Source organism: Grampus griseus (assembly GCF_964374135.1).
Source record: "Grampus griseus genome assembly, chromosome: 17".
NCBI classification, from domain to species: Eukaryota; Metazoa; Chordata; class Mammalia; order Artiodactyla; family Delphinidae; genus Grampus; species Grampus griseus.
The window spans coordinates 16341675-16413763 of NC_139011.1; the positions used below are offsets into that span (position 1 = coordinate 16341675).

The 72089-nt window shown below is 43.0% G+C and overlaps 1 pseudogene across 1 annotated transcript; it reads right to left on the reverse strand.

Moving 5' to 3' along the window:
• Nucleotides 1-21845: 21845 nt before the first annotated feature.
• Nucleotides 21846-23068, reverse strand: LOC309835707 (calreticulin-like; annotated as a pseudogene). The gene has a single exon. The product of its transcript is annotated as a calreticulin-like (transcript).
• Between the last annotated feature and the right edge of the window lie 49021 nt (nt 23069-72089).

Genomic DNA, 72089 nt, shown 5'->3' on the forward strand with positions numbered 1-72089 from the left:
GACCATTCATTTGATCCTCAAGAGCAGTGATTTTTCATTTCTTTTTTTTTTTCATTGTTGTATATCAGCACCTGGAATAGTGTCTGGCACATAATGGGTCCTGATGAATGTTTGTAGAAAGAACTATACAGTGACTTGCCATTTCTGACATTCCTACTGGTTTGTAGAGATGGTGGGACATTTATTCAGAATGCTGTTACCACCCACTGCTCTCACTCAGAAGTTTTTAAGGCTGAGCTTCTCAAACTTTAATGTGCATTTGAATTTCCTAGGGATCTTCTTAAAATATGGCTTCTGATTCAGCAGGTCTGGGGTGGGGCCTGAGATTCTGCATTTCTGCCAAGTTCCCAGGTCATATAGATGCTGCAGATCCAGACCACAGTTTGGGTAGAAGCCTGCTTGAATCATCTTAAGCCTTGTTCTTCTTTCTTTTTTAATAAAATAGAGTGAGCATAAATATTTACATGACATATTTACAGTATAAACATGACCCTGAGTTCAAGCAGTTCTGTGGTTAGCGCCTCTGTAGCTGCAGGTTACAATGTTTGGATGGAGAGCTTCGTCCATCACTATATATGCCAGGGGAGGAAATATTGGCTGGTTAAGCTGTTATATGATGACCGTCCATTGTTCTGGGAAGAATTTATGTGTGTGTGTGTGTGTGTGTGTGTGTGTGTGTGTGTGTTAAGAATATTATTATTGATGCTAATAAGTTTCCTAGCAATTGTCTCATGCAATTTGCCATGTTTTGGCATGAAATCAATACAAAGACAAGTCCTGCCTTTCTGCTCAGGTTATCATTACATCACTCTGCTTCTGTCTAGAGAACAATGTGGAGTGTTTTCTACGATAATTGCCATCATCAGTTAGTTTTGAAATAATAGTCGGGGACTTCTGTATAGTTTGCACATGACACGAAGAGGCCCATCTTGGGGAGGGGGGCAAGAAGAGACTGGAAACTAGCTAGCACCTCTTTGCCAGGCTGGGTGCTCTGGCTGGGGTTGTGCTGCCGGGGGTGCCTCCTCCCTTGGGGGAGGCTGTTTTGCAAATTGAATAAAGGTATCTGACATTTGATGGCTCCGGTCATAAAGCTAGGGAGAGCTGCAAAGGGAATTAGAGAGCACTGAGCACAGCACTTTGGTTTTAGGGCTGTAGAGATACTGAAGGTAGAGCTCCTGTCCCGGTTCCCATAAGCATCCTTCTCCTCATCTAACATTTACTGAGGACTTAAAATGCACAACGCATTGGGCCGATTTCTTTACGTATATCGTCTCATTTGTTCCCTACAAGAACAGCCCCCAAAAGTTAAGTATTATTTTCATCCTCATTGGTAGACATGTAAACTGAGACTTGGAGAGGTTGAGGAACTTGCTTGGGGTCACAGAGCTATGCTGAGTGTACTTTTCAAAACTGTAAATCATGACTCTCCGGCAAATATTAAATGATCCTATGTCAAAGATTTTATTTAACTCACTAATTAGTGAGGGAACAAGTAAGATGTTAAAACTTATTCAAAGAGCATTAGAGAATTTAGGTATATGCTTGTGATTTAACAAATAAATATAAGGAAAGTGTGGTAGGCTGAATAAGTCTCCCCAGAGATATACATGTCTGGATCCCTGGAACTTGTGAATATGTGACCTTACTTGTGAGTAAGACTTTGCAGGTGTGATGAAGAAATTTTAGAGGGAGAGATTATTCTGGGTTATCTGGGTAGGTCCCATGTAATCACAAGCATTTTTATGAGAGGGAGGCAGAAATGCTAGAGTGAGAATGATGCAGAGGGACGCAGAGGTTGGAGTGATGTGCTCTGAATATGGAAGAAGGGGCCACAAGCTACAGAATGTAGGCGACCCTGGAAGCTGGAAAAATGAAGGAAACAGATTCTCTTCTAGAGCCTCCAGAAGGACCCAGACCTGCTGACACCCAAGTTTAGCCCAGTGAGACTGATTTTGGACTTCTGACTTCTAGAACTGTAAGATAAACTTACGTTGTCTTAAGCCCTAATATGTGATCATTGTTACAGCAGCAGTAGGAAATTAATACAGAAAGTTACTGGATTAGATAGAAAGCTGGTTAATGTCCAACAGAGCCATAAACTATAACCCTTGGAACTAACTCTTCTACCAGAGTTAAATTATTTGCATCTTTACTGGATCAAAATTTACAAGTTAACCTCTGGCCCTACAGAGATAAAAATTGCCCAGTCAGTAGAAAGTCAAGTCCAGCACTGCACTGAAAGAATATCCAGTAATGTCTCCTGCATATTCTCAAGTTTAGGATACTCTTTTGGATAGTAAGGAAGTAGAGAAGCTGGGATTTGAACCAGGCTTTTCCAAGTGCAGAACTTCTCCTAACTCTTAAGGGACATACCTTCTCACTAGCATTAGTTGGTAAACTACCAAGGCAATCCAGGATAAAGAAGACAAAGTTCTCATAGGAACTGAGAACACAGCTCAAAAATTGCCAGGATGATCCCCTAGATAGGGGACTAAAGAAAAAGCCGTGTCCCTTCTTAATGCCAACAGTGGAAATTCCTGCTCTAGCTCTTTGAAAAAGTGAGTCAAGTTTTTAATAGGTTGTTTAGATAGGTTCTTAGTTGGTGTAACTCGAGAGCTTGGATGGGAAGTTGAAACACCCTCTCTACTCCTCCCCGCCTTACTTAGGAGCAAAGGTCCCCGAAAGTCACTTCTTTAATAATATAGTACTTGGTTTGACATCATAATACCTTATCTAGTAAATGCTTGATAAAGTTTTGAATGGCGTGTGGCTTGGTGGAAGGGAAGTTGAAGACTTTGGGGCTGGAAAATAGCCAGCAGGAGTAAATGGGTGGTGGCAAGAACTAGCATGGCATTCTTTTTTTTTCAACATCTATATTGGAGTATAATTGCTTTACAATGGTGTGTTACTTTCTGCTTTATAACAAAGTGAATCAGCTATACATATACATATGTCCCCATATCTCTTCCCTCTTGCATCTCCCTCCCACCCTCCCTATCCCACCCCTCTAGGTGGTCACAAAGCACGGAGCTGATCTCCCTGTGCTATGCAGCTGCTTCCCACTAGCTATCTATTCTACATTTGGTAGTGTGTATATGTCCATGCCACTCTCTCACTTCATCCCAGCTTACCCTTCCCACTCCCCGTGTCCTCAAGTCCATTCTCTACATCTGCGTCTTTATTCCTATCCTGTCCCTAGGTTCTTCAGAACCTGTTTTTTTTGATTCCATATATATGTGTTAGCATACGGTATTTTTTTTCTCTTTCTGACTTACTTCACTCTGTATGACAGACTCTAGGTCCATCCACCTCACTACAAATAACTCAATTTCATTTCTTTTTATGGCTGAGTAATATTCCATTGTATATATGTGCCACATCTTCTTTATCCATTCATCTGTCGATGGACACTTAGGTTGCTTCCATGTCTGGCTATTGTAAATAGAGCTGCAATGAACATTTTGGTACATGACTCTTTTTGAATTATGGTTTTCTTAGGGTATATGCCCAGTAGTGGGATTGCTGGGTCATATGGTAGTTCTATTTGTAGTTTTTCAAGGAACCTCCATACTGTTCTCCATAGTGGCTGTATCATTTTACATTCCCACCAACAGTGCAAGAGGGTTCCCTTTTCTCCACACCCTCTCCAGCATTTATTGTTTGTAGATGTTTTGATGATGGCCATTCTGACCGGTGTGAGGTGATACCTCATTGTAGTTTTGATTTGCATTTCTCTAATAATTATTGATGTGGAGCATCCTTTCATGTGTTTGTTGGCAATCTGTATATCTTCTTTGGAGAAACATCTATTTAGACCTTCTGCCCATTTTTGGATTAAGTTGTTTGTTTTCTTGACATTGAGCTGCATGAGCTGCTTGTAAATTTTGGAGATAAATCCTTTGTCAGTTGCTTCATTTGCAAATATTTTCTCCCATTCTGAGGGTTGTCTTTTCATCTTGTTTATGGTTTCCCTTGCTGTGCAAAAGCTTTTGTTTCATTAGGTCCCATTTGTTTATCTTTGTTTTTATTTCCATTTCTCTGGGAGGTGGGTCAAAAAGGATCTTGCTGTGTTTTATGTCAAAGAGTGTTCTGCCTATGTTTTCCTCTAAGAGTTTGATAGTGCCTGGCCTTACATTTAGGTCTTTAATCCATTGTGAGTTTATTTTTGTGTATGGTGTTAGGGAGTGTTCTAATTTCATTCTTTTTACAGTTTTCCTGGTTTTTTCCCAGTTTTCCCAGCACCACTTAATAAGAGGCTGTCTTTCTCCATTGTATATTCTTGCTTTCTTTATCAAAGACAAGTTGACCATATGTGTGTGGGTTTGTCTCTGGGCTTTCTATCCTGTTCCATTGATCTATATTTCTGTTTTTGTGCCAGTACCATACTGTCTTGATTACTGTAGCTTTTTAGTATAGTCTGAATTCTGGGAGCCTGATTCCTCCAGCTCTGTTTTTCTTTCTCAAGATTGTTTTGGCTATTCGGGGTCTTTTGTGTTTCCATACAAATTGTGAAATTTTTTGTTCTAGTTCTGTGAAAAATGCCATTGGTAGTTTGATAGGGATTGCATGGAATCTGTAGATTGCTTTGGGTAGTAGAGTCATTTTCACAATGTTGATTCCTCCAATCCAAGAACATGGTATACCTGTCCATCTGTTTTTATCATCTTCAATTTCTTTCATCAGTGTCTTATAGTTTTCTGTATACAGGTCTTTTGTCTCCTTAGGTAGGTTTTCGCATGGCATTCTTAAGAGATGGTGACATGATGCTCCTGACTCAGGCTGGGGACTTTTATAGGGAAGTGGGATCTGTGGTTGGACAGGCAGAGTGTGGCCAGAGTGTTGGATGAGAGCTGGGGAATGTTAGTTCACCTTACAGGGAAATCATTCTTGAAACTGATTGAGCATTAAAATAGCTGGCGAGAGTTAAGAACTACTAATGCACAGACTTTGTATTGGTTTGCTAGGGCGGCCATAACAAAGTACCACAGACTAGGTGACTTAAACAATAGAAACTTACTTCCCACAATTCCGAAGCCTAGAAGTTCAAGATCAAGTTGTCATCAGGGCTGATTCCTACTGTAGCCTTTCTCCTTGGTTTGTAGATGACCATCTTCTCTCTGTGCCTTCAAGCTGTCTTCCCTCTGTAACTATGTCCAAATTTCCTCTTCTTAAAAGATAACAGTCAAACTGGATTAAGGTCCATCCTAAACAACTTATTTTAATTTAATTACCTCTTTAAAGACCCTATTTCCAAATACAGTCACATTCTGAGGTCCTGGGGGTTAGGACTTCAACATATGAACATTGCAGGGGGAACACAATTCAGCCCATAACAGAGCCCCTTCCCAGAGATTGATTCGAGTGGTCAGGAATGGGGCTGAGGCTTTGGTAAGGGAAGCTCTGTTTTAAAGCATGCCCAGGAATGAGAATCATGGCTGTAGGGTCTACAGTGTAGGCAACTGGGGCAAAAGCTGGGGATGACGTGAGCAGAGTTGTCCACTGGTGACAGCCTCGCACTCCCCTACTCTCACCGGTGGATGTGTTACCAACCAGGGTTCTTGGCCTTCTCCAGTCAATAGAAATTGACAAGAGGCCAGACAAGAAATTCAGGCAATGCTTTACTGGGGCCACTGCTGCCACAGTGGGGAGCGAGAACAAACCACAGGTTCCCTCCCTTGCTTGTTCGCTCCCTGAGGGGGGCAAGCTTGTTCCTTATATGGGGCGAGGGTACGGGTGTGTCCAGGGGTCAGGCCAGAGGGGTGGCTTAGGTCATTTGCCCACCCCTCTGGTGGTCTTTTATGCAGGGGGCATGCGCAGTACCCTGCTTTTGCTCCCGACTCCCTGTTTTTGCTCCAGGCTCTTCAAAAGTGGCGGTTGGGTATTTTTGGTCTCTTTGAATCTTTTGGGTCTAGAATTTGCCCCAGCATGCACACAGTTATTTTTAGTCCCATATAGTTTCTTTGTATTTTGGTGCTCAAGGAGAGGTGTGTCCACATGCAAGCACTGCAGCACTGCAGCAAAGGGTCCCAGGTCCCAGCAAAGGCTCCCAGGTCCCAGCCTATCTCAGATGGATTTGGGAAAATTACTCAGAGACGTTGAGCTTCAGTGGTTTCATCTGTGAATAAAGACAACACTGCCTGCCTTCAAGCTTGAGGCTTCTTCAAGTTCCAAGACTTCTTATTTCTGGAAGCAGTTGTAAGGTCAGTTGATGGTGGTGATGATGGTTGGAGGAGATAGGAAAAGGGACAATTTTAATGTGCTATGACCACCACTGCAGTGACTCCAAACCCCTGCCACCATTATTACCACTAGCAACTTCACCGACATCCCTGGGCCACCTCCATTATCATAAGCATTACCACCATCTCCACTGCTCTCTCTGTGCCTGCTCTCATCATCTCTCCCCCACTGTCATCAGGAGGGGCAACTACAACAGCCATGGCAGCAGCCATGGCTTCCATGTCAATAGAAACACAGGCAGTCACATTTTAGAACTGGATCACTTAGACCAAGTTATTAATTTCGAACTGGATGAAACTAAGGTCCAGAGAGGTTAATTGACTTATTCCAGGCCACAGAACTGTTAAACAGAAAAACTAAGTCCAGGATCCTACCTTTTGACCTCACATTAACAGTCCTTTCTACTGGCCCACAGGACCTCGTCACAGCTCAACAGTGGGGAGGCGGGGCTCGTGGAGACCCCACTGTCAGAGATTTCTGTTCCTTCCAGTCAGGAGCACATCATCACGGAAAGCAGCCCCCTTAACCGCAGGTCCCCTGTGCCTGTGCTCCATATTTCCCTTTCCAAGGGGCTGAAATGCTCTGATATAAGGGTGGGGCATGATCCTTCTTTAATTTTTTCGGTGAGGACTTGGTCAGTAAACAGTGGCATAAACCCAACCCAACAAGGACTAAGCAAAACAAAAACTTAATGGCTCATGTAACTAGGAAGCCCAAGGGCAGCTCTGGCTTCAGGCCAGGCTACATTCAGGGCTCGCAAGATGTAATCAGTGTCTCTCCTTCCCGTGCTGCTAGCGTCTTCCTGACTCAGTCTCAGGCTCTCCACGTGTCACGGCAAGTTGGCAGCTCCAGCCATTGAATCCTCTAGGTTTTTGGTACAGGAGGAAAGACGTAGTCCGTTTCTCAATAGCTCCAACCAAAGCCATCGAATGAAATAATTCAAAACATGTTTATTGAGGGCTCACTATGCACCAGACGCTATTCTATATGCTGGGGGTACAGAGAGAAAGGGACGGAAGAGCTGCTGGTGTTCGGGGAGCTTTCACACCAGGGCCTTTGTGGGCTCTGATTGGACAGTCTTTGAACGTGTGCCCTCTTTGAACCAATCACTGTAGCCTGGAGATGGGATGTCCTGATTGGCTTGGGCTGGGTCATGTGCCCTGCTTAAAGAATGCAAGCTGTTTCTTTTTTTTTTTTTTTTTTTTGCGGTATGCGGGCCTCTCACTGCAGTGGCCTCTCCTGTTGCCGAGCACAGGCTCCGGACGTGCAGGCTCAGCGGCCATGGCTCATGGGCCCAGCCGCTCCGCGGCATGTGGGATCTTCCCGGATCGGGGCACGAAGCCGCGTCCCCTGCATTGGCAGGCGGACTCTCAACCACTGCGCCACCAGGGAAGCCCCCAAGCTGTTTCTTTTTGATTACAGGCACTGTCATAGTTAATGCTTGCGGTGTGTCCCCAGGACATAACCCTGGGACTTGCCCATATTAAGCAAATGAGAAATGACGTCAAATGAGTGAGTGAACTCAATAAATAAGCAAAAGAGAGAAAGTGCTTGATAGGCAATTGTATAAAGACACATTCAAAGGGGACAAAACCAAACAAATCCAGCCATAAAATGATGCCAGTCAGAAAAGGGATATAATAGTCACTGTAGATGGTTTGCTAAAAAAAATTTGCATGGTGTGTTTCTTAGCAGGACAAGAAAACTCCTGCTCATTATTCAGAGGAGCATTAGGAAGGAAACTGAAGTTGTAATTACTTTCAGAGTTGTCCCTGGGGTCGACATACCCAGGAGTCACCCTGGGCCTCACACTTTGAGGAGATTGTGAAAGAAGAAATGGAGACAGCCAACAGCGGCAGATAAAATATGTTGATGTCATTATGTAAGTGTCTGCCACCTTCACCTTTCCGCGTTCACTGTCTCAGCCTGCTATGGCAGCTGGGAAACATTTATCCCCATTGTCTGATGTTCTTGGGCACAGCTTCTTAGTTCCTTTGATAGAGGCTGCCCTTGATGTTCATTTTATGCAGATTTCAACTGGTAAAAAAGTACAAGGCAAGAAAGAAGTCTAGAAGAAAAATGTACACCTCAAAAACTTGTTAGCAGATGAAAGAGCCTTTTATTGGTCCTAAATTCTAAAAGTTTGTTTCTGTCTATCTTGTACAGAACCTAGGTGGGTCAGCACTTGCAGGAATGTGTGTAATTTTTGTCATTCCACTACTCAAGAAACGACATGTAGAGACCACATCGGAAGAGGCAAACTAAATTATTAAGAGAGACCTACATTTGAGAAAAGAGCTCAGAGGAGATGAACTCCAGCTTTAAAGAAATGAACAAATGCTATGAATTCATGCAGGGCATAGAAAAAGATGCCTATACGTAAACTTGTTCATCAAATTCCAATAGTCCCAAATAAGAGGAGCGCCCATGAATTCTCAAAAGGCTAAAAGAGTTACAAATCTTAAGTGTGAGTGCTTTCACAAACAATGATGGCGAACACGTGGAATCCATTACCTTTAGATGTAGGGATATATCATTGTTTTTAATGTGCATTTTCCTCCTGGCTACTGATACTCGATAACTTTTCTTTTGCTTTTGCTTATTTGCCACTTTGGTGAAATATCTGTTCGTGTCTTTTGACCATTTTCTAACTGGATTGTTTGTTTGCTTTTTCCCTGTTGGGTTTTGAGAGCCCTTTATGTAGTTTTGATACAAGGCATTTGTCAGATATGTGACTTGCAAATATTTTCTCCTGGTCTGCAGCTTGTCTTTTCACTCTCTAAACAGGGTCTTTCACAGGACAAAACAAGTGGAGGGTTTAAATTCCCATTTAGAAAAGCCTGACTTCTGCTTGAGAGTGCTGAACAGGGCCGCCCCATTGGTTATGGCTCGTGAGGGCAGATCACGGGTCTAATTCCTGTTGCCTGTGCTCGCTCAGCTTTACAATAGCTCACCCACCATGGGCTTAACTCTATTCAGTGGCCACAGGTCAGTGTTTTTCAGGACATCACAAAAGGATGCGCTGAGAAAGAGTGGTCCACTGCTGAGAGAACAACTTGAAGGCAAGTCCCCAGTGATCCGAAAGTGATCTGTAGCATGTCCCCCTTCTTAGAAAACTGGAAAATGCACCATCGTCAGTAGAGAGTGAAAGCCAGCATTCAAAATGCCAGGAGACCTCTCGGGCCGTCTCATCACAACATAAGGCAACAAGCAGATGCGAATTCATTGGGTGAATTTAACCAATACAGAGAGCCAAAACACACATGGAATTCCAAACCAGAAATCATCTCAAGTTGGAGGCATCTAGTGCCCTTGTCTACAATGATTGCTTTCACCACATAAAAGTCAAATCCACTGCATGAGGCAAATCCTGCCTGGGCTCAGACTGAGGGCTGCTGCCATGGAGACCACAAGAGGGGAGATTTTCTGACAGGCTGCCGGCATGAAAGGAATGGATTACAGCTCCATCTTATGTAAATTTCCACTGGGGAGAAAAAGATTAAAAGGAAAATAGTCATGCTTTAGTCATTCTCATTTAGGGTAATAAGATCCTTTAATTCCTTCTTGGAAAAAGAGGCAACAGCTGTCCTGTCATAAACGCTAAGACACTTTGCTCGACATTTTTCAGGAACCCAATCTTTAGCTGAAACTTTGACCTAATGATTGCACTGAGTTTATGTTTTTAAGAGGAAGATAGATTTTCTTTAAACATATGACATAAGCCCACTGGCCCCAGACATGAAGAATTAAGAACGAATTGTACCAACCTCAGTTTCTGAAGTGGACAGAGAAATTTTATCCTTCTTGCCTCACCATGTCCAGGCCAAGTGGGTCTGAAGGAGGGTGAACTATTAGGTAAACACTATTTCACAGGGTCATCAAGTGAACGTTGTATGTTTTCACCTACAGACTTTATTCTCTTTTCACTTTGGCTGCAACGCCCAACTTTCTTGTGGGATGCACCTGACCCCAGCTCTCAGCCCACATGGTCACTTTAAGTTACTTTAGTGAATGACCGTATCTCACGTACACAGCTTATTGTTGTGGCTGCTTTATTATTACCATTATTATTATGGAACTTCTTCTCAGGCAGGGTAACCTGCTCAAGGTATCAAAGCTGATAAGTGGGAACCTGGTGGTCTTATTCCAGAGTCCATATACTCAAGTGTTTCTGCTCTGTGCTTCTGCCATGTTGAATGTCCCTCTCTGGTCTCCATCTATTATTATCCCAGAATAATAGCTCCTCTTAATTGTTTTTTTCAAGGGCACAGAAGAAGTATGGAGTGTTTCTTAAATGAATCATCTAGAGAAGTTTATCTTATTTTGGGAATTCTACCGGCAGCTTAGGGTAGGGGAAATTTTGTTTTTCTCTGACCCCCTCTAGGGGGAAAAGATGGTGAGGGGATGAGATAGAAATGATTGTATTCTCTCTTTGCTCAGGTAATGGGGAAGCAGCTTGCAAGCTGTGAAGTTTAGAGTAATTCAGGAAACCGAACTTGCAGCTGTCAGAGATGGTGCCCAGTGTCTAGGTACAGCAGCCTGTGGGCCCAGAAAGAGCTGGAAGTCGAATGCATAGCTCAGATCCCCAGGAAGGCGGTAGAGCCAGGACTCACGTATCAGAGGCATTTAATACCCACGAGAGCAGGGGTTGTGTCAGTTTTGTTCACTGGCTGGATCAGCTGGATTGGTTCCTGGCCAACATCCGTAAACACCTGTTGAATGAAAAAATGAATGAATGAATGAATGCCAGCAGATGCTGGCAGGACGTCTATTTCTTCAGTCATCATGAAGGTGAAGAGTATCAAAAATAGGAGGATTTAGACAATCCTCAGGAGTTTTCAGCTGCCATGTATCCTGACTTCATATTCCTAATAATTATGTTATTTAATTCAATCTTTCTTTTTAAAAAATAACTCCCTTTTCTTTCTTTACCTTCAGATTTCCATCCCACCTGCTAGCTCAAGTCTTTTATGGCCTAAAATATCTTACCTTGATCCTGTGTCTTTGTCTATAACCTCTCTATTTCTACTTCTCCTTTTAGCCAAATTCCTTCGGTCATTTATAGTTTTGTTTCCTCCTCTTTTTCTATGCACTTCCTCAAACCTGTTGCTGACCACTCCCATCCCCCCGCCCCCAGTCCCCACAACCCCACCAAAGTATTATCATCAACGTCCAACATTTTACCAACCTAGTGAAGACATTGCAGTTCTTTATATTAATGAAATACATAATACTTTAGTTGCATTTGAAAGAGCTGCCCATTCAGGGTGAAAATGATAGTTGTGACATCATTTGATCCTGATTCTACTCCTAATTCTCAGACTACTCTTTGTTTGCAAGGTTTCTCTTCCTTTGTTTACGTGGTAGGTGGGGTCCTATGCGGCTCTGTCTTCTGGCCACTGTTTGTCTTGCTTGCTTCCTTACCTAGGCCCTGTGTTTTAGCTCACAAATGGTCACATGATCCAGCCAGGCCAATCAAAGTCTTCCCTGGGAGTTTTGTTAGAATTATCAGGAAGCCAGATTCTCCTTTCTTGGAGACAATTGGCTTTAAAAATCACGTCAGTCTGGAACTACCAATGACTGTTTTCTCTAGGAGCAGAGAGCTAGCCTGAGAATTAAGTCAAAACATGGGAAAGCAGCATGGAGAAACATGTTGTCATCATGTTGCTCCTGGATCTAGCCATATCTGAAGCTTAAATTAATCCTGGATTCTAAAGTTATATGAATGAATATATCTGTTTTTAAAACAGGTTTGAGTTGTGTTTCTGACACTTGCAACCAAGAGTTTTGAAAAATATACCTTCCACCATCTTCCTATTTCCAGTGTGGTCCTCACATCTACAACTTCTCCACTCTGCTGCCAGAGGGATTAATATAAGATGTACAACTGGCAGTGCTATTCCCCTGTTTAATATCTTTTAATGGCTCCCCAGAGCCTTCTCAGGGGAGGCAAACTCAAAAGTCTTGAGAGAACAGGCAGATGATGTAAATAAGGGAAGCAGGCCAGGTGGAATACAGTAGAAAGAGGTTCATCTGGAGATAAGTGCCCTGCCTCCAGCCAGGACATTTATCAGTGTATTCAGAATGCAAACACTGTGTGCCTGTCGAACACGACACATCTGAAGGTTGGGTTTGGCCTCTGGGCTCTAAGTTTGCAATGTCTGGCCTAGGTTGCAAGTTCAAGCTCCTGCACACAGTCCGGGAGGCGTTTGCAGTCAAGCCGCTGACAATTCCGCAGTCAAGCCGCTGACAGTTCCCAAGACACATTTCCCGCCATTAGATGCTCTGGTAATACTAAACTGGTGCTAACATTCTTTTCACTGACCCATGCTTTTGCTTGTGCTGTTCCTTTACCTGGATCCTCATTCCACCCCCTCATTCTATCATCATCTTCATCTTGCTAAATCCAACTTGTTCTTCAATATTCATCTCATGTGTTATCAGCTCCAGGGATCCTCCTCTTGACAAGACGTTTGTCCTTCCTCCATGCTTTTACAGCTGGCCATATTCTTCTCTGTCACTGCATCCGATATGTATGCCAGACCTTGTTGATTGCTTACTCACAACCATTGCTTCTCCCGTTTACTTGCTGGCAGAATTTGCCTCTCTCAGCAAAGGCTGAAAAAACCTGATACTCTTTCCCAGCCTGCCTTGCAGCTAAGGTCTGGGATGTGATCCAATCCTGCTCAGAGGGGTTGGATGGGCAATCACCTAATGGACTCTTGGGAAAAATTTACCTCCATGGCAACAAAGAAGCGATGCAGAGAATGCCCTTCCTGTTCATTTCTTCCATTTCATATAGTTCTATGAGGAGTGGTGTTTGGAGCTGCAGCAGCCATCTTGTGACTATGAGGTTAAAGCCAAGAGAGTCACGGAGAGGGTGAAGCAGATCCCTGCAATCCCTGAGCCGCTGAACCAACTTGGGAACTTATCTTTCAGACTTTTTGGTATGTGAGATATAGTAATAACAACCTGTTGCCTAAGTCACATTTTAGGGGCTGTTCTTGTCACTTGTAGGTGAAAACATTCTAAATGAGTCAACATATTATGTTCACATTGCCTTTGTGCTTTTCTTTTCTATTATTCTGTAAGTTATTTGTGGAGAAGGATGATTTCACACTCATATTTTTATCACTGATGTCTAACACAGAGTAGGAACTCAGTAAATTAAAAAAAATTTTAATCGAAGTATAGTTGATTTACAATGTTGGGTGACTCAGTTATACATATATATATTCTTTTTCATATTCTTTTCCATTATGATTTATCACAGGATATTGAATATAGTTCCCTGTGCTATACTGTAGGACCTTGTTGTTTATATATCCTATGTATAATAGTTTGCATCTGCTAATCCCAAACTCCCAATCCTTCCCTCCCCCAGTATCCCCCCCGCCGCACCGACCTTGGCAACTACAAGTCTGTTCTCTGTGTCTGTGAGTCTGTTACTGTTTCGTAGATATGTTCATTTGTGTCATATGTTAGATTCCAAATATAGGTGATATTATACAGTATTTGTCTTTCTCTTTCTGACTTACTTCGCTTAGTGTGATAATCTCTATGTCCATCGATGTGTGATGTTCATCAAAGTATTTATTTTTCCATAATTTTCCCACTAGGAACTGCAGTAAACAATGTGTGCCAGACAATGTCTGTCCCATTTAGGAGATAGCCCCTGAATGTTGGGGAGTGGAAATGTCAGTGAATCATATATGGGTAATCCCCTGGGGATTTAAGGGAATGAAGGATCTGGTACAAGTATAAGGTCATCTCAGTGGAATTGACTAGTACTATTCAAATTGTTTATTCAGACCTTATGAAAGCTTACTGCAAAGCCTAACACGTATATCAGATGAAAATTGCATTGGTTGGAGAAGGGAAGAGGTGCTGGGTGCTTACATCCCCCTCCTCCATGCTGGGCCTCTCTCATGTCCTGCTGCTGTCCCTAAGGCCCCTTTTCTGACCCTGTCCCCAGGGCTCAGTGAGACAGAAGTGAAAGCTGCCTTCATAATCAAATCCATCAAACACCTTGGACTTCTCTTGATCCTTAGCTACTGCCTAAACTCTGTCACTAAAAGTTGGAGGTTGCCCTTAGCTACTTGGAGGCTTGTGAGATTCCATTTTTATTAAAATATTTAGAGAATTACACTAGCTTTGGCTAAAAATGGCGCCGCAAATCAAAAAGGCACAGTTACTTTGGAGAATCCATTTGGCAGCCCCAGTTCTCTAAGTACATACGTTTAATTTTATGGTTTGTTATACAAATCATTTGAACTCATCGCATCAGAGGGAGCCCATGTATTTTGGAAACTCCTGTAAACTAAGAGCAGACATTCTTTGGGCTGTTCTGTTCTTACTTGTAAGGGAGAAATGTCACTTTAGATTTCAACGTTGACTCACAGAGAAGCCATTTCCCTTTTCTCATTTCCACATCCATGCTAACTTAAGTCCTGATTGCTTCATATCTTCTTGGCTCTGAATTTTAGATAGTGGAGTCAGATCTTCATGTAATCCAGAGTCTCAGAGTCTGCAACTTCTGCAGCCAGGAAAGTGCCTTATATAACAGTGTTGTTAAGGTGGAGAGTTTGAGTGGGGGTGAGCGTGGAGGCTGCTATGGTGATGACATTATTCCTAGATCATTAATGACCCTGACACACGAGAAGCCGTGTCTGAGTATGTGTGGGTGTGTGTATTTTCTAAGGAGAGGAGGTTAGATTATATTTCCATTTTTTTTCATGGTCACCAGTTTTTTTACCATTTGGTTTCAGAAAATTTAAATCTTCAGCTTTGATGAATTACAACCCGTGGCCAACAAACTCCCCTATATCCTCAAACTCTTGGCTGGGTTCCCCTCACTTTTCCCTGAATCGTGTCTCTTCTCCAAGGAAACAATATTCTTGAAGCCCCCTCGATTTCAGTCTGCTTTTTCTCCCATACCCCATGTAACTCAGGGTGGAAAGATACTTTTTTTTCCTCTTTCATTAACAACAGGACTTTGAGATCTTTATACTATTCCCTTCGTGTTATAGCTCCTTTGCAGCCCATGTCATCTGTCCATCCATCCATCTATCGACCCACCCACACATCCATCCATTCAACACATATTTGTTGAGCGCTTTCTATCAGGAATTTTTCTAGGAGCTGAGGATACAGTAGTGAACAAGCTGAGCATGTCCCTGGTGTCACAGAGATTACAACAATAGCCAAATAAACATTAAATACAGTGTCAGGAAGTGAAAGTGCTATGAAGAAAAATTGCAGTGGCCATGAGACTGGGCCTCTCAGATCTCCTTCTGCAGGATGTGTGAGTGACTGAGAGCTCCAGCAGCCACGTTCTCAAATCCATTGCTGTGCTGCCTGGGACCCTGCTTCACAGGGTCTGCTCTCTGCCAGTAACTGAGCATGGCAGGGACGTTAAGATGGATGCAGGGAGCTTTAGCTGGAGTACTCTCTGAAGGTCTTGTGGAAATTTTCTTAGAAGTGTATTGTAGTCTAAGACCCTCCCCCTCACCTCTCTCCCTCCCTCCCTCCCTCCCTCCCTCCCTCCCTCCCTTCCTCCCTCCCTTCCTCCCTTCCTTCCTTCCTTCCTTCCTTCCTCCCTTCCTTCCCTCTCTCCTTCACTCAGGAGCAGACCTTCATTGCAGCTCTTCCAGCCCATTCCAGTTACAGTAAGTCCCCTACATATGAGCCTTCAAGCTGCGAACTTTCAAAGATGCGATCACGTGTTCCATCAATGTCAGGCGTGAGTGAGATTGCAGCTTGCCCTCCGTCTACTACTGCTGAGGATCCTTCAGCTCTACCATCTCCCACCTCCTCTCCCTCCTCCAGTCAGTAACTCTTCTTGCCTGTTCACTCGATGCCAGCCCCTATACGCCAGCAGTTGTACTGTACTACTGTACTTTGCAGGGTACTGTACTGTAAGATTAAAAATGTTTTCTTTATTTTTTGTGTGTTTGTTTTTTATGTATTATTTGTGTGACAAGTATTATAAACCTATTACAGTACAGTACCATATAGCCGATTGTGTTAGTTGGGTACCTAGGCTAACTTTGTTGGACTTACGAACAAATTGGACTTACAAATGCGCTCTCGGAATGGAACTCTTTCGTGTGTAGGGGACTTACTGTGCCTCCTTTTACTTTCTCATGTTTTCCCTGATAAAATTGTGCATTTCTTATCCCATCTTGGCATCTTTTTCCTAGAGGACCTGGACTAACACAAGACTAAGGCAGCCTGAAAGAAGCCTTGGAGGGGGTACTTTAGATAAGTGACCAGTAAAGGCCCCTCACGACAGGTGGCATTTGTTTAGGAACTTGATTGCAGTGAGGGGATGATCCATGCAAACACCTGGGGGAGGTAGCCTTCTGGAAGAAGGAAGAAGGAAGGGCACATGTGGAGACTTTGTGCCTTGGTTTTCTGAGGGGTCCTTTAAAACTGCTGAGGTGTGGGGAGCAAGATTAGGCAGATCTCTGGGTTCCCTCCAAACTCACTCCCATTTCGAGTGGCTCTACCTTTATCTGCTTTGCATATTTGGCTTCCCCGAAAATTTTAGATGAACAAAAAGTTCAGGTTTAAAAAAAGATACTCTGAAAACCAGTGTTCTGGATGGACTCTGTGATCTCTGCCCTATTTTATGACTCTATCAGTCCATTGGCTATGGGAAGAATGGGCAGTGGAAGAAACTGCCTCTATTTGGAAGCCTAATTGTTCCACAGAGATACTGGATTAGTGTGGGGCAGGTGTAGATAAGGGGAATTAGAGTAAGTGATTAAAGGACTTGATGCACGGAGTCTGGTGGAGGGAGTGGGGCTTGATAACGTGGGGGAATTTCATGTTAAGCTCTGAAGCCCTACAGTTGGATGGCAGCCAGAGGAGACTGGTATATATCAAGTAGGCAGAAGTGGACAAAGGATGGCCGGGACGGGGTGAGGGTTAAAGGGTTGTCCTCCATGTGCACTGGAGAGGTGTTTAGAGAAACAGTGGAGGATGACAGCTGTGCTCAAGGATTTTGGTTTCAACATGTAAAATATTAAAATTGCCCGGAAGAAAGTTGACAGAATTTACCTCTTTCCGGGGGGGGGGGGTTGATACCTGAACTTATAAAAATTTCCTGGCACTTTTTTAGTGTTAAAACTATATTTTTTTCCCCTGAGTTTTCAGTAGAAAGAGAGGTTGGCAGTAGTAATGCAAAGACTGAGCTGGCTGTGAGAGGCTTTTTTTCCCCTCCAGCCCTGTTTTTTTTTTTGTTTTTTAGTTGAAGTATAGTTAATTTACAATGTTGTGTTAGTTTCGAGTGTATGGCAGAGTGATTCATATATATATATATATATATATATATATATATACACACACACACATATATATATTTTTTTCAGATTCTTTTCCTTTATAGGTTATTACAAGATATTGAGTATAGTTTCGTGTACTATGCAGAAGGTCCTTGTTTACCTATTTACTATATAGTAGAGTGTATATATTAATCCCAAACTTCTAATTTATCTCCCTTCCCCCCCACCCTCTGCTATCCCCCTTGGTAGCCATAAGTTTGTTTCCTATGTCTTTGAGTCTATTTCTGTTTTGTAAGTAAGTTCATTTATATCATTTTTTTAAGATTCCACCTATAAGTGATAGCATATGATATTTGTCTTTCTCTGTCTGACTTACTTCACTTAATATGATAATCTCTAGGTCCACCCACGTCACTGCAAATGGCATTATTTCATTCTTTATTATGGCTGAGTAATATTTCATTGTATATATACTACATCTTCTTTATCCATTCTTCTGTTGATGGACATTCAGTTTACTTCCATGTCTTGGCTATTATGAGTAGTGCTGCAGTGAACATTGGGGTGCATGTATCTTTTTGAATTAGAATTTTCTCCAGGTATTTGCCCAGGAGTGGAATTGCAGGATCATATGGTAACTCTATTTTTTTGTTTTTTAAGGAACCTCCATACTGTTCTGCATAGTGGCTGCACCAATTTATATTCCCACCAACAGTGTAGGAGGGTTCCTTATTCTCCACATCCTCTCCAGCATTTATTATTTGTAGACTTATTAATGATGGCCATTCTGACTGGTGTGAGGTAATACCTCATCATAGTTTTCGTTTGTATTTCTCTAATAATTAGCGATATTGAGCATTTTTTCATGTGCCTATTGGCCATCTGTATGTCTTCTTTGGGGAAATATCTATTTAGGTCTTCTACCCATTTTTTGATTGGGTTGTTTGGTTTTTGATATTAATCTGTATGAGCTGTTTGTATATCTTGGAAATTAATCCCTTGTTGGTAACATTGCTTGCAAATATTTTCTCCCAGTCCATAGGTTGTCTTTTCGTCTTGTTTATCATTTCCTTTGCTGTGCAAAACGTTTTAAGTTTAATTAGGTCCATTTGCTTATTTTTGTTTTTATTTCCTTTACCTTAGGAAATGGATCAAAAAATATTGCTGTGATTTATATCAGAGTGTTCTGCCTATATTTTTCTCAAGGAGTTTTATAGAATCTGGTCTTACATTTAGGTCTTGAATCCATTTTGAGTTTATTTTTGTATATGGTGTTAGAGAATGTTCTAATTTCATTCTTTTACATGTAGCTGTCCAGTTTTCGCAGCACCACTTACTGGGGAGACTGTCTTTTCTCCATTGTATATTCTTGCCTCCTTTGGCATAGATTAATTGACCCTAATTGTATGGGTTTAGTTTTGTGCTTTCATTTTTTAATTTATTTTTTTAAACATCTTTATTGGGTATAATTGTTTTGCAGTGGTGTGTTAGTTTCTGCTATATAACAAAATGAATCAGCTATACGTATACATATATCCCCATATCCCCTCCCTCTTACGTCTCCCACCCACCCTGCCTATCCCACCCCTCTAGCTGGACACAAAGCACTGAGCTAATCTCCCTGTGTTATGTGGCTGCTTCCCACTAGCTATCTATTTTACATTTGGTAGTGTAAATGTCACTCTCTCACTTCGTCCTAGCTTACCCTTCCCCCTCCCTGTGTCCTCAAGTCCATTCTCTACATCTGCATCTTTATTCCTGTCCTGCCCCTAGGGTCTTCAGAACCATTTATTTTTCTTAGATTCCATATATATGTGTTAGCATACAGTATTTGTTTTTCTCTTTCTGACTTACTTCACTTTGTATGACAGACTCTAGGTCCATCCCCCTCACTATAAATAACTCAGTTTCATTTCTTTTTATGGCTGAGTAATATTCCATTGTATATATGTGCCACATCTTCTTTATTCATTCATCTGTCAGTGGACACTTAGGTTGCTTCCATGTCTGGCTATTGTAAATAGAGCTGCAATGATCACTGTGGTATGTGACTCTTTTTGAATTATGGTTTTCTCAGGGTATATGCCCAGTAGTGGGATTGCTGGGTCATATGGTAGTTCTATTTGTAGTTTTTTAAGGAACTTCCATACTGTTCTCCATAGTGGTTGTATCAATTTACATTCCCACCAATAGTGCAAGAGGGTTCCCTTTTCTCCACACCCTCTCCAGCACTTATTGTTTGTAGATTTTTTGATGATGGCCATTCTGACCGGTGTGAGGTGATACCTCATTGTAGTTTTGATTTGCATTTCTCTAATGATTAGTGATGTTGAGCATCCTTTCATGTGTTTGTTGGCAATCTGTATATCTTCTTTGGAGAAATGTCTGTTTAGGTCTTCTGCCCATTTTTGGATTGGGTTGATTTTTTTTTTTTGATACTGAGCTGCATGAGCTGCTTGTAAATTTTGGAGATTAATCCTATGTCAGTTGCTTCATTTGCAAATATTTTCTCCCATTCTGAGGGTTGTCTTTTTGTTCTGCTTATGGTTTCCTTTGGTGTGCAAAAGCTTTTAAGTTTCATTAGGTCCATTTGTTTATTTTTGTTTTTATTTCCATTTTTCTGGGAGGTGGGTCAAAAAGCATCTTGCTGTGATTTATGTCATAGAGTGTTCTGCCTATGTTTTCCTCTAAGAGTTTTATAGTGTCTGGCCTTACCTTTAGGTCTTTAACCCATTTTGAGTTTATTTTTGTGTATGGTGTTAGGGAGTGTTCTAATTTCATTCTTTTTACATGTAGCTGTCCAGTTTTCCCAGCCCACTTATTGAAGAGGCTATCTTCTCTCCACTGTATATTCTTACCTCCTTTATCAAAGGTAAGGTGACCATATGTGTGTGGGTTTATCTGTGGGCTTTGTATCGTGTTCCATTGATCTATATTTCTGTTTTTGTGCCAGTACCATACTGTCTTGATTCCTGTAGCTTTGTAGCGTAGTCTGAAGTCTGGGAGCCTGATTCTTGTAGCTCTGTTTTTCTTTCTCAAGATTGCTTTGGTTATTCGGGGTCTTTTGTGTTTCCATACAAATTGTGAAATTTTTTTGTTCTAGTTCTGTGAAAAATGCCCTTGGTAGTTTGAGAGGGATTGCATTGAATCTGTAGATTGCTTTGGGTAGTATAGCCATTTTCACAATGTTGATTCTTCCAATCCAAGAACATGGTATATCTCTCCATCTGTTTGTATCATCTTTAATTTCTTTCATCAGTGTCTTACAGTTTTCTGCATACAGGTCTTTTGTCTCCTTAGGTAGGTTTATTCCTAGGTATTTTATTCTTTTTGTTGCAATGGTAAATGGGAGTGTTTCCTTAATTTCTCTTTCAGATTTTTCATCATTAGTGTATAGGAATGCAAGAGATTTCTGTGCAATAATTTTGTATCCTGGTACTTTACCAAATTCATTGATTAGCTCTAGTAGTTTTCTGGTAACATCTTTAGGATTCTCTATGTTTAGTATCATGTCATCTGCAAACAGTGATGGTTTTACTTCTTTTCCGATTTGGATTCCTTTTATTTCTTCTTCTTTGATTGCTGTGGCTAAAACTTCCAATACTATGTTGAATAATAGTGGTGAGAGTGGGCAACCTTGTCTTTTTCCTAATCTTAGTGGAAATGGTTTCAGTTTTTCACCATTGAGAATGATGTTGGCTCTGGTTTTGTTATATATGGCCTTTATTATGTTTTTATTTTTATTTTATTTTTTGAAGACACAAAACTTAATTTAATAGAAATTTCATTTGTCGTTCTTACATTCTCAGTATGAGCCAAGCTAGAACCTGCTGCGCCACTCGGAAGTGGCCCAGTCTTGGGGGCAGGGGCGAAAGGAGAGAGGGAGGTCAGAGCTCAGGCCTTAGGAGCCCCATTCTTTCTCAGTGCTGGGGAGCTGGTGATGTCACCCTCTTCTCCTACCCCCCTGTGGGATCCAGGAAGGAGAGCAGATGGAACCTTGGGCCTCGGGCATCTCCTCCACACCACACCCCACCCCGAGTCCCCAAGTTGGAGGGGAACTAAGGGATCTGGGGAGATAAGGGGACAACAGAAAGCAAAGATGTCAAATCAAGAACGATGAAGGCCAGGGTTGAGGGCTGAAGGAGATTCAGAAACAAAACATCAGTTAAAACAAACAAACAAACAAAAAAAAGGGAGGGTGGGAAACAAAACAAAATCCACCCCAAATTGGAACCTGCCTGAAAAAAAAGGAAAGTTCTCCAGTCTCATAGAGACATTATTTTGCACGGTGCATGGCCGGCTCTGTGGCTGGAGCACTCAGGCCTCAGTCCAGCCCTGGAGGCGGCAGTGTGGTCCCTGCAGCTCACCCTTGGCCTGGCCAGCGACAGCGTCTTCCTTCTCGTCCTCCACTTTCTCATCCTCCTCCTCCCTCCTCCTCCTTTAGCCTCTGCCCTTCATCTTGCGTGTCCTTCATTTGTTTTTCTGCTACCTTCATGACACGCCATGTCTCATTGCCAAACTCCTCAGCATATGCCTCATTGTTGGTGATGAGGAAGTTGTCAAAGATGGTGCCAGACTTGACCTGCCTGGAGATCAGAGATCCAAGCCCAGTACAGCAAAGTTTTCATAGGCATAGATGTTGCTATCAGGGGAATACTCAGGGTTGTCGATCTCTGGGTGGATCCAAATGCCCTTGTAATCTGGGTTGTGAATCTGCCAGGGCTTCCACTCCCCCTTGGACTCTGGGTTCTGAATCACTGTTGGTTCCCATTCTCCATCCATCTCTCCATCCCAGTCCTCGGGCTTCTTAGCATCAGGGTCAGGAATGTGCTCAGGCTTGTCCCAGTCCTCAGGCTTGGAGTCTGTAGGGTCATCAGTCTTGGCTCACTCGTCCCAGTCTCCAGACTTTGCAGCATCAGGATCCTTTATCTTCTTGGGGGGCAAGAAATCCCAATCATCCTCCGAGGAGCCTGACTCCACCTGGCTGTTGTCAGTCTTTAGCTCACAGGTATTATCAGGCCACACAACCAGCGTGTAAAGATATCCGTCTTTGCAACGGATATCCTTGTTGATCAGCACGTTCTTGCCCTTGTAGTTGAAGATGACATGAACCTTCTTGGTGCCAGGGCCACAGATGTCCGGGCCAAACATGATGTTGTATTCGGAGTCTCCACGCATGTCTCTCTGGTCCAGACCATCTGGAAATAGCTTCAAGTAGCCACCCCCACAGTCGATGTTCCGTTCGCGTTTCACAGTGAACTGCACCACCAGTGTATGACCCTTATTGCTGAAGGGCTCGAATCTGGCCAACACAGTGTAAGACCGGGCACCCTGGCTTGTCTGCAGCCCTTTATCTTTCTCCTGGTCACCACAGAACTTGCCGGAACTGAGAACGAATTTGCCAAAATCCGATTGTGTTTGGATTCGATCCAGCACTCAGTCCACCCGTTTCCATCCAGAAACTGCTCCTTGAAGTAAATGGCGGGTTCAGCGGTGGCCAGGCCAAGAAGGCGGAGCAACAGCAGCATGGGCAGCAGCATGGCAGGCCGAGGGGGTTGTGGTGCGCGGGCCCTTTAAGTCGCTTTTCAAGCAGTAGCTCTGCAGTAGGGACTGGCCTTTATTATGTTGAGGTAAGTTCCCTCTATGCCTACTGTCCGGAGGGTTTTTATCATAAATGGGTGTTGAATTTTGTTGAAAGCTTTTTCTGCATCTATTGAGATGATCATATGGTTTCTATACTTCAATTTCTTAGTATGGTTTATCACATTGATTGATTTTCATATATTGAAGAATCCTTGCATTCCTGGGATAAACCCCACTTGATCATGGTGTATGATCCTTTTAATGTGCTGTTGGATTCTGTTTGCTAGTATTTTGTTGAGGATATTTCCATCTATGTTCATCAGTGATATTGGCCTGTAGTTTTCTTTCTTTGTAACATCTTTGTCTGGTTTTGGTATCAGGGTGATGGTGGCCTCGTAGAATGAGTTTGGGAGTATTCCTCCCTCTGCTATATTTTGGAAGAGTTTGAGAAGGATAGGTGATAGCTGTTCTCTAAGTGTTTGATAGAATTTGCCTGTGAAGCCATCTGGTCCTGGGCTTTTGTTTGCTGGAAGGTTTTTAATCACAGTTTCAATCTCAGTGCTTGTGATTGGTCTGTTTATATTCTCTATTTCTTCCTGGTTCAGTCTCGGAAGGTTGTACATTTCTAAGAATTTGTCCATTTCTTCCAGGTTTTCCATTTTATTGGCATAGAGTTGCTTGTAGTAATCTCTCATGATCCTTTGTATTTCTGCAGTGTCAGTTATTACTTCTCCTTTTTCATTTCTAATTCTATTGATCTGAGTCTTCTTCCTTTTTTTCTTGATGAGTCTGGCTAATGGTTTATCAATTTTGTTTATCTTCTCAAAGAACAAGCTTTTAGTTTTATTGATCTTTGTTATCATTTCCTTCATTTCTCTTTCATTTTTTCTGATCTGATCTTTATGATTTCTTTCCTTCTGCTAAATTTGGGGTTTTTCTGTTCTTCTTTCTCTAATTGCTTTAGGTGTAAGGTTAGGTTGTTTATTGAGGTGTTTCTTGTTTCTTGAGGTAGGATTGTATTGCTATAAACTTCCCTCTTAGAACTGCTTTTGCTGCATCCCATAAGCTTTGGGTCATTGTGTTTTCATTATCATTTGTTTCTAGGTATTTTTTGATTTCCTCCTTGATTTCTTCAGTGATCTCTTGGTTATTTAGTAGTGTATTGTTTAGCCTCCATGCATTTGTATTTTTTACAGAATTTTTTCCTGTAATTGATATCTAGTCTCATAGCATTGTGGTCAGAAAAGATGCTTGATATGATTTCAATTTTCTTAAATTTATCAAGGCTTGATTTGTGACCCAGGATATGATTTATCCTGGAGAATGTTCCATGATCACGTAAGAAGAAAGTGTATTCTGTTGTTTTGGATGGAATGTCCTATAAATATCAATTAAGTCCATCTTGTTTAATGTATCATTTAAAGCTTGTGTTTCCTTATTTATTTTTGTTTTGGATGATCTGTCCATTGGTGAAAATGGGGTGTTAAAGTCCACTACTATGATTGTGTTACTGTTGATTTCCCTTTTTATGGCTGTTAACATTTGCCTTATGTATTGAGGTGCTCCTATGTTGGGTGCATAAATATTTACAATTGTTATATCTTCTTCTTGGATTGATCCCATGATCATTATGTCGTGTCCTTCTTTGTCTCTTGTCATAGTCTTTATTTTAAAGCCTATTTTGTCTGATACAAGAATTGCTACTCCAGCTTTCTTATGATTTCCATTTGCATGGAATATCTTTTGCCATCCCCTCACTTTCAATCTGTATGTGCCCCTAGGTCTGAAGTGGGTCTCTTGCAGACAGCATATATATGGGTCTTGTTTCTGTATCTATTCAGTCAGTCTATGTCTTTTGGTTGGAGCATTTAATCCATTTACATTAAAGGTAATTATCGATATGTATGTTCCTATTACCATTTTCTTAATTGTTTTGGGTTTGTTATTGTAGGTCTTTTCCTTCTCTTGTGTTTCCTGTCTAGAGAAGTTTCTTAGCATTTGTTTTAAAGCTGGTTTGGTGGTGCTGAATTCTCTTAGCTTTTGCTTCTCTGTAAAGGTTTTAATTTCTCTGTAGAATCTGAATGGGATCCTTGCTGGGTAGAGTAATCTTGGTTGTAAGTTTTTCCCTTTCATCACTTTAAATATGTCCTGCCACACCCTTCTGGCTTGTAGAGTTTCTGCTGAGAAATCATCTGTTAACCTTATGGGGATTCCCTTGTATGTTATTTGTTGCTTTTCCCTTGCTGCTTTTAATACTTTTTCTTTGTATTTAATTGTTGATAGTTTGATTAATATGTGTCTTGGCATGCTTCTCCTTGGATTTATCCTGTGTGGGAGTGTCTGAGCTTCCTGGACTTGATTGACTTATTTCCTTTCCCATGTTAGGGAAGTTTTCAACTATAACCTCTTCAAATATTTTCTCAGTCCCTTTCTTTTTCTCTTCTTCTTCTGGGACCCCTATAATTTGAATGTTGGTGCATTTAATGTTGTTGCAGTTGTCTCTGAGACTGTCCTCAATTCTTTTTTCTTTATCCTGCTCTGTGTTAGTTATTTCCAGTATTTTATAGTCCAAGTCACTTATTGTTCTTCTGCCTCAGTTATTCTGCTATTGATTCCTTCTAGAGAATTTTTAATTTCATTTATTGTGTTGTTCATCATTGCTTGTTTGCTCTTTAGTTCTTCTAGGTCCTCATTAAACATTTCTTGTATTTTCTCCATTGTATTTCCAAGATTTTGTGTCATCTTTACTATCATTACTCTGAATTCTTTTTCAGGTAGACTGCCTATTTCCTCTTCATTTGTTTGGTATGGTGGGTTTTTACTTTGCTCCTTCACCTTCTGTGTTTTTCTCTGTCTCCTCATTTTGCTTAACTTACTGCCTTTGAGGTCTCCTTTTCACAGGCTGTAGGTTCGTAGTTCCCATTGTTTTTGGTGTCTGCCCCCAGTGGGTAAGATTGGTTCAGTGGGTTGTGTAGGCTTCCTGGTGGAGGGGACTAGTGGATGTGTTCTGGTGGATGAGGCTGGATCTTGTGTTTCTGGTGGGGCGGACCACATCCAGTGGTGTGTTTTGGGGTGTCTGTAAACTTAATATGACTTTAAGCAGCCTCTCTTCTAATGGGTGGAGTTGTGTTCCTGTCTTGCTAGTTGTTTGGCATGGGTTTTCCAGCACTGTTGCTTGCTGGTTTTTGAGTGGAGCTGGGTCTTAGCGTTGAGATGGAGATCTCTGCCAGAGTTTTCACCGTTTGATATTACGTGTGGCCAGGAGGCCTCTGGTGGACCAATGTTCTGAACTTGGCTCTCTCACCTAAGAGGCTCAGGCCTGATACCTGGCTGCAGCATGAAGACCCTGTCAGCCACATGGCTCAGAAGAAAAGAGAGGAAAAAAAAGAAATAATAAAATAAAATAAAGTTATTAAAATAAAAAATTAAAAAATATTTTATTAAAAATAAAAAAGTAATAAAGAAAAGAAAGAAGAGAGCAACGAAACCAATGAACAAATCCACCAATGATAACAAGAGCTAAAAACTAGACTAAAAAAAACAAACAAATCCCAAAAATCCCCCAAAACAAACGGACAGACAGAACCCTAGGACAAATGGTAAAAGCAAAGCTATACAGACAAAATCACACAAAGACGCATACACATACACACTCACAAAAAGAGAAAAAGGAAAAAAAACATATATATTAAAAAAAAGGAAGAAAGCAACCAAGTCAATAAACAAATCTACCAATGATAATAAGCTGTAAATACTAAACTAAGATAAACATAAAACCAGAAACAAATTAGATGGAGAAAGCAAACCCCAAGTCTACAGTTGCTCCCAAAGTCCACCATCTCAATTTTGGGATGATTCATTGTCTGTTCAGGTATTCCACAGGTACAAGCTACATCAAGTTCCTCTGATCCTGAGGCTGCTGGGAGAAATTTCCCTTTCTCTTCTTTGTTCGCACAGATCCTGGGGTTCAGCTTTAGATTTGGCTCTGCCCTGTATATAGGTCACCTGAGGGTGTCTGTTCCCTTTTGGGAAGTCTGAGGTCTTCTGCCAGCATTCAGTAGGTGTTCTGTAAGAGTTGTTCCACATGTAGATGTATTTGTGGGGAGGAAGTTGATCTCCATGGCTTAATCCTCCACTATCTTGAAGGTCCCCCCTATTTTTGTCCTTTTTATCCTGTTCCATTGCTCTATGTGTCTGTTTTTTGTGCCAGTACAATACTGTTTTGACTACTGTAGCTTTGTAATATAATCTGAAGTCAGGGAGCATGATTCCTCCAGCTCCATTCTTCTTTCTCAAGATTATTTCCCTAGTTGGGGTCCCCTCCAGTCCTTAAAAAACTGTGTAGGGAACGCCAAAACCACTGATAGGAAAGTGAATGTATAACACATTGAGAGGAAGATGTGTTCACCTAGTGAGGACTCAGGGAGACCTTGAAGTACACTTTAGAATTGTTTGTTTGTAAAAAAGAGGCTCAAATACAGTTGCTAAAACATACAAGGGTTTATTGTCTCATGTAATGTAATTTTGGAGGTAAGTAGTGTGGGGCTGCTAAGGAAGCTCCATGAATTAGAGACTTACAAGCTTTCTATCTTTCTGCTCTGTCATGTGCACCTACCATCCTCATGGTCCAAGATGGCTGCTAAAGCTTTTGCCATTATATCTGGATTCTAGGCAGCGGGAAGGAGGAATGGAAGAAGTCTGTCCTGTCTCTGTTAAGATGCCACTCAGAATGTTTCATACAACATTTCTGCTTATATATTATTATCTAGAACTTAATTTCATGGGCACACCTTGCTGCAAAGAAGGTTGAGAAATGAATGATAATGTTCTCAGCTTAAAATTTAGGCTTTAGTTCATAAGGAAGAAGGGGAAAATGGCTTTGGGGAGGCAACTAGTTGTCTGAGTAAACTAAGGAGAAGTATATACATACCTGAAATGGAACACAAAATTCAGTCATTTATTTACTGAATCATTCATTCATTTACTGACTCAATAATTCAACAAATGTTAGTACTTAGGTACTGGGGACCTGAGCATGAATAGGACACTGTTTTTGTCCTCAGAGTGCTCCTTAATTGTTCAGAGATAAGGGCAATGGCATATGAGAAGTGATCTTACAGATCATTTTCTCTTTACAGTGATAGCTAAAGCAAAAATGTAGTTCTGGTTGGGTTGGGGAGCTTTGCAGAAAAGGAGACACATGAACTAGTACTTAGAGAATGAGAGGAATTCTTCAAGAGCAGATGGGGAAAAGACATTTCAGGGTGGCAGCATCTTCAGAGTCCTGTTGGTGTGAAATAGTAAGAAGGACCCATTTGGGAACTGCAAGTCCAGCCACAGTAGAGCTGAAGAGATGGCAGAGATGGACAGTGAGGCCCTTTTGTGTTCTGCTAAAGACTTAAACAGATGTTTTTCTATTATAGTCTCTTTGGCTCCAAAACAGGATTGAAGGCAGTCTAAGGCATTTAGACTTTATCCTGTAGCTAACAGAGAGCCACAGATGGGTTTTGGGCCATGAAATGTGGGCTGAGGTGACCATGTGTCAGTTCTGAGCCTTAGGAAACATCATTGTTTCTGCTTGTCCCACTGGGATCTTCCATCATGGGAAGAACATGCCCATTTCTTGGTGTTCCTTCAGCCCAGGCTCCAGAATAAAACGCATGGGGCAGACCTGAGCTTGACCCACGGCTCGAAGCTAACTCTTCCAGCCATCCCTCAAAGCTGTGAGAAGCAAGTAAATGCTTATTTTGTTTGCCTCACAGATTTGTAATTGTTCATTAGGCAGCATTATTGTAGTAAAAGCCTACTAATACACCTGGTAGTTAGATTCCTCTCTATCATTTCACACTGTGAGTGCTGGACAGGGGGCATGGCCTAGCCTATCTGTTGGTATACCAGCTGGCCTTGGAGTTAGTGGGAGGGAAATGCCTCACAAAAGTGGCATTTCACAAAACAGGGATGTGGGGCTCATTGGGATGTGAGCGCTGGCTCTCAGATGAATGCCAGTGTTGGTTTAGCTCAGGGCTTCTCAACCTCTGCAATACTGGTATCTTGTTCTGTGTGTGGGGGCTGTTCTGTGCATAGTTGAGAAGCATCCCTAATCACTAGACTCTGGTGGCACCCTTCCCCCTAATTTGTGACAACCAAAGATATCTCCAGACACTGCCAAATATCTCTTGGGTGGCAAAAATCACGCCCAGCTAAGAACCACTGATTTAGCTGACCTGGCTTCAGTTTTTCTGTTAAAGAGAAGCACAGAAAATGACAACAAATGACACCATTTATCAAGCAATTACTGAATTCCAGACATTTTGTTAAGAACCTTCAGGAATTAATCCAATTTGGAAAGGGTATTAGTTAGCTAGGGCTGCCATCACAAAGTACCACAGGCTAGAGTGGCTTACACAACATAAATTTATTTTCTCACACTTCTGGAGGCTGGAAGTCTATCATGGTGTCAGCAGGGTTGGTTTCTTCTAAGACCTCTCCCCTTGGCCTGGAGATGGTGTCTGCTGAGATGGTCCTTCCTCTTCCTGTGTCTGTATCCTGAGCTCCTCTTCTTATAAGGACTGTGGTCATATGGGATGAGGGCCCACTCTAATGACCTGATTTTAACTTCATTACCTCTTCAAAAACTAATGCTCCACATACAGTCACATTCTGAGGCACTGAGGGTTTAGACTTCAACATATGGATTTTGGGGGACACAGTACAGCCATAACAGAGAGTTAACAAATGAGGAAACAGGATACAGAGGTGAAGTACCACTTGCTTCAAGAACACGTTCAGGATGTGGAAGAGGCAAGGCTGACCTGTCTAACTCCATGCTTCATACTGCCTCCCCAAGAAATCAATCCTGTGAGGGACTCAGGAATGTAGGCGCTATACAAGAGTTATGTAAAGAGTTTCTCTCACTCACTCTCTCTATGTTTTATAGTGGGCTTGGTCAGGTGTGATGCTCCCTCCCCTTAAAACCTGTGCATGGGAAGAACCTCCTCAATAGTAGCTTCTCTCACATGAGAGAAGCTATTTCAATTGTACGAAATTCTCAGCCACTGCAGGGCTGGTCTGGACAGCTCAATTCACTTCCTAAAAATATGTTTCTAGACCCCATGCCTCTTTGATGAGCAAGAGAAAAAATCTTGAAAATTTCTACCCATTAATCTAGCAATTCCACTCTTGGAATTTATCCTTAGCAAGGAATCAAATATGTATACAAAGATTTATGCATAGTATATTTGATTTTAGAGTGATTTGCAAGAGCAAACATTGGATAGATATTGGATAAATAAATGACGGCGTGTCCATATGGTGGAATGTTCAACTTGTAGATGAGTATTTTCTTCCAGGGGAAAAACTTCATAATATATTATTCTTTGAGAAAAAAAGATTGGAATGCCATATAGAGTATGATCCCGATGTCTGAAAATGTGTATGCATGTCACTATCATAGTGGACTAGTAGGGACTCATTGGATGCAGTGGAAATGAATTGTAGCCTTAGTCTCCCACTGTCCTGTCAAGATTTTCTGTAGTTATTACCTTGCTCTTTGATAAAACTGGACTTCTTTTCACTTTGTCACTCTTATCTGTGACACAGTCATCCAGTTACTTTTTTCACAAAAACCCAAGCTGTATTTAGTAATTAATAGGTCCACTCCAGTGTAAAGATTCAACCCCTCAACCTTCGATGACAGTTTCCCTCCCCCAGCTCAGCTGGCCCCCGGAGTGAGGAGGAGTGTGGGCTGTCGTGTGTCTTTTTCTTCACTTGGCGCTTCTATTTTCCTCCCATCTCCCCTGAGCTTCCTCTGCTTCCTCCAGAATTGGGAAGGGGGAGAGAGGAGGAAAGGGGCTGGAAAAGACTTACTGGATTGGTGTTGTTCTAGCCCTTGGGGTCTGACAGTTGACTGATCTCGAATGTTCCTTCCTGGGTTCTTTGCAACCAGTCCCTCTCTGTTCCTGTTGGGCACCTGCAGTTTGCTTGACTGGGAGTTGTGTGTCTTCTGTTGGTTCCTACATGACTACTTCATCTCCCAGCATCTGGCGGCACACCTCCTGAGGGGCCAGCTCTGGTTCACAGGAACCTTTCTCACATCCGTGGCCATGACAGCTTGGGGAGAGCAGGCCACCAACACAACCTCTCCTCACTCTGCCCTCAGAGCAGCTAGCCGGCCACGGCCCTTTAGATTTCTCAGAGTGAGTCAGACACCAGTCTACCAAGTCCCTCATGTTCTAGGAACATGCATCCAGCCTTCCAAGAGGTCACCGCAGGCCCTTTGCCTCGACTTTCAGTGAGATGATGGAGCCCCTCCCCAGTGGGGAGCATGGATGTCTAGACTTGACAACTCTCTCCCCAAATCCTCATCTGACAACAGCCCCTCTCTCTGCCTCTCCAACTTCTTCAAGCTTCCGGAGGTGGATGGGTTGGCTCTTAAAACCTGACTATGTTCTCCCCAAGTCTTGATGGTCTCACCCTCACTTTGAAACAGGAAGCAGCCGGCTCTTATTGTCTTGGGGTATCAGCCGATATCGAAACAGAAAGAACCTGTTTTTAACATCCTGTTTTGCACGCAATAAAGAGGCAGACGGCATGCACACCAGTCTTGCAGAGGTGTCTGGGGGAGAGAAGAGGACGGGGGTCTGGCTAGAATAATCTTCAGGGTTCCTTCCAATCCAGAGATCGTATGGCGGGCTGGCAGGGAACAAAAGAAAGTGTCAGACAAATTCCCTGTCGTGTTGAAGGGACCAGGCACTCAAAAAGCATCGTAGTTGTAAACCATCGCACACGTTCTTGAGGGCGAGAAATGTCGTAACAGGAAGTGTAAATAGCCAAGCATTAAAGTTTGGAACTAACTTTTTGTCTCAGAATAGAGAAGAGTTAGCTCACTGCTGCAGAAAGTTCCCGGCAGGAAGAACGTATAAACTAAACAGAACAGAAAGAGGAGATGCGCCTCAGTTTCAGCCTCTGCAGCCTCTCCTCCCAGGATCTGGGCTTCCTTGTCCCCCCAGATGCTACCCTGCTAGGAAGTCATTCCTGATCTCTGTAGCTGGAGGTACACTTGTCGTCTCTCACCCCCACTTGATCTACACGCCTGTTTTGCTCTGACACCCGGAGGGAAACACACACAAATTATTATTATTGTTGTTGTTGTTATTGTTATTTCCAAGGCACTGAGTTCGTTGTTGGCTGAATCAGGATTAGAGCTGGGTTTCTGGGTTTCGACTACCAGGCTCTCCCCACCCCTCCTTCTGGCTTCTCAGGTCTTTCTCAGGCACCAGAAGCCTGGAAAGCACTTTGCAGGATATTCCAATCCTGCTGGCATTTGTGTTGGGGATCTGTGCCCAAATCCATCTTGTATGTTTCCAACTCGGAGCCTCCTGGAAGGCAGTGCTCCCCAGAGGCAAGGAGAGCGGCCACAGAAAGCTGAACTCCCAGCGTTGGTCCTGCTGATGGGGGGCTGGCACTCTCGTCCCAGTCAGCCTCCCTTCCGTGTATCTTTGTATGAGCGTTTGGCCTGCGTTTCAAGCAGACCTGGGCTTGGGCGCTGGGCATGGAAATGAACTCCTGAGTTAGCTCTTGGAGAAAAGTAAAGGCCTGGCCTTGGGCCTGATTGGAGCCCCGCTTCTCTGCCAATGCTATGTAGAGAAAAGAACAGTTGTATTGAATAACTGCATTTTTAAGCAGAGTCTGTTTGAACCGCCTTATTTTACAAGATGGAAACGAAGCCTTGGAGAGGGGCAATCGTGCCCAAGTTTATACATCTGGTTTAGTAGAGCCACTATATAGGCCAGCTGGAGAGAGGTCTGAGTCTCCTCCAACTTCGCCCCTGTGCCACCTCATCTGGGGAGAGTTCCCTGCTCGCCCCGGGCTGCGTTAGATGCTCCTACATGTACCACTGCTCTTATCCTTGACTGTGGAAACCCTCCACACAAAGCCATGTGTTCCTAAAGGGCCGGGACCAAGTGTTTATCATCCCTGGGTCTCCAGGAGAGGCTCCACTGTGTGCCTGTAGGGATCCTGTCCCTGGGGTAGGTATGGGGAGGGTACTGGCGTGGGGCTGGCTTTCCCATGGGAGGTCAGACCCAGTTCTACCTGGTGATGCTCCTTCTGTCCTCTTTCACCAGGCTGAGCGGTTTCTTCTGACGATACAACCCTGTTAACAGCAGGAGGGCAACGCTGCCTGGGGGCGGCTGGAGTTCCTGGCCAGTTTCCAATGCAAAGGGAAATCGGAAGAGGGTCTAGAAAAGTGCTGTCTGCTAGAAAAATACAGTTGACCCTTGAACATCATGGGGGACTAGGGGCCTCAACCCTCTGAGCAGTGGAAAATTCGAGTCTGATTTATGGTTGGCCCTCTGTATCCATGGTATCTCTGTCTCTGTGGTCCCACCTCTTTGGATTTAACCAACCGCAGATTGTGTAGCTCTGTAGTGTTTAAAAATACGCATGTCAATGGACCCACGCAGTTCATCCTGGGTTGTTCAAGGGTCAACTGTAAAGCGAAAACAGGACAAAGAAGCAGGTAAAATTAACTTTAATAATATAGTTTATTTAACCCAAGATATCCAAAATATTTTCACATGTAATCAATATAAACCATTATGAATGTGATATTTTTGCTTTTTATTTGTAGTAAGTGTTCAAAATCTATTATGTATTTTATACCTACAGCGCATCTCATCTGGACTCTAAGTTTTCATCGAAAGTACTTGATATGTATTTCGATTTTATAAAATTTACAGTTGAAAAATTAGGTTCATCTGCCCTCGTTGTTCCAAACATGAAGTTTTCCGATAACTGAATTACGTATTTGTCTTTAAATTTGGATGAATTAAAATAAAATAAAACGTCACTTCTCAAGGACTCTGTAGTCAGGCCCAGGCTCTAGAAAGCGGGGTGGGAGCTTAGGGAACTGGTGACTGAGTGTGAGAAGAAAGCCCAAGGGCTCTCAGGGGTCATGGCAGCTTCACTCATCATTTCTATGTGTCCAAATATGCTTTTCATATATTTTCCTCAGCACTTCAGGGGCTGAAGGCAGGTGGCAGTCACGATGGGAAACATGCTCTTGGGTGCCAGCTCCCAATACAGTCTTCGTTTTGCTGCAGTTTCAGCAGCGTTGGGAAGTTTGGACGGTGCTGCCACTGCTGAGGGGACAAAGAGGATTGAAACTCTGGGGAGAGTCTCCTAGGTCCACAGACCCTGGAGAGTAGCTGGAGGCTGGGGAGGTCCCTGGAGCTGACGGAGGGAACAGCCTCGCCGCCTACCGGGAGCCAGAGGAACAGCAGTCCTGCTGCTGGGTGGAGTGTTGAGGGAGTTACAGGACTCAATCAACAAGGTGTTTTCTAGACTCGCCCTTTGTGTGCAGGAGGCAGTGATAGGAGTCTGGTGGAGCATGGTGGGCAGGGGCCAAGGAAAGGCTGCATCCTCTGGGTTTCCAAATCTCAGAACCCAGAGGCCCTTGACTTTGGAAGCATAGAAACGTTAGTGCAGAAAGAAATCTTAGAAAGTGAGGGTAAGATTATTTAATAAAGCTCTGTAGTTTCCAAACTCAACACAAAAACTATTTGTTTTTCTCTAGACTTAGTCAGACAACAATTATTAATCTACAATTGTCATATGCAGAAAGACCTCACATGTGAAATATACATTTTCAAAAATGACATATCAAATCCCTTCAGTGGTCTCTTCTAACATATTTATAAACTGAAGGCAAAATGTAAAAATAATTCCAACTGTACCAAAGGTTATACAATGCAAAGCACAAGTCTCATCTTACCCTTGACTATCTTTTTAAAATGCTCAAAGCATGTGGCTTATAGTAGGTGCTCAATAAATGTTACTTAGCTACTGATGAAGGTGGACCAGAAATCTAACAGCAACCAAAGCAGGATTATTAAATCACGAACCACCTGGGCAGCGTGTGAGGGGCAGGGTCAGAGGGCCATAGATAGAGGTGTGGTAGCCAGGTTCAGCAAGATTGCCTTTGAATTTGATAGTTTTAAAAATTTAATCCAGACAATCTACCAAGCCTTTAGAGAAAGTACAGTAATTGACTTACTCTGGGAGGTCTGCAAGCAGAGAACCTGGGCAGACAGGGACACTGTTTTTCAGGTGAAGGGCACATGGGGTGTAGGGGCTGGAGTTGGCTGTGACAGACTTGCCCCCAGAAAAGGAAGCTTTGAGCTGGGTTCTCTCCTTAGCAGAAGGGTTGAGTGACATTGGATCAATTCAGTGGATATTCAGGCTAGTGGGTGAGGATTAAAAGGGACTAAAAGACAGTCTTTTAAAAGTTATTTTTATTTTCTGTTGATTTATAATGTTAAATATGTTTCATGTGTACAACATTATATTTCTACTTCTGTGTACACTACAGTGTGTTCACCACCAAAAATTTTGCTTTCATCTCTCACCATACAGTTGATCTCTGTTACCCATTCCCCCCCCCAACCAATCTGGTAACTACTCCTCTGTTCTCTGTATTTACATGTTTGTTTTCATTTAATTTGGTTTGTTCATTTATTTTGCTGTTGTTGTTTTTAGTTTTTTATAGTCTACATATGAGTGAAATCATACAGTATATGTTTTTCTCTGTCTGACTTATTTCACTAAGCCTAATACCCTCAAGGTTCATCCATGTTGCTGCAAATGGGAAGATTTCACCTTTTTTATGGCTGAGTAATATTCCATTGTGTGTGTGTATGTGTGTGTGTGTGTGTATAAAATATACCACATCTTCTTTATTCATTTATCTGTTGATGGGCACTTAGTTGCTTCCATATCTTGGTTATTGTAAATAATACCATGATGAACACAGGTATGCATATACCTCTTTGAATTAATGTTTTTGTGTTCTTTGGGTATATACCCAGAAGTGGAATAGCTGGATCATATGGTAGTTCTCTTCTTAACTTTTTAAGGAATTTCCGTACTGTTTTCCATAGCAGCTGCACCAATTTATATTCCCACCATTAGCATATGAGGGTCCCCTTTTCTCTAGAACCTTGCCAACACTCTTTATTTCTTGCCTTTTTGATAACTGCCATTCTGACAGGTGAGAGCCATCTCACTGTAGTTTTAATTTGCAGTTCCCTGAAGATTAGTGATATTGAACATCTTATCATGTGCCTGTTGGCATCTGTATGTCTTCTTTGGAAAAATGTAAAAGGCAGTCCTTATCCTCAAGGAGTTTGCATCTAGGGGAAGATAGAAGGTAAACCCCTAATGGATAATGTAATGCAGAGCATGATGCTAGCAGATGGCAAATTTGACGGCAAATTTCCTTGGGGTCCAAAGGAGGGGGTCCGCAAAGTACCAACCTGCCCCGAAGGCTAAATCCAGCCTACCACCTTTTTTGGTAAATAAAATTGGATGGGAGCAAGGCTTGCTCATTTGTTTGTGTTGTCTATGGCTGCTTTCGCCCCCTAATGGCAGAGTTGAGTATTTGCAGGAGACAGACCAGATGACCCTCAAAGCCTAAAATATTTACTGCAGTATTCAGCTCTTAAAAGGAAAGTTTTGTGAACCCCTGGTTTAAAAGAAGGAACAGCTATTTTCAATAGAAAGGGCATGTTAGAGTGGCTTCTGGGCATAAGGAGGGAAAGAAAGGGAATTCTGGGCACAGGCAACAGCCTGGGTAAAGGCACAGTGGCCTGATACCAGGATGGAGGAGCCCGCCAGCCTGGGAGACGTAGATTTCAAGCCGTGCATCTGTGCATCACCTCTGAGGTGAAAGGAACTGGATCCATTTTTCCACACGTTGTAAAAGAGAGAGAGAGAGAGAGAGAGATTCCACACCTTGTAAAAGAGAGAGAGAGAGAGAGAGAGAGAGAGAGAGAATGAACTGATGTCTGTGAATGCTTTGAAAATAATATGATAAAAACAGCCATTAATCAAGACATTATTTCTATGGTAATGTTAAGTGGATGCTAATTTTCTCTGTTTCTTTCTTTTTTTTCTTCCCAGCCCTGGCGGCCAATTTCTTCCTTCCTGTTGTTATGCCTTGAAAAACAAAACAAAAACAAAAAACCCAGGCAAAAACCCTCCACAAACCACAAATGTATTTACCTCAAGAAATGTATTTTTATTCTTTTTCAGATAGGTTCATAAGATCTAAATAGGTCCAAATAGGTTTCACAAGGTCCAGATATAAAAGGTTTAAAGGGTGTGCAAAACGCCTCCCTTCCATCCACTAGGTTCTCTGTTCTCACGCTGGAGGCAGCTAATAGCACCAGTTTCTTGCAAAATGTATATTCTTCCTGAGATATTTTAGGCAGGTACAAATATTTACACATATATTATTTTTCTTCCTTTTAACACAAATGATTATCTCCTATATATACCGTTTTACACTTTGCTTTTTCCCCCTTACTAATGCCTTTTGGAAGGTGTTTCATATCAGAACATACAGAATTTCCCCATTCTCTTTTATTGCTGTACAGTGTCCCATCATGTAGATGTACCATACCATACTTACGTGTTTCAGTGGCAAATAGGGATGGCTGTTGCTCTCTCTTCTTTCCTGCCAGCAACAAGCCCCGGGTAGCATTGTCGGATTCAGTGGATGGGATCAATAGCAGTGACTAGGTAATAGTTCATGGTGCTGATGGCTTTAAAGACAGCTGTTATTTATCTATTGTTTTTAACCTCTTTACTGGAGTATAATTGCTTTACAATGGTGCGTTAGTTTCTGCTTTATGACAAAGTGAATCAGCTATACATATACATATATCCCCATATCCCCTCCCTCTTGTGTCTCCCTCCCACCCTCCCTATCCCACCCCTCTAGGTGGTCACAAAGCACAGAGCTGATCTCCCTGTGCTATGCGGCTGCTTCCCACTAGCTATCTATTTTACATTTGGTAGTGTATATATGTCCATGCCACTCTCTCACTTCATCCCAGCTTACCCTTCCCCCTCCCCTTGTCTTCAAGTCCATTCTCTAGTAGGTCTGTGACTTTATTCCTGTCCTGCCCCTAGGTTCTTCAGAACCATTTCTTTTTGTTTTCAGATTCCATATATATGTGTTAACATACGGTATTTGTTTTTCTCTTTCTGACTTACTTCAGTCTGTATGACAGACTCTAGGTCCATCCACCTCACTACAAATAACTCAATTTCGTTTCTTTCTATTTTTTATTTTATTTTATTTTTAACATCTTTATTGGAGTATAATTGCTTTACAATATTGTGTTAGTTTCTGCTGTATAACAAAGTGAATCAGCGATATGTATACATATATCCCCATATCCCCTCCTTCTTGCGTCTCCCTCCCACTCTCCCTATCCCACCCCTCTAGGTGGTCACAAAACACCGAGCTGATCTCCCTGTGCTACGCGGCTGCTTCCCACTAGCTATCTATTTTACGTTTGGTAGTGTATATATGTCCATGCCACTCTCTCACTTTGTCCCAGCTTACCCTTCCCCCTCCCCGTGTCCTTAAGTCCATTCTCTAGTAGGTCTGCGTCTTTATTCCCGTCTTGCCCCTAGGCTCTTCGTGACCTTTTTTTTTTCTTTTAGATTCCATATATATGTGTTAACATACGGTATTTGTTTTTCTCTTTCTGACTTACTTCACTCCGTATGACAGTCTCTAGTTCCATCCACCTCACTACAAATAACTCAATTTTGTTTCTTTTTATGGCTGAGTAATATTCCATTGTATATATGTGCCACATCTTCTTTATCTGTTCATCTGACAGATGTTCTTTAGTAGCTCGATTCCAGCAATCATGCTGGCAGGGGCCACCTGTCTGCCTGGGCTGCCTGCGGGATTAACTCAGTCCCTGTGATTGCCCTACCTCAGGCTGCAGTGGGAAAAGCACCCATTATAACTGGAAGTTGAAGGCAGGATTATTCTGATGGAGTTGGATTGGGTGTTGGTGGTGGCATTTGGCAGGTGTATTGGTCATGGCTTTTTTTCTTGAAAGTTGCAAACATCTACCTCAAACTGGCTTAAGCAAAAAAGGAGGATGTGTGGACTTATATAGGTCAACAAGGCAAATTAAGAGTTGTGGCAGACACTGCCCATTGCCTTCCCAATATGCACCCCTTTTATCTTCTCATTGTGCCCAACTAAAAACAGCTCTCCAGACTCCCTTGCAGCTAGGTGTTGGGGGAGGGGGCACAAGACCCTTTTTTAACATTGAAGTGTAAGCAGAAGTATGCAGGATGGGACTTGTGGGAGTCCTGACAAAAGAGGACACACTTAGCTGGCATATGCTTTTTGTCCTTCTTGTCTGGTATGCGGATATGATACCCAGAGAGGCAGCATAAGAGGTGAGAAGGAGAGGTGATGAGAATGGTGGGGCAAGAGAGCGGGAGGATGTTGGTCTTTGCTATCGTCACGGAGCCAGGATTTCAGATCTTGCCTTCTGGCCTTTTGACCACTTGTTACCTGAGAAAAATAAACTCCTCTTTGGTTAAGTCCCAGAGCTGGGCTCTTGTTACATGCAGTTAAATATAGGCCTGGCCGTGAGTCAGCGTAACTGCGTTCTGGGATTTGCATCGTGTCACATTTCTCTGCCTCTTTCTCTCCAGTTTATCCTCTCAGAATACTCAAAGGGGGTAAGGGACTTGGCACCAGCAGCTTTGGAATCATGCTGATAGCTTCCAATCTAGGGACAGAGGGAGCTAGGCCTCTGACTCCAACGGGAGGGCAAAAAACTCCAGAGAAGAGATTTGATTGGTTTGGAGGATGCTTTTTGAACCAGTTACCATGGACAAAGGGAAGAGGTAATATGATTGGCCAGGCCTGTGTCACCTATACCCACCAGGAAGGGGGAGTAGGGAGCAGTTTCCAAAGGAGGAGGGAGTACTTTTTCCAAGAGAGAAGAAAGGTAGGCAGGCAGATGAAAACAATAGATGGCTCTCCAGGAGACACTGAAAGTTTAAACATGTGGGGAGGAGAGAATAAGTCATTTCAGGGGGATTGTCACCACCTCCAGGAAGCCTTCTCTGATAGCCTGATTAGCCACTTCTCTTTCCACCCCATTAACTCCCTTGCTTACTCTCAGTATAGCACATGTCACTGTGTCTTGCTGTCTGTCTCCTCCTGGTAGCTCCTCAAAGGTGGGCATTTCATCTTATCGATGCTGTATACCTCCTTCCCATCACTAGCATGTAGAGGCCACGCTGTGTTTGTGCTTAGATGAATGAATGAAGGGACAGCAGGAACAAAGACAGAGAGTAGAGAAGTCACCTTTGGTTTGGTTGGAATCTTGGGTGTGTGATTAATACAAACAGTAAAGCCTAAGATTCTCAAGGTGGATTATGGCTGGGTTGTTGTAGGGCCTTGAATGTCAGGCTACGGAGCTTGGGCTGTGCTATGGAAATAGGGAGCTACTGAAGGATTTTGAGCAGGGGAGTGGTGTGATCAGAGCTGCTGCGTTGCTGAGCCTAGATCCTTCTGACTCCTGGCTGCTTTGTGTCTTTATTTTCCATCCTCTGGCTTGTCCGCGATCCTTCTTGGCCTGGTGCTTCATCTGTCTCAGCTGCCTTTGGTGCAGGTGACCCATCAGTGCTTCTTCCCTTTTCCATCTCCTTCGCTGTTCAGTCCTGGCCTTCTTTGTGCAGGTGGAGAGGATGCTTTCTCCTGACTGGTGCCAACTGGGTGACCTTCTGTGGAAGAGTTCCCCTTAGTGGTTCTTGCCTGCCCTCTTCTGGGAACTGGTGGGTACAGCCACCTTCTCTTCTGGAACTGGATGTCAGCGGGTCCCAGCCTTGCCTCATGACCTGACTTCTGCCTTCTTCTATCTGTCCCCAGATCTCCCTTAATTACTTACAAATACAATCAGAAGTTTCTTTTTGAGTGACTACTGTGTATGTAGGTTTGTCTGATGATAGCTAAGTAAGGAAAAGCCTTCTGACTTCCAGTGATCTAGATATTTTTCACTGTGGGATCTAAGTGCTACGTAAATGTCAGAACATTGATTTTTTGCTAATTTACATGTCTCTCCTATTTACTGGTCTGAACTGAAGTCACTTTATTTCAGCCATTGAAGAGGTAATGTGTTTGAACTTCATAAAAATGTAAGGCTTACATATGTATATTCCCTTGGAGAAAAGTCTCCCCAATAAATCACACCCAGATGCTTTTATCAAAGTACAGAAGTCTGCAAACCTATTTTTATTATTCACAATAAAATCAAGGCAGTGCCCTAATTAATGATTTTGCTAAGACGTAATTGCTGTTAACATGGAATTTGGGTCTGTAACATTGATCAGAAACCATCCCTGGGTTTGTTTTTTTAATCACATAAAAAGATGGATACACATCCTAGCAGAACACCTGATTGGATTCTTGGCCTCACTGTGGGTGACGGAATTATTTTTTTCTGAATAAGTGGTTTTCCTCCAGCCAGAGGCTAAAACTTTGCCTCTGCCCTTTCGTTAGCAGATTCTCATTCAAATGCCTTGGCTCCAGCCTCGGAAATTTCTTCATGATGCCAAGACCACATCCTGCTTTCCTGGATCCATATTTTGAATTCCTTCGTCTCCCCATCCATTTGAGTGCAGCCCATCTTTCAAGACCTAATTCTCAACTCTTTCCTCTGAGATCCCTTCTCTGCATCATGATTTTTCTTTCTTCTAAACAATAACACTTCTGCAGTTTGCGGTATTTATTTAGTAAAGGTCCTGTGTTATCGTGTGACATCTTTTTACTTTTTGATGAATATTATTTATAAATTGGTTGTTTAACTTTACAGAAATTTCTGCCTCATGTCTTTCTGAAGATCTTTAGTGCCAGAAACTATATCTTACACTTTTGGTTGTTTATCCCACAGAAGGTTGAATGTCTGTTGCTATATATTCAATAGATGAGCAGCAAAGGCTGTTGATGGATGGCTTGCTGTATCATTTGCCTATCCTAGCTCTAATTAGTATACTTCCCTTAGAACTATTTACAAAAGACAGATTGGCCCAGGCCATGATTAACACTTCCTTGAAATATTTTCATGCATTTAGATGCTTTGCAAAATGTATTGCCCAAATGGTGCCGTGTGTCTCTGTGTGCACACAGTGTGGGAAGCCAAATTAAAACCGTCATTTGAATTTATTGTTGATGCATGATCATTTCAAAATTTGGTTTTCATTTTCATCAAAGTTTTATACACATAATTTTAGGTGTTGTCTTAATCTGTTTGAGCTGCCATAACAAAATACTATAGGCTGGGTGGCTTAACAACAGACATTTTATTTCTCATAGTTCTGGAGGCCGGGAAGTCCGAGATCAAGGCGCCAGCAGATTTGAGAGTTTCCTGATGATGGCTCCTTTCTGGCTTGGCTTCTTGCTGTGTTCTCCCATGGTGAAGAGGGGGAGAGAGAGCGAGAGCGAGAGAGCGAGAGCGAGAGAGCGAGAGAGAGAGAGAGAGCGCGTGAGGGCGAGAGAGCGAGGGCGAGAGAGCGAGGGCGAGAGAGCGAGAGCGAGAGAGCGAGCGAGAGGTCTAGTCTTTCTTCTTCCGTTTTAAAGGAAACTGGGTGTTCACCCTCATGACCTGATCTAAACCAAATTACTTTTCAAAGGCCCCACCTCCAAGTATCATGACCTTGAAGATTAAAGTTCAACATACACATATTGGAGAGACGCAAACATTCAGTCCATAAGAGGGGTCAAATAATTTCACAAGGCACATTAAAAAAAGCAGCCTCCGCCTTGCTGCATTATTTTCCTGCTTTCTAGAATCAACATGTCCAACCCTTTTAGCTGATTATTTGATTACCTCCTTATCTCTTTAATATGCTTATAGTGATCTTTTCTTTTCTTCTTCCAGCTTTAGGCATTATTTATTAGCCTCTCACTATTTTAGCTCTCTATCACCCCCTACCTCGTTCCATCATGCAAAATTCCTGGGCCCCTAATCTCCCATTATCTCACTATTGCTATTTCATAATTTTGCTTAGGTTAATATTCCATATTTAGTGTGTATATTATCCTGTCTCTTTACAGGCTCTTCACAGTTGAAATACAATTATTTTAATTTTCTTATATGACCTTTAGGTTTTCCTGGAGTTAATAGTTATATTGTTTTTTCTGCCTTTGTTTTGCTTTATATCACGAATTCATCCCAAACTCTCCCCTCAGTTGTTTAAATCTCCCTTCAATATATTCACTCACATCAGATATTGCAACAGGGCCATCTTTTTGGCTTTCTCTCCTGTGCCCTTCTGAGCTGTTCCAATCTGGACTATTTTCTTTCCAGGCTGAGTGCACAGCTGTCCTTCTTGGATCTCCCTTCATCTTCATCCCTGAGATTCTCTTGGCTTTTTCTTGGACTGATGCTCATATTTCCCAGACCTGTGTCTTCTCTCTTGGTTTCCTTCCTAATTTAGGATGAACAACCTCTCTAGCAGCTTCTTGAGAAAGGGTGTTATGAGAGGTAAATGTTTTGAGACCTATCATGTCTGAAATGTTTGTATTCCACCCCGACATTTAATTGATAACTTTGATGGGTAGGGGATTCTAGGCTGGAAAGGATTTTTCTACAGAACTCTGAAGTCATTGCTCCAGTATCTTTTTGCTTCTAGTGTGGTTATTGAGATTATCCTGATTTTTTGAGTAACATTTTTCACTTTTTTGGAAGCTTAAGATTTTTTTTTGTCCCCATTATTTTGAAAATTCATGATGATAAATTTTAGTATGGGCTTGTTTTTATCTACTGAACTGGGTATTTAGCATGCCTTCTCAGTCTAGAAACTGATGCCCTTCAGTATTGGGGAATTTCTTAAATTGCTTCTGGTGTTTTCCTCTCTTCCATTTTCCATGTTCTCTTTTTCTGAAACTTTATGTCTTCAGATGATGAACTTCTAAATTTCTTTTCTATCCTATCCTCCATCTCTTTGACTTTTTACTCTGCTTTCTAGGAGATTTCCCTAACTTTATCTTCTAACCCTTCTATTAAAATTCTCATTTTGGCCAACATTTTGTTTGACTTTCTAAGAACTCTCTTTTGGTCTATAATTGTTTTCTTTTTGATAGAATATTATTTTTATTTAATAAATACAATAACTTTACCTACTTCTCTGAGCATGTTAGCAAGTTTCCTTTTAATTTTTTATCTTCCTGTATAGACTTCTACAAGTTTTTTTTTTCCTCTTAATATTTTGGCCTCTATTTTTAAAGTTAGAGAATTTCCTTGGAGGTCTGGTGATCATTGGCTAATGCTCACATTTTAAAATGGAACACTTAAAAGCTAACTAGAAGGTCTGTGTGTGAGGGTGGAACCTGTTAGCTGTGGACTTCACTAAGGTGATTTGTAAGGTGTAAGGTGGTTTGGTTGGTTTGATTCTTCCAGGAAATTCTGCTGTCAGCATGTCTGTGACTTTTCTTAGAGTGGATAGATTTTTGGCATATTCAAGAAACAGCAACAATGAAAATGTATTAGTCAAGGTTCTCCAGAGAAATAGAACCAGTATTTTGATTTTGGAGGCTGAGATGTCCCACAATCTGCTGTCTGTAAGCTGGAGACCCAGGAAAGCCTATGTGTAATTCAGTCTGAGTCCAAAGACCTGAGACTCAAGAGAGCAAATGGTGTAAATCCCAGTCCGAGAGCAGGTGACCCACGTCCCAGTTCAATCAGTCAGGAAGAGAAGGACAGATTCTCCCTTCTCCCACCTTTTCTTTGTTCCATTCAGTCTTGAATCAATTGGATGAGGCCCACGCACCTTGGGAAGGAAAATCTACTTTACCCAGTCAACTGTTTTAAATGCTAATCTGAACACACCTTCAGAAATACACCCAGAATTAACGTTTAGCCAAATATCTGGGCATCCTGTGAAACAGTCAAGTTGACACATAAAATCAACTGTCACAGCCGGTGTGGAGAGAGAGGAGTGAGCAAGAGGAAGATGGGCAAGAGATGCTGTCAGAGCGATGGGCAGGGACTCAGCAGAAGCGGCTTATAGAACACAGTGAGGAGGCTGGATTTTAGTCTCAGTTAAGTGGGAAACCTTTGGAGGATTTTGAGTGGGGATATGACGTGATCTGATTTATCCTTTCAAAATGTCCCTCTGTCTACTATGTGGAGAGTTTACTGGCTAAGTGGTGGGGGAGGGCAGTGACATGGAACTAGGGAGTCAAGTTGGTAAGTGTATTAGTCAGGATGGGCCGAGCGATGCCACAGTAACAATGCTTCATGTTTGGCAGCTCTCCTCCACCTCGTCTCCACTCTAGAATATGGGTTGATGGAGTGGCTGTTGTTGGTCTCATGGCAGAAACCAAAAGGATCATGGAGACTCACATGCAGATTCTGAACTGTTCTGCCTGAAAGCGACACACATCACTTCCTTCACAGTCCCTTGACTGAATGAAGTCATGTGACTAACCCTGGCATCAGTGGGGGTGGGGAAGTATAATTCTCCACCAAGAGGAGCAGTGAGTACTTGGAAACCATGGTGCAATCTACCACAGGAGGCTCTTGCAATAATCAAGGCAAAAATGAAGCTAGCTAGAGTGGTAGCCGTCAAGGTGGTAAAAACAGTTCAGATCTGGAATAGAGGTGGGAGGATTTGCTGATGCGTAAATGTAGGAAACTAAGTAGGAATGAATGAAGAGTTAAGGAAGATGCCAGGGTTTTCGTCTGAACACCTTGCGGAATGGTGGTATCATCTGCTGACTTGGAGAAGACTGAAAGAGGGGTGGGTTTAAGGGGAAAAATGAGGAATGCCATTTTGGACATGTTGGCTTTGAGATTCCTAATAAGAAACATGTTGGGTTTGAAAATAAAATTTGCGAGTCATCAGTATATAGGCTGCCTTTGAAGCCTTGGGACTGGATGAGATCACATAGAGGAGACAAAAAGGCTGGGATTGAGTTGTGGGGTATCACAACACGCAAGGGTCAGGAAGAAGAGAACCCAGCAAAGGAGGGAGGGAAGAGACATATTGGGAGAAGAGAAACAAAATGTGTGGCCCAGAAGCCAAGGGAAAAAGTGTTTTAGGAAGAGAAGGCTTGACTGTGTCACTTGCTGCTGAGATACTGAGTAAGATGAGAACTAAAATCCATTGTTGGATTTGGCCAGATGCAGGCAGGCACTGGTGACCTTGACAAGCCATTGGTGACCTGGGGGTGAAAGTCTCATTGGAATGGGTGGAGAGGAGCTCATGTATCCTTGTGGTTCAAAGTCCAGTGCTTCCCTTGGTTTGCTACACTGCAGGGAAAGTTCTCTTGTACAGAATGGAGTTGTTGAAAATGTTATGGAATCAAAGAACTTGCACCTTATTCTTTGAATCACTCCGCCTGGGAGAACAACCCCCTAAAAACTTGAAGAAAACCACCTGAGCATAACTAGTTCACTGTCTTTTCCTCTGTGAATGTGTGGAATAAAGTGTGTGTAGAAATCGCTCTGTTTCTCTCGAGGCAAGCTCTGAGCCAAGTCTCCATAAATGATGGGGAATGTTATAAATGTGTTAGTCCTCTTAACCACGGAGACACAAGGGGAGGCAGGAATGGAGGGCTGGGAGAAAGAGAAACATTACTGTCCAGATTCAAGTACAGGAAATAAAACCTGCTTCTGAGAGCAATGCATTGAGTTCTATGTGGTGATTTTACTCCTGAATAACCCTCCAAGGGGCGTTCCAAAGTAATAAACCCGACAGCAAAAATGATGAAATAAAGTGAAAAAGAGGTGAGACATGGAAAGGAAAAGGAAATGTGTGCCTGTTACTGTGTGCATTTTTGTTTGGCCTGTGGGGCGTGCCTGCTGACAACTGTTTCTGGTTGTGTGTGAGAGTTGCATGGAGGTGTGGGTAGACCAGATGTCACTTCTGTGCCTTGGCCTCAGGAACTGATACATCCAAAGTGAGCCAGGTTGGTAAGGCCAGGAAAGCAAGGCTGGGAGGTGCTTTCTATAAACGTGAAACACTTCCAAATATTTTCTAAACGTGGTTGTGATTCTTGCCTCTTATAATTGTGTTCTCCCAGTCTAGGGCAGTATTTCAAATATTTAATAACTAATAAAGAATAGGCCCGGATTATTCTTTTTTTTGTTTGTTTTTGTTATTATTTATTTTTTAATGGAGCAAGAAGGAGAAATTGCTTGGAAGAAGCAATGGGGAGCCAAGAGGATACCTGCTCCACCCTCACATCCTGAGGCTTAAGGATTATGAGAAACAAAATCGTCTCTGTTTAGGAGGGCTGTGGAAGACTCAGTGTCCCCAAGAACAGGCTACATTTTAGTTAGTAGGAGAAGGTGGCAGGAGTGTACAGAGAAGAGGTTGAGGATGAAGGGGAGTTTGCTGGGGAAAGCCTGAGCTCCAGAGGGCTCTGTGGAAAGGTTTCCAGGGGGAGAGAAAGGGTGGGAGATGGTTTTGATTAGGAGATGCACAGGCAGCGTGAATAGAAGTGTCACGTAATGCTGGGACTTCCCATGGTGTCTGAGATGACTCAGATTTTTTTTTTTTTGCCGTATTAAAGTCTTTTTGCCTTTTAAAAATTTTATTTTTTATACAATTTTAAAAGGTTACACTCCACTTGCAGTTATTACAAAATTTTGGCTATATTCCCCATGTTGTACAATACATCTTTGTAGCCTATCTTACACCCAATAGTTTGTACCTCCCTCTCCCCCACCCCTATGTTCCTCCTCCCTCCCCACTGGTAACCGCTAGTTTGTTCTCTGTCTGCAAGTTTGCTTCTTTTTTTGTTGTTATTTTCACTAGTTTGTTAATTTTTTAGATTCCACATATGAGTGATATCCTACTGTATTTGTTTTTCTCTGTCTTTCTTAGCATAATGTCCTCCATCCATGTTGCTGCAAATGGCAAAATTTCATTCTTTTTTATGGCTGAGTAGTACTCCACTCTGTGTGTGTGTGTGTGTGTGTGTGTGTGTGTGTGTGTGTGTGTATCACATCTTCTTTATCCATTCATCTGTTGATGGACACTTAGGTTGTTTCCATGTTTTGTCTATTGCCAATAGTGCTGCTATGAACATTGGGGTGCGTGTATCATTACGAATTAATGTTTTTATTGTATTTTATTTTTGGATATATTCTCAGGAGTGGAATTGCTGGGTCATATGGTAGTTCTATTTTTAGTTTTTTGAGAAACTTCCATACTATCTTGCATAGTGGCTGCACCAACTTACGTTTCCACCAACGCTGTATGAGGGTTCCCTTTTCTCCACAGCCTAGACAACATTTGCTATTTGCGTTCTTTTTAATGATAGTCATTCTGACAGGGGTGAGAAGATACTGAGATGATGGAACTGATCCTGAATGTCTCATGGAAGAGGCTGGATAATCAGCTAAGAATATGGTCCAGTGTTTAGCTGGGGCCATGGGACAGGTGCTTGGTCCTCGGCTCACAGAGTCAGGATGAGAAGCAGGCAGGTGGACATGATTAGGTAGCTTAGGACTTGGGGATGGCCTGTCTCTCCCTTAGGTGGCAGGGTCAGGGCACCTGGGAGCTGCAGCAAGGTGACTATTGTGTAGCAGCATATTTTTCCTCTGGTGGAAAGGGGATTGAAGGTTTGGGGGTCACTCTCATGGTTGGAGTGTGGTGCGGAAGAGTTCAGAATGGAAGCAACGGTGCCTAAGGCCATGTGGTTAATCAATGTCAGACCTGGAGTTCAGACGCAGGTTTTCTCAGTTAGTTCATTTCACTCTGCACTACACTCCTCAGGGCGAGGGCGGGGGCGGGGGCGGGGGCGGAGGGGGGGAGGGGTGGGTGAGATGTCCCGAAGGCAGGGAAGAAAAGCGGCTGAGGAAGGGCAGAGGAAGGGCAGAGGATCAGGCAGTTGGAACGTTTGCTAGGAACTCCAGATAAGTTTTTAGGCAGCTCAGTAGCAGAAATAACTCTCTCAGGCATCCCAGGATGTGCCCTGCAGGACCACAAACCTTACAGAGAAGTTCAGCCTTATCATGGCCCCTGGCGGTTAGTGGGAAACAGCTGAGGAAGGCGTCTCAATAGATACGAGTTCTCTGCAGCCTGTGAATGTGGGCGAGGGGAGTAAGGGAGTCACTAGTTCCCAGGTAGCCCTTGGAAAGTATAAGGGGTTGAACTGTGGCCCCCAAAGGTTTGTCCAGGTCTTAACTCCTGCATTTGTGAACAGAATGTTATTTAGAAATAGGGTCTTTGCAGACACGGTCGAGCTAAGGATCTAGAGATTATGTCATAGTGGATTGAGTGTGAGCCCTGTGTCCCATGATTGGCATCCTTACAAGGGAGAGGAAGGGGAGGCTTGAGACGCAGGACAGGGAGAAGAAGGCCATGTGAAGACGGAGGCAGAGAAAGGAGTGATGCCATCACAGGCCCAGGGAGACCAGAGCTGCCTGAGGCTGGAAGAGGCAGGGAAGGACTCTCCCCTGAGAGCCTAGGGCTTTGGGAGGAGTGTGCTTCTGCTGACACCTTGATTTTGGACTTCTTGCTTCCAGATCTGTGAGAGAATAAATTTCTGTCATTTTAGGCCACCCAGTTTGTGGTAATTTGCTACAGCAGCCCGGAAACGAATACGGTGGTGGAGATATGGAACCTGAAATAAATAACTGCTGAGCCAGCAGAGGCCTGGCTTCGGGACCAATTATCTGGAGACTTTTCAGCGGGAGGCAGAGGGCCATGACCAGACTTCAGGAGGTGGTGGCGGCTTAGTGCCTCAAAGGATGGGAAGGGATTCCCTGCACCCGAGGAGACATCCGTGCTGGGCTCTCGGGGTCCAGACCAGCCCAGCTGCCTTCCAGGGAGGACTCACCTGCTCCTCCCCAGTCACCATGAGATGAGAGCTGTGCTCTGCACCCGGCAGGGAGGAAAGACTGGCAGACTAAACATTTCCCTCCCAGTGACTCAGCTTGAAAGACGCTGTTTTCCACTGGAAGGGGCTGAGAAACCTTCAGTTGGTGAGTTCCTGCTTCCCTGTGGAAGGAAGCTCGTGAATAAGTTTAGATCAGGTGTAGAAAATAAAATGATGGCCATCTTGGGGGGGGGGCACAACTTAATTATATGTTTACATAGTATTTACTATTTATATAAAATATAGTTAATTATTTACTTAATCATATATTATCACTATTTATTATTTATTATGAATATTAATGATCATTAACACTAAATTATTTATGATTACTTAATTATTCATAATTATATAATATATATTATTACATATTATTTATTATATTATTAAATTATTATAGAAATTAATTATATATTATTTATATAGAATGTTAAATTATATATGAAATTTATATACATAATGATATAATAATGTATATACAGTCTATAGTGACATGATAGTGTGCATATCTATCTACTGCTATAGCTATATATCTGACAATCTCAACCCCCTTAACACGGTAATGAGAAGCAAAAGGAATTTTGTTTCGGAGCCACGTTTGCAGTCTCCCAGCACCTGAAGAAAGCAGCCTCAGTTGCCAAAAGGTTACGTGTGGGTTTAGTTGCTAGGCTGTGGGATTACTTTCCTGGGCTCGCTAGGGAAAAGGACGAAAGGGAAGACGTGAACTAGCAGAGGCATGTGGCATTTCTGTGCTGGGACTTAGGCGAATTATGTAAGTGTCCTTTGCGTTCAAGTTTGCTCCACTTCCACCTGAGAGTTTGCTGAGGGGACAAGTGAGATCCCAAAGTTCAGTCCGGGGCAGTGTGCAAAATGCTAATCAGCGTCGCAGCCGGCAAAGCCGAGGGGGCGTGGCTCTCGGGATCAGCGAAGACGGGGAGGAGCCCCGGACTGGGAGCCCGGAGGACTCCTGCTGACTCAGCCAGCCGGGTCCGAGGAGCGTTCCTTCTCACTCATCTACGCAGTGACATCTTCTTGGTGGGCAAGGGGTGGGCCGCACACAACTGTGTTCAAGAGGGTCATTAGCAACAGGATGGAGGGTTTGACTATGAGATGGCACCCGGATGGCATGTGGGAAATGCTGATTTGGGGACCTGCTTCCACATCTCTACAGATGTGCCGTTCCAAGTCCCCAGTGAGATTTGAAAAAGCCCTTGGAGATCGGCTGACCCCCTTCCACTCGCCTGCACAATGGCTCTGGGTCTGGCGCCTAGCAGGTGCTTAGCAAATATTCGTTTAATGAATGAACAAATGAATAGAGTCCAAGTGCTTGGTTTATAAGCAAGAGACTCAGGGCTCAGAGGAATGGAGAGATTGGTCAGGGTCATGCATCAAGTGTGCGGAAGATTCCAGTACACTGATCACTCAGAGGGGAATTTTCTTTCTGTTCCATCTTGCTGCTAGGACAACTGTAGCCACCAAAAGGATGCTTCAGTACTCTTGAAAGTTGGGCTGGATGTTGCTGTGATACAGACTTGCAAAGAGCTGATTGCTCAGTTGCAAGGGCAAGTGCTATATATGTTGGCTAAGTTAGAAGGAAAGGCTGCCTTGCAGATACCATTTGTTAACTGCCTCTTTAATATTTGTGAGGGGGCTGCCTCAGTAACATTTTGTGTATATATGCTGGTAAAGTTTACCTTTTAAGGGCTGTGATGCCCTATTGCTATTTCATGGAAGAAGCTTTCCTTTCCTTCATATTTACCTACATGAAGAAAAAAAAACAGCAAGGGGACAGGAATGAACATACATACATACATACATATATGGGTGTCCCTCAGTATCTGTGGGGGATTGGTTCCAGGACCAACCAGCAGATACCAAAATATGATGATTCTCAAGTCCCTTAGTTGGCCCTCCCATATCTGCGTGTTCCACATCTGTGGATTCAACCAACCACGGATCGTGTAGTACTGTATGTATTTATTGGAAAAAAAATCTGTGTATAAGCGGACCTGTGCAATTCAACCTGTGGTGTTCAAGGATCAACTGTATAGAGGTAGGAGGTGACCATTTGTGGAATACTTGCTCTCCTCCAGGCCTTGTGCTAAAACTGTTGACATGTGGAATCTTATTTAATCTTCCCGATAACCCTGAAGTGTGTACTATCACCACCTGATAGTTTAGCAGATCATGTCTCTGCCCCACCCGTACGCTGTCACCCACTCAGGTGACCAGCGGAAGCTTTAGTGGACAGTTTCTATCCATGGCAAGGGCATCTTAACTCCGGCATCTTTGTTTCTTTGACTGGGGGTGTTCTCTGGCTGAAGAAGCATGCTGGGACTATTTGTTGGAGGTGAGGAAGCAGGTCAGAATTGCCAGAGAATTAATTCCCAGGAGCAACCTTGAAACAAAGAGGGAAGGGAGTTGGTGGATAGACACCATTTTTTTTTTTTTTTTTTTTTTAAATCCCTGATTGGGGCTCTTCTGAGGTGTAGTCGATGGAGGCTTTCAGAGGATACCCAGGAGGATCTGGGCCCCGTTTCCCACAGCTGTTGCTCTCTCATTAATGCACTCTTCATTGGCATTCTTCCCTTTCCTCTCTCTCTCTCCCACCTCTTCACCACGTGTCCTAGAAACAGAACCCACGTGCATTCCCTGGAAACAGAATCTGAGGTAGAGATTTGTAAGCAGGAGGCTTATTGGAGAATACATGTATTCCAACACCTGTAAGAAAGTGAGAAAGCAGGCCCGGGCCGAGGGAAAAGTGCAACTTTGAAGGAGTTGCAAAGGAGCATGCAGTCAATCTGTAGGCGCTCTGGAGCTGAGAAGGCTTTTCAGAGGCAAGGGAGCTGGGCTTTTGGACCCAAGTATGAACAGTCCTTCAACGTGGGCTGCCCCCTTGGAGAGGGTTTAACCTTGGGCTAGGCAACGCCGTTAGGCTGAAGGCAAGTCCCAGAGAGGGTTGTTATTAGGTGCTCTGAGCAGTCAGCTCTCTGGAAGCTGGGGAGTGAGTACCTTGGTTGTGAACGGGGTTTCTGAACACCACACCCCAGGATCCACTGAAGTTCACCCTTTATACTCCTCTAAGTCCAACTTACATCTAAGTTCACAGCAAGTGTGTCACTGGGAGTGATTGTAAATAGGACTGTTCCCACTTCCATCCTTTGGTTCCTGAGCCCATGTATTCTATTTGTTGGGTACAGAGCACCACAAAATGGTCATTGATTTAGGGTGTGTATCACATCCTGAAGGATAGCACTCCATCACTGCAGGATATTATCTCTAAAAAGCACCTTCACGTTGCTCTATGAGGCTGGCTGTTTCTGGATTGTGTGATATGAATTACACCTGGTGGGTCCAACAGCCATATGCCCACTCCTGCACCTCTGTTGCTTTAAAGTCGAGTCCCTTGAACTGAAGCCACGTACTGTAGGATTCATTTCGGTGAATCTAAGACTCTGAAAGCCCTTGGGTGCTGGTGTTGGCCACGACCCTGAGAGCTGTGATGGCAAACCTGCACCTGGAATGTGTGTTGGTTTCATTCAGTGTGAATCCCTGCCCCTTCCATGGTGGAAGGGATGTGGTGTAACCAACTTGCCCACAAGTGGCTGGGTGGGAGCCTGAAGGGGTAGTGTCATACGGGGAGCTCAGCATTGGTACCTTCTGCTGGCAAGTCCGTCACTAGCCACAGCTAGATCAGCCTCAGTGAGTGGGAGTCCAAACTGCTGAGTCCAGGCACATTGCCCATCCCTGCCACCATGACCACTCTGTTCGAACCCCCATGCTGCTAGCACTGGGGTGGCTGATTACAAAGGTCAGCTGGCCACGTCATTCTGTCTACGTGGCTCTATCATGCCTCTTCCATGGTGGATGCTCTCTGGTGGGCGCTGACGTGTGATATAAAGCAATCTACACTCCATGCCATTCCCATAGGTTCATCCACATGCCTCTTCCTGACCTTCTTTTCCCCAGCCTTCCAATCCTTTTCTTCCCAGACCCCTGATCTATTAGGCAAGTCTTCTGCCTCTGCTCGTATGACTGCTTGGGCTCTTCACCCACACAGGTGGATGACCACTACCTGAAGCTCTGACCACCAGGAGGACTCGCCCTCACCCCTGTCTTTCAGGGCCACATTTAAATGGGGCTGTAATTCAGCTGGGTCCATCTTGGCTTGGACGCACATACTGAGCCAACCCATGTGAGAACAAGCTTGGTCTTTTTTTCTGTTCCATCATTGGTCATAAGATAGCCTGCCTTCACTGGAGCCATAGGTATGAGTTGAGGGAGAGGTATCAGTGCAACAATGGTGGATGGTAGGGATTTGGGCCAACTGCTCGTACAACTTATTTGTGCTCTTTGACCTTGATAGTGGCCCATTATGGATGTATCTCCTCCACCTTGCAATGGATTGTTGCTGGGTTGCCTTACCTTATGACTTGGTGGGTCTGATAGAACCCAGTGCATGATGGGAATCTCTGACTGCGGCATCATTTGATGTCTGTGGTGATGTGCTCCATCTCTATTAGCATGTAATGAATTATTTTTCTGAATGGCATGTAGTTCTCTGCTATGAATGGCATGAAATTGCTACAGAACTACAAGGAGTCCATGCTGTAATTCTTCTATTTGAGCTCGTCATAGACCTCATATAGCTTCTTTTCCTACTGCAGGTACCTCTAGAACCAACCGGGTGGGGAGGTTGAATTAGGAGTATGGGATTAACAGATACATACTACTGTACATAAAATAGATAAGCAACAAGGATTTACTTCATAGCACAGGGAACTATATTCAATATCTTATAATAGTTTATTCCGTCCATCCTTTCCCCTTTGGTAACCATAAGTTTGTTTTCTATGTCTGTGAGTCTGTTTCCATTTTGTAAATAAAGTTGTTGTATTATATTTTAGATTCCACATATAAGCGATGTCATATAATATTTGTCTTTGACTTACTTCACTTGGTATGATAAGCTCTAGGTCCATCCGTGTTGCTGCAAATGGCATTATTTTGTTAATTTTTTATGGCCGGCTAATATTCCATTATGCATATATTGTAATATATACATAATTATATATATATCACATCTTTATCCATTCATCTATTGATGGACACTTAGTTGCTTCCATGTCTTGGGTATTATAATAAATTGTGCTACTATGTACGTGTATCTTTTCAAATTAGAGTTTTTGTCCTTCCACAGACACTTCTTATTGTTGCAGTAAATGAGGTATCTTCTGGGTCCTCCTATGGGGCATCATTGGCTGGTGGGTTTTCCAGCCCTGGGTAGGGTGTTCGATATCTATTTCTTGCAACAATACCATAAACTGAGCAACTTAAAACCACCTTCATTTATTATCTCATAGCTTCTGTGGGTCAGGAATCTAGACACGGCTTAACTGGATCCTTGTTCAGGGTCTCCCAAGGCTGCAGTCAAGGTGGTGACCAGGCTGCATTCCTATCTGGAGCTCAGGGTCCTCTTCTAAGTTCATGCGGTTGTTAGCAGAATTCAGTTCTTTGTGTTGTAGGACCGAGGTCCTGATTTCCTTGCTGGCAGTCAGCTGGGGGCTGCTCTCAGTTCCTGAAGGTGGCCTGTAGTTCCTTGCTGCAAGGGCCTCTCACAACATGGCAGCTTATTTCTTCAAGCCAGCAGAAGAATCTCTCACTCCAAGATGCTAAGACAGAGTATTATATCCCAAGGTGGAATCATGGGTGTGACTATCTCATTACCTTCGCCATCCACTATTGGCTAGAAGCAAGTCCCAGGTTCTGTCTGGCTCAAGGCGAGGGGATTATACAGGGATGTGACTTACAGCGATCACCTTAGGGTGTGCCCACCTCAGGTAGCATAACCACTCCAACACTCCTGCTTCTCTAAGCCTTCAGTTCTTTCCTCCACTGTCTGCTGTGGCAGCTCTGGCATTTCTACCTCACTTATTATGAGACAAAACTTTCCCCAGGCTTTCAAGAGCCATCCAAGGTGTATCTTCACACCACCTCCTATGGTTCTTCCCAGGGTGTTCAATCATTTTCTTGCATCAATAACCTCTTCCTTATTTGGCTTTATATTCTGTCCTCCTTGGCCAGAATATCCAGTATCCCAGTGCTATACATACCTTCCTGGCTCCTGTTGGTGCGTTTTGGCTGGGCCCTGCATCTCCTTTGGCATGTAGGCCTCTTGCAGCAGGTCCAGCACTTCCCTGGGCAGATCATGTTGTGACTTGATGCCAGTTATTGTTCTGGTGGCCAGGAGAGGAGGTGGAGTGAGATCCCAGCGACGGCATATGTTGTCTTGCAAGATGGTAGCCCATGCATTCAAGCTGTCTTCAGCAAGGGCTGGGAACACTAACCTGTAACAAGGAGGAATGGGCTACTTCTTCAGGCTTAGAGGGTTCAGGAGGATCTGATGGCACAAGGTTTGTAAATGCATTGAGTCAGCTGTCACTACCCACGTGATAACCAGGGTTCCATTCCTTGCCCATCGGAGCTCTATCCTAGACACAGCAGCCTTGCCGCAGTTGGGATTCCAACCTTCTCTGGGGCTTTGCTTCCTTATAATTAAGTTCTGGGCCTGTTGCTCCATTTTTTCTGCCTTTGGGCTGCAGGAGGTGAGATTCTACTTGCTTCCAAGGAGGCCCTCTGACTTTTACTCCTTACCTCTCAATGCTGATGAACCACCTCAGCCTTTCACTGTCTTTCTCTAATGCATTTATAGCTCCCAGCAGCAGCCATTGAGTCCATTGTGTTTACGATTACTACTTCTCTTGCCCCGTGCCTCTCAAACGCTCTGGGTGTTCACCAGCCAATGCATTGCCTTTTAGAAGTATCTCATCCAGTTCAGAACAAGTGACAGTTTTAACAATTGCAAGTCCAATATGCTAGGGCTCTCATACTCCACCTACCACCATGATGGGGTACTTATTGCCAGCTAGCTAGTGGGGAACACAGCTCTCAAAATTCTACTTTAAAATCAGCCTCCTAAGACACCTCCTGACAGTAAGTCTTAGTTCAGTTTCCCCAGAAGCAGACTCTGAGGTGGAGACTCGCATGCAGAAATCTTACTGGGGTGTGCACTTGGGAACAGCACCTGTAAAGAAATGAGGGAAGCAGCACTGGGTGTAGGGAGAAGGTAAACCATGATGCGGTTGCAGTAGAGGACTTGCTGATCCCACAGAAAGCTCTGGAACTGGCACTGCCTTTTATGGTCATCCTGCCTTGGGAAAAGGGAGCCAGGTCTTTCTGTCTATGCATTGACTAGTCATTGGATGTGGTCCCCTGGGGAGGAAGCGTAACTTGGGGTGAGGCAGGTCTCTTTGACAAAGGGTAATTTCTAGAGGGGGGGGTGCCTCTGTGAGCAATTAGTCTCCAACATCCCCAGCTGCTGGGGTAATGAGTCCTAAAGGGGGATCTGGCCATATGCCACAGTAGCCACTATACCAGTGTTTCTTAACTAGGGGTGATTTTGTCTCTCAGGGGACATTTGGCAGGGTTTGGAGACATTTTTGGTTATCACAACTCGAGGCAGGGGGTTTGCTACTGGCATATCTGTTGGGTAGAGGCTACAGTGTAGAGGTAAATTCTACAGTGCTCAAGACTTTCCCTCACAACAAAGAATGATGTGGCCCAAATGTCAATAGTGCTGAAGTTGAGAAACCCATGCTATGCCATGCTTCCTTGGATCAGCTCCCAAGTGAATTAGTTGCACCAAAATCCTTGTCTTAGGGTCTCTGTTTTGAGGACTCCAAACTAAGACATTGGGGAATATCAGAATTCAAAGAGACAAAGTAATTTGCTTGGGGTTGTACAACTTGTGGGTGGAGGAACAAGAATTGGCACCCCGGAATTTCTGTTTGCTGAGAACACGTTCTTCTCTATGGACCATGCTGCAGGGCTGGTAGGTGGACCACTCTCCAGGTCTCACAGCATGTGTAGGATTTGGTAATGGGGAGTATTAGGCATTTTGGCAAATTCTGGTTCCTTGACAAGTTTGTTGGCTATTCAATTATCATACAACCTTTCTCTACTGGACTGTAGAACATAGTGATTGGAATGACTATTTTTCAATTCTCCCAAAGTCTGTAGATAACTAGTACCATTATAGATGAATAGAGATAAATTAATTTATTACATACAGTGGATGCCTTATGGCACTAAACCTTAATTCTCTTTCAGAAATTTGATTGAGAATGGCTATATGGGTGGAGATATTCCTCTGAAGTTACTGAGCTTCCATTTATTAAAGTATTTGTTGATTCATTCTTTCTTTCCCTTACCTGTTCATGATCTCATTTAATAAGTAGTTGTGCTCAGCGGTAGACACTCTCGTATCATAGGCATAGCTATTATTGTCAGATGATTCTACAAATGATGGAAATGAGAAGCCCAGAGAGGAAGATGAGTCATTTTCTCAAAGGTCTTGGAGCTAATTCAAGACAGAGTTAGGATTAGAACCAGGTTCCAGAGGGGGACAAATGTGCTGAGGGAAGACAGCGGTATGGTCTTTACTGCAAGGACAGGAACGTGTGACTCTTCTCAATTTGTACTTTATTAATATGCGTCTCATATTCATTCTCTCAGCCCACTGCCCAAAGGTACAAAGATGTAGCTTTTCCCTCTGTCTAGAATCTTCTAGAAAGCTGTCTGCCACTGGGAGCCTTTGAACTAGTAGGTCTCATAGTCCTGGCTTTGCTTTAATTTGGACCAAGGGAGCTGTTTAGAGCCAAGGAGTTCCTCTCCTAGCTGAAATGCAAAGCGCAGGAATGCAAAAGTTCCCAAAGCTCTGGGGCAAGAGAGCTCTAGCTCCCCATTGAAGCAAATAATCTGTGATACTACCTGCTTTCTGCAAACAATGAACCAAGCCAGCTTTAACTTTTGCCAGCCTTAACTGTAAGCAGAGAAGTCATTGTCAAGAGTTTGTAAATTGGGATTCTCCTCAGGCTCAGAACCTTGCTTAGAAACCATGTTGCTTTCGCACTCCGCCCCAGTCCCTGTGCACACTTAATTTTCTCATTCTTCTGGGATTGAGTTACACACCTTTGGATGCTGGTATAGTGCTGGGGAGAGATCTGGTTTTGTTTTTCCTGACCCACAGACCGAGTTCATTCTGCCTAATTCAGATCTGAGCGCTGCCAATTCCCAATCTTATAATCCCGTTCAGAGTATTATACTATCATTACCACTAAGGTGCCTTTCCCTGGCATTTGGCTGCTGGTTTCATGCCAGAGATTCACATGGGTTGCAAGGAAATGGTTCCCAGTGCCCAGTACAGGAAGTTAGAGGAGAGTTATTTCCATAGGAACTGCACCTGTCAGGTCAATCATTGACTCCACATTTACTACCAGTGGATCTAAGCCTAAACTAATTACACTGTGAATTTCTATATTTAATTTCTCTCTTTAAATTCTTATCCTTATATTAGAGAAGAACTTGTGGTTGCAGGTGAACCCTGCTAGCATTTGCTTATCAGCAAGGGAGTTAGTTTATTGGTTCAGGCTATTGGGAAGGTCATGGATGAAACTTGTTTTCATGATAACTAGAATGGGGGACTAGAGAGTTCTCAGTATTTGGTCTGATCAGTACATATTTATTAGGGGTAAAGTCTTCCCTAATCCTGGTGCATCCTGACCCATGGAGGTGGTACCACTAGGCTAATACTCTGGACCTTCCCCATCCCTTCCCTTTGCAGAGGAGGGCTGCTGATCTCTGATAGTAAGTTGGGGGAGAATAGACTGGGTAATGTTCTCAGCTCAGACTTCCCACTTCTTAGAATCTCAGTGAAGATGGATCTTCTCTGTCCCTCCCACATGCCTGGGGACAGACCTGTGGTTTTCTAATACTGCCTAGGACTGGGTGGAAAAGTCTGCCTAACTGTGGGGTTTCTTACTATTTCTTATTTGTTCCCACAATTAGAATCCACCTCTCCAGGAGCACCTGCTGTTGGTAATAAAGGTGATATTTTGGCCTGCCGATGTCTAATCTTGTCTATCTTTCACATGATTTTAAATCTGAACGGGGAAAGGAGTGTTATTTCCTGGGCCCTTTTCAATCTCACCCTTGATCATTTGTTCAGCAGTTGTTTGTTGCACGATTATTATGTATCAGGCGCAGGCCCTGTTAGAGACAGAGAAAGACACGGTTCTTGCCCCTGATGGACTCGTGCTCTAGTGACAGCTGCCCACTGATGCATCTCTAGGGCCCTGCACACTTGATAAATATTTGTTGAATGAAAGAAAGAATGAAGAAGAAGAATGCATTAGAATGTGGCAAGTGTGCAGTGGATACAATGGTGTGTTACCGTGATCTCCCTCCAGGACCCTGGGACCCTTTCCTTCCTACTCTAAGTGTTGGCCGCTGGTGGCTCTCAGCTGAGCCTCTCTCCAGGAATCTTCAGTGGAAGAAAGCAGCCCTTAGCTGCCCGTGTACCATCCCCAAGGGCAGCCCTTAACTGGGCAATGCAAGGTACAGAGACCTGGCCCCCATGTTTCAAGGTGGGATAACTCTGAATGGCCAGTTCAGCTCTAGAGCCCCTGTAGGGTTGGGCTGAAGCTTTTATGTGACTACTTAACAGTTCAGCTCCTGCATCTGCCCAGTCCTGCTTCCTTCATTCCTTCAGGTGTTGATCCTGAGAGCATCCCATGACAAACTTCCTGCGTGAGAATTTCCATTTCAATGTCTGTTTCTAGGAACCTGTTCAAGACATAAGTGCAAACTATTATGGGATTATAGGGGAAGGGTTATCAGGTCAACCTTGGCCATTTGGTGAAGCAGAGATAGTACCAGGAATAGAGGAGAAGATGGGAAGAGGGATTATAGGGGAGGGGTTATCAGGTCAACCTTGGCCATTTGGTGAAGCAGAGGTAGTACCAGGAATAGAGAAGATGGGAAGATTGGGCAAAGGATGGTAGGGGCTTGCTAGAGAAAGTAGGGAAGGATGTGGTTTGGGAAGAGAGGGGCATGGAGCAAGGTGAGAGGGTGGAGATCCTGAGACAGAGGGAGCGCATGCCCATTGCTGAGATGATAGGCTTCTGCTGTTGCTCTCAATTTACACTGCTCTGTTCAAGGAAGCAGCCCAGCTAGAGAGATGTGGGGACAGATGTCTTGACTCTAGGTTGAAGAGGTGGTGGGGTTTACCCATAGTGATAAGGGAGGAGCAAGTGTAGAGTCAGGGATCTAAGGGCACTGGAGAGGGCAGCATGGCATGTGAGTGGGGATTCCTAGGTGGAGAAGACCAGAAGGCTCCAGAATGTCGTGACTGACTCTTTGCAGAGCTGGCTGTATATGACCCACTAGGGAAGGGCTTGCTTTAGCTCGTGGGGTTCCCTGACATAATGCCTGGGCATGCACAGCCTGCAGGGAGTGGAGGGGGACCAGGATGCCTGCTGTGGCCAAGTGGGCTCAGCCAGGATGAGCATCTGCTCCTTCTCTGGCAGGTGCCAGGGCAGGGGGATGAAGCCAGCGAGGAGCAAGCTGCCCAGAGGGCAAGGAAGACAGGAAGCGCAGGAGCTGAAAGGGTGGCCCAAGGAGAGGACCAGGCAGAAGAAGCAACCTCTGACTTTCTTTTCCTGTTTTTTTTCTTTTCTTTTCTTTTTTTTTTTTTGCGGTACGCGGGCGTCTCACTGTTGTGGCCTCTCCCGTTGCGGAGCACAGGCTCCGGACGCGCAGGCTCAGCGGCCATGGCTCACGGGCCCAGCCGCTTTGCGGCATGTGGGATCTTCCCGGACTGGGGCACGAACCCGCGTCCCCTGCATCGGCAGGCGGACTCTCAACCACTGCGCCACCAGGGAAGCCCCTTTCTTGGTTATTGATATAAAAAAGATCAGTTTCCCTCTCCTGCCCCCAGTGCCGTAGAAATGAAAAGCAAAGAGCTTTAGCTTTCTAGATGGCTAAAGTTTTTGATCATGTTCATTGCTTCTACCTAATATAAGATCTGTGAAATTAGAATCGGATCCAAATCACACTGCATAACTAATATATGCCAGAAGCTATGCTAAGCAGCCTGGCTTCATTTGCTAGTAATTATAATCAAAGAAGCAGTTCCTAAAATAATTAAATTTAATGAGAGAAGAATAAACAGAAATGCCATTTGGTTACTCCTCAGTGGATTGTTCTTACCTTGCTGTGGATGTTAGCTAGGTTGGTTCTTTAGTGGTCAATCCCTAATGTTTCATAAATTTACGAAACAAAATGTTATTGAAGGTCTTTGTGGTGACAGACACTGTGTCAGGTGCTGGAAATGTACGTGACAAGTATAGTGGGCAGCAAAGAGATGAAGCTTTTAACACCTAAGGACAAAATAATTTGTTTTTCGATATTAATTCCTTTAGATTTGAATATGTTTAAATTTTAACTTTCAGGAGGATTTAATTTTTTCCTAAATTGAAGTATAGTTTATGTACAATATTATGTTAGTTTCAGGTGTACAACATAGGGATTCAACATTTAAATACATTATGAAATAATCAGCATGGTAAGTCTAGTAAACATGTGTCACTATACAAAGTTATTACAGTATTATTGACTATATTCCTTATGCTGTTTATTACATCCCTGTGACTCAGGTATTTTATAACTGAAAATTTATACCTCTTAATCCCCTTCACCTATTTCACTCATCCCCACCCCACTTCCCTCTGGCAACCACCAGTTTGTTCTCTGTAGCTATTGAGTCTGTTTCTGTTTTATTTTGTTTGTTCATTTGTTTTGTTTTTTAGATTCCACGTAGAATCATGGAACCATACGGCATTTGTTTTTCTCTGTCTGACTTATTCCATTTATCACATTACCCTCCAGGTCCATCCATGTTGTTGGAAATGGCAAGATTTCATTCTTTTTTTATGAATGATTAATATTCTATTGTGTGTATGTGTATGTATGTATATATATACCACATCTTTATCCATTCATCTGTGGATGGGCACTTAGGTTGCTTCCATATCTTGGCTATTGTAAATAATGCTTCAGTGAACATTCGGGTGCGTGTATCTTTTCAAATCAGTTTTCTGTTTTCTTCAGGTAAATACCCAGAAGTGAAATTGCTAGATTGTATGGTAGTTCTCCTTTTAATTTTTTGGGGAGGCGCCATCTTGTTTTCCATAGTGGATGCACCAATGTACATTCCCACCAACAGTGCATTAGGGTCCTCTTTTCTCCAAATTCTCACTAACACTTATTTCTTATCTTTTTGATGACTGCTATTCTGACAAGTGTGAGGTGATATCCCTTTGGTTTTGATTTGCATTTCCCTGATGATTAGTGATGTTGAACATCTTTTCATATGTCTGTTGGCCATCTGTATATCTTTTCTGGAAAAATGTTTATTCATGTTCTCTGCCCATTTTTTAATAAGGTTGTTTGTTTTTTTGATATTGAGTTGAATGAATTCTTTATATATCTCAGATATTAACCCCTTATCAGATACATCACTAGCAAATTTCTTCTCCCATTCAGTAGGTTGCCTTTTTGTTTTGTTGATGGTTTCCTTCACTATGCAAAAGCTTTTTAGTTTGATATTAACACATTTGTTTTTTGCTTTTGTTGCCCTTGCCTGAGACGACAGATCCAAAAAAAATATTACTAAGACTAACGTCAGAGTTTACTGCCTATATTTTCTTCTAGGAGATTTATGGTTTCAGGTATTACTTTAAGTCTTTAATCTGTCTTGAGTGTATACGTATATGGTGTAAGAAAGTGGTTCAGTTTCACTCTTTTACATGTAGCTGTCTAGTTTTGCCAACATTATTCATTGAAGAGGCTGTCTTTTCTCCATTGTATATTCTTTTTTTAAAAAATTATTTAATTTATTTGTTAGTTTTGGCTGCGTTGGGTCTTTGTTGCTGCGTGCAGGCTTCCTCTAGTTGCGGTGAGCAGGGCTAATCTTTTTTGCGGTGCACAGGCTTCTCATTGTGGTGGCTTCTCTTGTTGCAGAGCATGGGCTCTAGGCGCGCGGGCTTCAGTAGTTGTGGCTTGCGGGCTTTAGAGCGCAGGCTCAGTAGTTGTGGTGCACGGGCTTAGTTGCTCTGCGGCATGTGGGATCTTCCCGGACCAGGGCTTGAACCCATGTCCCCTGCATTGGCAGGCAGATCCTTAACCACTGCAGCACCAGGGAAGCCCTCCATTGTATATTCTTGCATCATTTATTGTAGATTAATCAACCACATAATTGTGGGTTTATTTCTGGGCTCTCTATTCTGTTCCACAGATCTATATGTCTGTTTTTGTGCCAGTACCATGCTGTTTTGATTACTATAGCTTTGTAGTATAATTTGAAATCAGGGAGCATGATACCTTCAGCTGTGCTCTTTTTTTTCTCAAGATTACTTTGGCTATTTGGGGTCTTTTGTGGTTCCATACAAATTTTAGAATTATTTGTTCTAGTTCTGTGAAAAATGCCATTGGTATTTTGATAAGGATTGCATTGAATCTGTGCATTGCTTTGGGTAGTATGGACATTTTAACAATATTAATTCTTCTAAACATATGAGCTCAATATGTCTTTCCATTTATTTGTGTTGTCTTCAATTTCTTTTATCAATATCTTGTAGTTTCCAAGTACAAGTCTTTCACCTCCTTGGTTAAATTTATTCCTAAGTATTTAATTCCTTTTGATGCAATTGTAAATAGGGTTGTTTTCTTAAATTCTCTTTCTGATAGATTGTTGTTAGTATATATAAATGCAACATATTTCTGTATATTAATTTTGTGTCCTGCAACTTTACTGAATTCATTTATTAGTTATAATAGTTTTTTTTTTTTTTGTAGAGTCTTTAGTATCATGTCACCTGCAAACAGTGACAGTTTTACTTCTTCCTTTCCAATTTGGATGCCTTTCATTTCTTTTTCTTGTCTAGGAGGATTTAATATTTGAATGCGTATCTTATTCTAAGAATTTGATAACGGGACATTTCTAGGTTGTAATCATTCTATTGTATGATGTCTATATGCAGTTCATTATTGGAGCATTATAATGTTGTCATTTAATCTCATTATTGAATCTTGGATATGCTGTATTGGACAGTGTGACTGCACATATTATGATTTGGGAAGTGGGACAGGGAGTGAATTTTTAGCCTTGGGTCTGGAGTCATCCTGGCATTGATTGAATTTTGGTTCTGTTCTAATGCATTTCAGAGCCTTCTGAAAGCAGTGTCTTAACCACCCATTTATTAGTTGTTGTATGAGTTGCAATTGATACTGGAGGTTCAGCATCATATTCTGGTGATCTCCTCCTATGAGGGCCATGGCCACACTGGTTGACCATGGACTTAACAATGAAGGTTACTGAGTTGAGAGCAAGAAGCTAAAGAATGGTACAGAAGAACATTTCTTCCTCACTTCTGATGTTTTCTTCTGTGTTAAAGAAACTCAACGTGATTTCTACCCTGTCTCTACTCCAGGGGAGGGAGAGTGACTTATCTGATTGGGATCTGTGGGAAGAACAAACTGGGTGTGTCTGACTCATATTCATCTTTCTCCCTCTTGGGAATGAGCTGCTCTCAGGGAGCAGTGTTCCTCTTGGTTCTTCTAGGGGAAGGCTTGCTTCATTCAAGACAGCTGCCTGTGTCAGAATGGGTAAGTTCACTTAGTCCACCTATATTTTGTTCTAACCCATTTCAGAGACTGCTAAAAGCGAAAATCTAAACTGTCCACCAGTGTCCTCAGGAGATGCCAAAGGAGCAGACTCCGGTCGGCAGGTCCATCTGGCTTTTGCAAAAATCCTCATTTTCTCATCTCTTTAGTAAGAGGGGGAGTATTTTGAAGTCCCAACTGGAACTCCTATTTTCCAATTTGAATTCAAATGTAGAAAAAACAGAGCTATTTATTGTTCTCTCAAAATCTAGTACCCCAGCCATGTTCAGTCATTGTCTGGGAACCCCTATGGGTTTCATGGTATTCGTGGAGGTGGCAGCTGGTGGCTGCCAGCTATGCTTTCTGCAGTCGGTTCCTTCAAGGGAGGTCTGAGAGACACGTTTCCATGGACACCACGGGCTCTTTCAGGGTAGGAACTGGACTTATTCTGTATCCTCAGGGTTTGGACAGTGGGTGGGTCTGGAATACAAGGCGCTTGATAAATATGTGTTGAAACATTTTCAGGAATATATTGTGGAAGGATTTGAGGTTGTATGAGTAACTTGAATTAATGTGTTATGAAATGAAAGTTATTAAAGTTTTAGAACAGAAGGTCAGAACTGTACTTAGAGAAGAATGTAATGTGGATTAAAGTGCGACTCTGACTTTTGTAACAATAGGAATGTGACTGGTGGTAGGCATAGGAAGGAAGATACTGACAGCAAAAGGTTTTGGAAGTGATGTTTTTAGGACTTGGAAACTTATTTGAACTTGGGATGGGGCAAGCAAGACATTAAAGATGACAATGAGATTTCTAATCTCAGAGACTGGGTGCATAGGAACAGAGGATGAAGAGGAGCTAGCATTTCAGGGGAAAATGCTGAGTTTGGTGTTAGGTTAGCTGAACTAGATGTGCTCACTAACATCCAGGTGGAAGTGTCAAACTGGCGGTGAGGATTGCTTGCCAAGAGCCTGCCAGAGAGGTCAAAGTTAGAGATCCATGTTGAGAAAAAGGAGCAATGAGATCAAGGTGAAAATTATGAATAGATTTCAAGGAGTAATTGAAATGGACCTGTTGCATATTTTGCAGACAGCTGTTAGGCCATTTATGCATTCTTTTGTAGGTTTGAATAAAAAAACAGAATGATTATTTTTATTCCTTTGATTCTTTGGTGAGAGAGAGGGATTCCTCTTGTGTGACTGTTTTTACTCTGAGATTGTGAACTTCCCAAGACTGCATCTTTTCACCTTCGATACTCAGAGAAGAAGAGAGTTGCACAAAGACTGTGAACTCCTGTAGGGTAGAGACCTCACTTATTTATCTGTTTGTCTAGTGTCTAAAATGGTGTCTGGACAACAGTACTTGTCCTGTTGTGAAGTGCTCAGTTAAAATGCATCAAATTGAATTATTTAATTTGTGTGATGCTTTATAGTTAGTAAGTCCTAGAAGATATATTTAACAGTCCTCACAAGCGTGCTGAGAAATGTTGTTACCCCTCATTTACAAACAAGGAGACTGCGCTTTAGAGAAGTTAAGCAACTTACTTGAAATCATATATTTAGGAAGAGGCTGTATCAGTCTGAATAGGTTAGGTTATGCTTAGTAACAAATAACCCTAAACATCTCTGTGGTTTAATAAAATAAAAACTTATTTCCTACTTATAAAGTCCACCATGGGTCTGGGAAACCCACTGCAGAAGCTGTCCTTCATGTGATAGCTCAGAATTCCAGGCTTTTTCAAACATATCTGCTTCTATAGTTGCTGCAGAAGACGAGAGAGTACATACAGAACCATGCACTGGTTCTTAAATGCTTCTGCCAGGTAGTGAATCTCATCTCTTCCACTCACATTTCATTGGCCAAAGAAGTCACATAGCCTTACCTGGTTTCAAAGGAGGAGGCAAGAGCTTTCTCCCTGTGTACCTGGAAGGAGAAGTGGACACTTTGATGAGTCAGTCTATTATCTAATCACAAAAGCATTATTGGGTCTTGAGTTTAGATTTCTGATTTCAACAGTGGTCACATGTTACTCTTTGACTCATGTTTTGTTTTTTACTAAGCATATTCAGAAAACTATCCACATTTATGGCAATCTCCAATATGTAATTAATATCCTGAAAAGCAGTCACACTCTCCACCCTTTTCCTCTGCTTTCTCTCCAACAGTCCTAACCTCTGTCTCTTAACATTGGGTCTTAGAGGATAGAGTCTCAAAGGGACTCAGGATATCAGAGAGAATTAACATATACACACTACTATATATAAAATAGATAACCAACAAGGACCTATTCTATAGCACAGGAAACTATACTCAATATTTTGTAATAACCTATAAGGGAAAAGAGTCTGAAAAAGAATATATATATATATATATATATATGTATATATATATATATGTATATAAAACTGAATCACTTTGCTGTACACCTGAAACTAACACAACATTGTAAATCAACTATACTTCAATAAAAAAAAGAAAATAGCATGAGAAAAAAGATATCAGAGAGAGACCAATGCCCTAGTTAGGGTTGGAGATGGGGTAAATATGTATAATGACATTTGAGTAGAGGACTCAGAAATGCCAGATCTCGCCTCCAATTCAGTTTCTTCTCTTCCCCATGAGATTTGAAGATGACAAATATACAAATGTTATGACCTTAATTATTAGCTGGGACAGTGCCTCCTATTTTCCAGTAGTCTTCTCCAGCAAAACTCTGTTAGAACTCACTTTTTAGGCTCAGGCCATGTGGGGTTTCCTACCTCGGAACAAGTTCAAATCCATACTTGGGATCTTACTCCATTATGTCCCTGCTTATGGGGTAGGAACCACGACCAGCACGCTTCTGTGATGAGAGGAACTACATGACTGGGACTCATAAGCAGTACAGACAGAGGGGACTTTGGGAATAAGTGGGCTGGACAGACAGACATATATGCACAATCTATTTACACACACGGACCTTCTCAACCACTAAACGTGGGCCAGTACAAGTCTGAGAACTTGCCCTATTAGATGAGCACTCCTGGAGATGAGATGTTCCGACAGCTGAGAGTATCTCCTCTGACCACCCACTTTACTTATAAGGAAATGGAGGTCCTTAGATATTTGGGGTTCCTTGCTACTTAGAAATCGAGCTGCTTTGACTCCAGCTCCGGATGGCTGCCCCTTTGACTTACAGCTCTGGAAAGATCCTGAAGCAAAGTAAAGATTCCAGGGCCTGTCATTAGAATTATAACAAAAGTAGCATTATTGAGCTTTTATCATATGCCAGGCCTAAGTGCTAAGGTTATTTTATTTAACCTCACAGTACTGTGAGATTGATGCTTGAACATCCCTTTTTTCATAAATGAAGAGTATGGGGCCCACAGGGAAGTGTGTTTTTTGGTTCAGGAGGGGATCTATTTCGCTGTATCCCTAGTGCTTAGATCAGTGCTTGGTATATGTATATATTAGGTATGCGGTATGTTTTTGTTGAATGAACAAGCCCAAGGTCACTGAGCTAGTTAGCAGGGGAATCAGCATAGGATCCCAGGCAGTCTGATTTCAAGGATCTCCCTCTGAACTGTGGCATTACAACGTGACCTCCTGTACACGTCTGATAGTTATTAGCTATGACAGTGTTTGCTGATTATCGCATGTTTATTAACCTTTTTCCACACCCCCTCCCCATGAACTAGGAACCCCTTGAGAGAAAGAGATGATGACTGACTCCTGCCGCACTTTCCCCACCCTCCGTTGCTGGGGGAACGGGAGGTGCAAGTTCCATGTTGATTGGTTGCAGAGGTTACCTCCTACCCCAGGCAGGGGGTGGGAAAGGCAGCTGCAAGTTTTTGGCAGCCGGCTTTAACTTGGTCAGGTAGTTTCATCTCCCCACACGCCTCCTTCCGGAGACAGAGCCGGTGTACTCATTCTGCTCCGCTAGGGGGACCCAAATGCAAAGGAAAAAACCTCTCCTGCCTCTAAAGGTAATGGGATCCCACCCACAGCCCTCCAGAGGTGTGGGCACTGCTCCGCCAACGGCAGAGCTCCAGCAAGTGGCCCTGCACAGATCTGGTTCTGCTTTCTCCTTGCCTGAGGGCAGCTTTTATAGTCAGGGCTTCTGGAGCAAATTCTACCCTCGTGAGGCCTGCTCGGTTCCTGGGAACCGTGCCGCTTCTGCCGGTGATGACGTATGGATTTGTCTTAGGGGCAGAGAAGATGGATTTTGAAGGGCTGCCGGCCTGGTGATGAGGCTGCTTTGGTTTCACAGGGGAAGCCCTGCAATCCAGGTCTGGTCAATCAAAGATGCTTCGTCTTCTCCAGCTTCCTTCTCTGCCTCTCTAAAATCGGGGGGCCTTACCCACTTTGATATTTCAGTGCGAGGCCAGTTAAAGTTTAATGCTTCCTTTTCTACAGCAACAAGAACTGGAGACATGGTACTTACTAGGGCCACCTGACTTGTTGAGACAGATAGAATGATCTATTTTGGCAACTTATCTTACAGGGATGGATATATTTATAAAACGTCGGGCAGTTTTGTTTTATTCTTATTATTTTTTAACACTACGCTGTGGAACGCTTTTTCTCTTTTTGCACAGCTTGCTAGCATTAGGCAAGCATTTGGCAAAAATTCTCAGTTATATGTTCTCTGCCATAAAATATGATACAAACTTCTTTCTTTTCTATGACCTCTAATTAAATCGTTGGATTCAGTTTTTGTTGTAGAGGTGTTATCTCTTTTAAGATCTGATCTTTTCCTTGGGGAAGAATAATATAGATATTCTTAATGAAACATATTTAGTATTTTGGGGTTTAAAGAACTCTTAGAAATACTGGCATAGATATACTGGCACAAGCAGAGAAGGGGTTCGAGAGCTCTTCCTACTAAAGATGGGGCCCATAAGACTGATGAGTGTTAAAGTCAGCCCTAGAGGAGTCCTTAGAGATTTTCTCATTTATAACTCATATTTGACAGATGAGAAAACCATGGTCCAGAGGGGCAGATGACTTGGCTCGTCACACAGCTGGTTAGCCCTGTAGGCCTCTGGACATCACTTTTTACATTATCGCACAGATTTTCGGGGTGAACTGAGGGTGAAAGTATCTTTTTTCCCCATGGCTTTTAATTTCACATGAGTCTGCCAAGGAAGTGTCTGGAATAAAAGAAGTAAAGCAGAGAGAGAAAAGAGAGAGAGGGCTTTGACCATTGTGTGATAACGTGTTCTGGTGACTCAGTGCCCTGTGACCTGCAAGATGGTGTGAAGGGGAAATGGTGAGTAACTCTGTCCAGGGGAACACGAAAGGCCACAAGAACCTCTTGAAAGTCATGTCCAAGAACAGAAGGCACACTCATCAGTCTTGTTCAATGACCATTTAATGAGACCATTAGGTAGTAGACACTGTGGAATGTTCTAGAAAGTGCCACCTGACATTGTATACATCCTTTACATTCTCTAGGCACTTTTTCACACATCATCTCCTCATTTGACACTTACTGTATCAGCCAGAGTTCCTGGTGACTTTGGCTCACCTGAACATGGTGAGAACTATTTTGGAAAGATGCAGGTGGGTCATGCCATGATAGGTCCCAGAGAAGCTCTGGGGATGAGGGAGCAGAAATCAAAGGGCAGTTTCTGGGTGTGGCTTTATCTCTGAGTGTTTTCATTTTGTGTTATTCTGCTTAGGATACCCATTCCATGGTGAGGGTGTCTGGTTGGCCCAGCCTGGAACCCATGGGCACTCGTTGACCAGGGAAATATTGAGGCATCTTGATGGGCGGGTCCTTCAAGGCTATACCCAAAGGAAAATCTGAATGGTCTTGACAAACATCCCCTTTAAATCCTATGAAGGGGGGATGCTTGATGAAATGATTACCTCCATGGTATCAATGGAAACAGAGAGGTGAAGTGAATCGCCCAAGTTCACACAGCTATACATAGCAGAACAAAGTTATATCTCTAGATCCTGCTCTTCCCACCAAAAGGAGTAGGTAAAGCTTATATCTAATGCAATCGCTTCTCCTTCCTTACTGCTTGCATCATTCTGCTTTTCCCCTCCATAGGCTCACCCCATCACCTGCCATCTTTTACTCTACTCCACTCCTGGATGCCCAGATTTCTGGGTACCAGTGTAATAAGCTGAGGAATATTTCATTAGCTGTGTGCTAATGGAAAGAATCACTCCCAAGTTGGTCTTCTGGACACGATGAAAGTCCTCTCTCACTTCTTATTCCACTAATTAACTTATTGTTGGGATCTGGACCTTGTAGGAAGAAGGATCAGGGAACCCTAGGAAGTCATCTATGCAAGTTTCTTTCTTTTTTTTTTTTTTTTTGTGGTACACGGGCCTCTCACTGTTGTGGCCTCTCCCGTTGCGGAGCACAGGCTCCGGACGCGCAGGCTCAGCAGCCATGGCTCACGATACAAGCCGCTCCGCGGCATGTGGGATCCTCCTGGACCGGGGCACGAACCCGTGTCCCCTGCATTGGCAGGTGGACTCTCAACCACTGCGCCACCAGGGAAGCCCCTGCGCATTTCTTTGAAGTGAGGTCTGCCTACAAGTGGGGCCTGGCCTCTGATTCATGGCCCCATCACAATATCCTTGTTTAGAAGTGAATGAACTAGGGGCAGTGGTTCAAAAATATAGGGTTCTCCTGTAGAACAAAAGCTCATATTCCTTTGGTTAACTCTATGATATACCACTTCTGATTTCTGGGGTG